Source organism: Prosopis cineraria, unplaced genomic scaffold, assembly GCF_029017545.1.
Source record: "Prosopis cineraria cultivar Desert tree isolate PC_DT_omini unplaced genomic scaffold, ASM2901754v1 PC5, whole genome shotgun sequence".
In the NCBI taxonomy this organism is placed as follows: Eukaryota; Viridiplantae; Streptophyta; class Magnoliopsida; order Fabales; family Fabaceae; genus Prosopis; species Prosopis cineraria.
In genome coordinates this window covers 31178519-31249104 of record NW_026555336.1, presented here as the reverse complement: position 1 = coordinate 31249104, position 70586 = coordinate 31178519, and the positions used below count along the sequence as shown (strand labels likewise).

Below are 70586 nucleotides of genomic sequence, written 5' to 3'. Positions count from 1 at the left end.
TTATGTTATGGATCATATCCTCACTAGTTGGCTCACTTTATTTTGCTAGAGGCTTTTTTTATGTCATTTTGAGCCATTCATATTAAATTTTGTTTATATTAATTTATACTTTTAAAAAAGCTAAAATACATAAAGTCCCTTAAGCTTTAAAACAGTTGCATATAATCATCTTACCTTTAAACATTTAAAATTAACTCTCTAACATTTAATTGTATTAATTATTCTATTATATTATTAACAAAGTTTGTCATGTTAGATTAAGAAAAGTCACATGTAATCCCTCTACTATGTACATAAAAACTTACATGGCATTTTATGTAAATAAATAATAAATGTATAAAAATTATATTATTTTTAATATATTTACTTTTGTATTAATTTTATCCATATTTTTGTTATTAATGGTACATCATTTTATTTTATTAAAGGGATAAATTTTTATTTATATAATTCTTATCAATGACAACTTTTATATATTTTATTTTCATTTGTTTAATATAAAAGGTTATTTTAATTGATAAATAATAATAAAATTATAGTTTTTCTTTTAAATTGTAGTATATATATACATAATAGAAGAATAATAAGCATATGTTTATGGATGACACGTGTCCTATTTTTTCAAATACTGCTATTTCGTGAAGCCACATAGGATCGGTTTAAGAAATTATTTTTTAATTTATATTTCTATTATATTTCTCATTTATTTTTTAATTCTCACTCCCATTTATCTTCACCATTAACTTCCATTATCTTAACTCCCTTATTAATTTCATTATTTATCTCTCAAATATTGCTATTTCGCAAAGCCACGTAAGATTAGCTTAAAAAATTAGTTTTAATTTATATTTCTCATTCATTGTTTAATTCTCACTCCAGTTATCTCCACTATTAACTTTCATTATCTTAACTCCCTTATTAATTTCATCATTTATCTCTCAACTTTTCTCCCTCATTATGTTCCTTATCTTAACTTTCATATCACCTTATCTCATTATAAAATTTTAAATTCCTGATACAAAAATTTGATATCAACTCATCTTTATTCTTATTAAAATATGGAAAAAGAGACTATCTATGGTCTTTTTTTTTTTGAACAGAGAGACTATCTATGATCTGAATATGATTTTAACATATATGATTTTTCAGATCTTTCATCATAATTGTCTTTAGGAATTTCATTTTAAAATGTCTTATAATTTAATTTTATAAATTTTTATTCTTATTAAAATTTGGAGGAAAAAAAAGAAACGACCATGATTTGAATATGATTTTAATATATAAAAATTTAATATGTATGATTTTTTAGAATCATAACTGCCTTTACCAATTTTAAAATGTCTTATAATTTATAATTTAAATTATATTATCTCATTTTTATAAATTTTTTATTCTTATTTTTATAAGGAACAATTTAATATTTTTGTGATGTGAATTTCATCTGTGGGGAAAGAGAACTGTATATAGCACATCCTCCCCATGAACCCATGATTTGCATTTTGAGAATGTGTTCAGCAGTTTTAGGGTGTGTTGTCCTTGGTCTATGGATTCGTCTTTCTCTTTAGCAATTTTATAAATATTTATTTGTTTTGTCCTTCTATCCCAATGGAAAGGGATAAAGAGGAGAAGGAGGAGAAGGCAAAAGTGTGGTTGAAACATAATGATGCTATCACTACTCGAAAACTCCTCATCTATCGCTTATGAGATTCTTCATTCCTAGTATCCATCTCTCTCAATTTTTTTTGGTCTACAGAATTTCAATAATGAATATTGAAATGCTTTTGGGATTTTGAATTATTGCAGGGCCTTTATTTTTTGCATAATTCTTTTGTCAAGCTTTTGATGGATCTTGATGGGATTACATCCTTTAACTTCCTAGTAATAACATGGCATCCGATATTATCATGTATATCTTCTCAATCAACAACTTGTGATGCCCATCATGTAGGTAATTCTTAGATATTTTGAAAATTAAGAGGCTTTTAGCATGGTATAATACATTGCTACTCTCGGTACTTATTGAATTCAAACCTTTATGGTTTGAAAAGTATTTGAGTTTAGAGTTAGCATACTTACTATGTTATTCTCTTCAATGATTCTCTTTTATATAAAAGGATATCTTATAGTTGAAATTTTGAGTAGGCATGTTAATAATTATTAATTATATCCTTGAAGCTAAGTAATATAAAATGATTTTATGTTGTAAATTGGGGGTTGTACACTGAATTTTATGTTCCCATTTACAAGATGATGAAAATATATTTTAATGATTCAGTAGATAGTCATGGCCATTTTTATCAGTATTCATGTAATAATTTCATAACCTAATCTATTGTATGGATGAGATTGACCAATGGTGGCTACAATTATGAGTAGGCAAAACATATTTTTGTAAATGTTATGGTTAGTAAGAATGTATTGCTTCAATTTGCATAAGCGAATGTGGAAGATAGGGAGTATTAATTCTTACCACTTTAAAACATATTGTTAGATTTTAAAAAGATTTCTACTGAATACAATTTATATTTATGATATCTTTCTTAACAATGAGGAATTTCAGGTCTTTTTAACAACAAATTAAGCTAATTTCTACATTTAAGCACACATTATACTTATGATTATCATGAACCAACATTATCCTCTCTTCGCTTCTCTTTTTCGTATCAAGGATTGATTGATTGGAAATGTTGAAAATATTTTAATTCTATATGCTATAGGCATTGTCATGTATAATTACTTGTCCTTAGTATATCCAATTTATTTGCACATTTTTCAATGATAATTGCATAAGTTTGTTCTTTGAATTCTTCCCTGTAAATCACATCACCTTAAAAAAAATAATATTTTAATTTAATTTTTACTTAAAATTTTGTCATAGCATAATGTTTTCCATTTTATTAATGTTTCAAGTTTTGGATGAAATAAATTGATTAACTCTGATAAATTTATAAATACAAAATTAGTATTGAAGGATGTGATTCCTCTCATAAAATTCAATTGCTCAATTAATTATTTTTGTCATTCATATAGTGATAATCAATAATAATAAATTAAATTAATTTATGTTTAATTTAATATTGATATATTAACTAATTAACTAACATTATTTTTTTTATTTTAATCTATATCACCACTAATATTTCACATCTATCACTCCCGTAAATTGCACGAGCTAATTACTAGTTAAAAATGAATAATAAAATAAAGTCCCTCAATTGAAAAAAAGAGTTTTTGCACATATAACTTATATCATAAGATCAAGTAAAAGAAATATTCTATCTTTTTTAAAATTTTAAAAATGGCCTTTTTCATATTTAGTCTATAATTAATTTATAAAATTGCCCTTTTAATATTTGCTTTTTGCAAATGCTAGAAGATTCAACACGTAAGAAATTTTTAGAATTAAACGTAATGAATGCAAGATATATAGTCAAAAATGACCTTTTTTAAAGATGAATGCAACAGAGAAGATGGAACTGGATGCAAGAGAGACGAACGCAAGACAGTAAAACAGTGTGAGCGAGCTACAATCATGATTGCAAGGGACAAATGCAAGGTGAGATACATCGACGGTACTAGACAGAACGAAGCACATTGGTGAGGAATGGACCTACAGATTCATGTTTTTTTATTTTATTAGTCTAGGTATTTGACTTTCTGTGATAAACTAAGGGTCCAAAGTTTTTTGTGGACTGTGTTTGATTCATTTTAGACAAATGATTATGTGTTTTCGGTATTACTGATTCACGATACTACATCTTTGATATATTGTTGTATATTACTGATATACTTTTGCAAATTAACATAATTAAACAAACAGACATAAACTTATTTATGATTGATATACAAACTTATATTAATGATGTAGTATTGTAGATCAGCAATACAAAAAATATATAATCATTTGCTCAAAATGAATCAAACACAATCTGCAAAAAAATTTGATGTTACCAAGAGATGTGAATATGGTGAAAATTTAATAACAGATAATATATTCCAGGCTAGTCTTCTGCTTCCAAAAATGAAGTTTCCTTTTCAATATCTAATGTCATCTTCATAGTGTTCTTAGGAAAAACAGAGAGAGAAAGAGAAAAAAAGCTCTGCGATAAATAAAGGCACCGGCATTTTTATATTAAAAAAAAAGGAATGATTCAGAGAAAAAGAAGAAAAGATTCAGTTAATTAAGAATTAGTTATAATAAATATTTTGTGTTTTAATAATAAATTTAATTTGAGGATAGAAAAGTAAAATACATCTAATTAATTTTATGAATGGGCTATATTTTAAAATATTCAAAAATCTCATTCATAATTTATGAGAGCTATATTTTTTGAGGTCATTGAGCTAATTTCCTCTTAACAAAAAACGAGAATACTGTCATATATGCTGTAAAAGTAAAAATTATAGTTTTGTCTTGTCTTAAATTGGGTTAAAAAATCAATAACAAATTTTTTCCATATCATGTGTCGTGTATATTTCATTCATATGATATTGAAAACTTTATTAATAAATAACAGAGTTAATTAACAGCAGGAGGTTTTGAAAAACAAAATTAAAAGTTAGAGAAATTAATTTTAAATGTTTAAAGGTGAAAAAAAATTATATGGAATTATTTCAAACTTAAAATAATTTTATATGTTTTAGCGAATAGTTAAACGATCCACCACTACAATAAATCTTCCATAAGGATGTAATTAAATAAAATTTACAATAAAATAATAAAAAACAAAATTAATCGTTAAATAAATTTGTAAAATTTTGTTTGTTTGTTTGCCGGCAAAATTTGTAGGATTAATGAAAGGGTGATTTCCGTGGGAGGAAACTGGAGGCGCGGCCTGCGTGAAGGGAGGCAGAAAGCCGAGGATGGAGGGTCCCAGGGAAACCGTTCACGTGAAATGCGCCACGTGCCGTCTGCCACGTGCGTATACCATCCAAAAGTCTTCATGCTCTCACGAATGTCGTTCACGAGCATGTCAGACGTTAATATATAGTGTTTGAAACCAGACGTCCAGACCCTCTTTTAAACAAGGGGAAATTAGAGTGAAGGACCACGTGGGAATAATTATTTTTAGGATTTAAGAAAAAGGAAATAACAAAGACATCCTAAGAGAATTAATTAATTTAAATTAAATTTTAAATATTAAATTTTAAAAATTTTATAAATTCATCTTTCAATTTCACAACTGCATTGTAATGAATTTATATTTTTTTAATTTTAACATAATTAAAAAAGTAAAAAAATTATATCTTATTAAAATTTGAAATATAAATTATAAATTCATCACAAATGAAATTTTAAAATTTAGAGCTTGAATTGTAAATTTTTAAAATTTAACATTTGAAACCTAATTTAATTAATTCTTTTGAGAATTATTTATCATTCTCTCTCAACAAAATTCTAATTATTAAGGAGGATCAGTTACCCAAATATCAATTTAAAAATCTAAATTATCCCAGTCAAATCTTCTGCATTATGCCACTTCATATTTTAGTTTTCTTATATAGTTTACCAATAAATGGGTATTAGTTAAAATTCATGCATCTCATATATTATATTAATCATGTATGTGAATTTATTTTTAACTAACTTGATTTATGGTGTGAAGTGTATTCAGTTCAATAAGAAGCTTTTTTTTTTCCCAGTCAAAAGAAGAAGAAGTCTGTTTTACTGCTTATAAGTATCATTTTATTAAAAACAATCTTATTTGAGGTAAAATTATATATTAAATGTGAAAATCTCTTCCAGTGAGAATTTGAAATTTGATTAATTATGTTGTGAAAAATTAGCTCATTCTATTAAATCTAACCCTCATTAATAATAAGAAGCTTTTAAATTGTTACATATAAGTGTTCATCAAAATTGTTGAATGCCAAACATTGCACCCCCAATATGAAAAGGAAAAGGAGAATAATGAAGAAAACAAAAGGCAGGTGGACGTAATATACTAATTTGGCCAATTTTTGGGGAAGGGCGTAATGGTCTATCAATTATGTTTTGGTCCTCCAACATAATTTGAATTTTTATAGTCCTTTATTAATAAACTATCATTGGCATAAGTTACATTGCACTTCATGACCAAGTACATATTTTAAAATTTTTATCATGTTATAAAATTTATTAATTGTTTATTTCCATCATATTATAATTTTTTATTTGGATAAATGAGCAAATTATTCATGAATTTTAAATTCAATAACATCATAAACCTTAAACTCGTTTATTGTGCAAATTATCCCTACACTTTTGAAAGCGATGCATTTTGGCCTTTGCCATTAGCTAGGAACAAAAATATATTAGGTTGAACTAAACTTTGGTCAAATAGACCTTAGTTTGTATGATAGGTCATAAATATAAACTTAGCCTAAAGCCTGTATAATATTTTTTTCATGACTCAAGCTAGAACTTACTTAAAATTTAATATATTATGAAAATTTATTTAAAAGCTTACTTAAAAGTAAGCTTTTTAAATATACTTACATATTAATTTTAAACGTATTAAATATACTTTAAAACTATTGAAGTCTATATTTATATAACATGAATTATCCACTCTAATATATAATAATTAAGGTAACATACAAACTACAATATGATAATAAAATAATAACATTGAAATTAATATATATGTCCAATATAATTACAAATATAAATAGAAATGAAAAAAGATGGATTGATTAAAAATTAAAAGGCAAAACTAATGTATACATGATATATTACATAATTTTGTGTGTGTGTGTGTGGGGGGGTCATTAGACTTGTAATATGCTTAATCAAAAGCCTTAGGAAGCTTGGGCCTATCTAGTAATAAATTAAGCTAATCTGAAAATAAATTGGACTATAGGCCCCTATCTATTTTTAACTCTATCATTAATAAAAATTAATTTTGATAATTAATTGATTATAAAAAATCTCATAATTCCATAAAATGACTAAATTTTTTTTGATCATTTTATGTAATTTGGTGGATCATTATTTGTAATGTTTGAATGTTTTATTATATTTTTTAAAATTTTTTATCCTTTTATGTAATTTTTAAGAAACATCTATCAATAAAAATTCCAATCTTCATTCACCATATTGTGAGAAATAAAGCCCCTTACTTAAACAACTTCTATCGGTAATCGTAACAAAATTATCATCTGCCAGGACGGTTCAAGAGGCCAATTGGGCCAATCATCTGGACAAGGTCGAAATGATTTTTTAATGGAAAACTAATTGGGCCCATGGGTTATCAAATTCGGCCCAGTCTATATACATCACCGTGATAATTTGAAAGACAGAATCCACAAATTCCCAAGCTCCACGTTATAGATCACACCGACGAGCATTAATCTATTCGGATGAATCAATCTTAAAGGGAATAGGATGTCATCAGACTCATGTGTGATTGTTTGATATTATATTTAGTTGGCTTACACTATAATTTGTATTTTTAGGAAAAATTAGTTGGTACATGAGTTTTCCTTTTCCAAATATAGTTAGGCCAAACGTTAAATTTTAAAACTTTTACAATCGTTGCATTAAAATATAACCGTTAACAACATTTAATGTATTTTAAATTTATTAAATAACCTATTTATCCTTTCACATTTCCTTTTGAAATTTGATATTTTTATGATTTATAAGTTTAACATTTTCATTATTTGTAATTTATATATATATATTCTTTAAATAGATCTAATTAAGTTTTTTAGTATTTAAAAATATTTTCTACATTAATACAATGACTCTTTTTTTTGTATTGTTTTAGTTTTAATTTTAATAATTTTTTCTTAAGTTTATCAAATTGCATACTTTGTACTCCCTCCGTTAAAAAATATAAAATATTTTTAATTGAATCTTACTTTTTAATAAAGTAATTATCTACTTATAAATTAATTCTATCTTTCTATATTTACCCCTATTAAATAATATACAATAAATATAAAGTTATTCATAAATAAGGGCAATTTAAAAAAAAAGATAATTATTATATCTCAAAAGAGTAAAAATGCCTTATATTTTTGAATATTCAACTTTTTAAAAAATATCTTATATTTTTAAACGAAGAGAGTATATGTGTGCATGTGGGAGAGACACATATATAATTCATATCCTTTTTAATTCTTTCTACCAGCCTATATCCTTTTTGGTTATTTAAACTTTCCTTTTCTTTAATGCAAACTTACTTTTTAATTATATCATCTAAATAAATTTTAATTTGTTAAATTAAATTTTTACAAAATAATATTCAAACATAAATTACACTGTGATAATTGACTTTTAACACAATTTTAGTTTGTAAACTGTAATTTATACGAAATATAGTTCTACAGACATTAATCCAAACAAGCCCGTCATCTCATTGCTTAAACAACTAACTAATCACTCAATCAATCAATTTAATTAATCAAGTCTTTATAAGATCCATTGTCTTTAGCCTTTTAACTTCGATTTTCTCTCGCGATTCAACTTTTATTTGTGTTTACTTAAATCTGTTTCCTCTTGCAATAGCCAATTCACCGCTTGGTTACATTCCATTGGATCTAGGTCAAGCACAAGTATTCCTAGTTAATCTCTTTCATTGTTTTTTCTTTTCCATGGTTTTGCATTGTGATTCTTTTAGAGTTTATCAAATCACTTATATAGTTTACATTTGATGGCATTAGCCTTTAGTTATTGTACTCCTATTCTGGAAAAACTGTGATAAAAGATTTCATTACCTTACAATTGTCCAAAAGTATGTTAGGTTATCCCACGCAGAAATTTAAAAGTACATTTACAAAGTCATTTTGATAAAAGCAGCTCAGTTATGTTTTTCTTCCACATTAAGTTTCTTGCTAATTTTTTGTCTTTTAAAATGGACATTTAAAAAATATTTTATGATGTCCAAACAATATTTTGTTAAAAAGACTTTGGAGTTTGGACTCTTGAAAATCATAAATATAAGGACTTCCAATTATCGTAAATAACTAATTAAGACTACGAAATTAAATTTTAAGACCATGATCCTTTTTTATAATTTTAAAAATAATAATTTGATTAAAATGCAGCTATCTAAAATGCCAACTTAAAATTCACTAGCATTAAAATCATTTTAATTAGGTTGTAAATTTAGTTTAAGGAAATTATAAAATTACTTTATTTAAATTGAAAATGTTTTTACTCCCATACTTGATTTTAAGTAGCTTAAAATTTGTTAATGCTGAAATCACTTTAATTAAATTGAAAATTTAGTTGAAAGGGGATATGAAATCACTTTATTTAAATTAGATAATGTTTTATTTCTAGACTTGCAAACATGGTCACCAGGGGTATTTTAGTCAAATTATTATTTTTAAAACTATAAAAAAATTATGATTCTAAATTTCATAATTCCATGGTCCTGATTTGTTATTTATGATAATCAAAAGTCTTTATTTATAATTTTTTTCCCCTAAAAATCATAACCAAGTAGACGTTTTGTCATCTCATATAGTTGGAATAATCCCGTAGCTTTTGACATGCCTAAATCACATGATTTAGTCATGGGCAAAGTAACCAACATTTTTTAAATGTTTCAAACTAAAATTTAAATAAAAAATTATAATTTCTTCCTAACCACTAAACACATTTTTCAATGATATTTTATTTAAATTTGAGTAATATGATTGTAGAATTTGATTATAATGGCCTTATATCCTTTTTTTTAAACTAGAAATAAAACCCTAACATCTTGATAAAGCTATTTAATGAGCCCTCTAGGTGATTCTCTAGAACTCTAAACTCACATTCTTGATTCAGCCTAGATTTTGCAAGCTAATCAAACTTGCAGACCCTTGGTTGCCTCCTACATGCCATTGATATTAGGCATATTTGTATTTTAATTAGATATAATTGATTATGAAAAAATTGATACTAAATGATTTTTATTATAATTAATTATGCTATAACGTGATTATGTTTGGATATTTTTTTTGAAAATTAATTTTATATGTAAAAATTACAATGAAGGAAATTATCTTTTAAGATGTAAATATTAATATAATTATATGTAATATTATTAAATTTGTTAAATTCAATTTGACAAAAAAATTTGCGTAATAGTGATCCAGTTAATATTTATATAATATTTAACATATATATAATTTCAGTAATTAATATTAATATTATATTGTAATATTATGGAGTCTTGTTAATGCAAAAAGAAACTTTAGGTTTGTTTGGGTAGCCCTCAACAGTACATTCAAATCACATCTAGGATATATTTATGTCATATCTAACAAATAGTTAAATTTTTTAAATGTACTTTTGTTAAATGTAAATTCAAATTCAAATGAGCACTCCATTTCATAGTGCTGTGTGATGAGAGGAATAAGAGATAGATACAAATCTATAAGACAAGTACGAATTTTGGCACATAACAAATGAGTCGAGCAGATAGAATTGAAAATCAAAAGTTACCCCAAATTGCGTAGAACATAATGGAGTTTTAGGATGAAAAATTGATTAAAAAAAATATGGGTGTTGGGGTTCTTTTACTAAAACCATGGTTATTGACATATAATTAATTAAGTATCCGTTTGAATTTTAGTTGGGTATAATAAATTATAAAAATAATTAATTAAGTGGTAGATTTTAATTATAATTGATTATGTTCTAACGTAATTTGCTTTGATGCTATTTTTGTAAAATTAATTTTAACAGAATTGAAGATGTTTAGATAATTTTTTAGAATTAATTTTAGTTGTATACATTACTATAAAGGATATTACTTTTTAAAATTAAATTATTGATAAATTTGTATCTAATATTATTAAAGTTGTTCCATTTTATTTAAAAGGTAAAATATATTATTTAAACTACATATATGATTAATTATAAAAATTTAAATTATATTAATATTAACAATTTAATTTACGTAAATTTTGGCAATATAGAAAATGTAACAATATCACAAATGATGCAAAATCTCTCTCTTTAAACTTTTGCAATAATCTTTGTCATGACTCTAAATTTTAACTTAATTTTTCTCTATTAATTAATATTTTATTTGAATTAGTGAAGAGGGATGGTTGATAAAAACTTATGCTAACAATTTTTTTGAGAATATAAAGTTTAAATTTTATTAAGACAAAAAAAGAGAAGAGAACAGAGTTTGATTTTATTTTTATTAAATTATGTGCTTTCTTTGTAATTTTTTCTTGAGTCTTTCTTTATAATTTTTTTCAATATTTTTGGTTAGCTATCATGCAAAAGCTCAGTTTCCCAGCTTCCAAAAGAAAAAAATTGATCTTTAAGCCAAAAATATTTTACTCATAAAATATGTGTTTGGATAATTTTAATTTTTAATTGATTAAAAACGTTATCCAAACACACGCTGAAAATGACTATCCAAACAACCACGTTAAGCATGACCCAAAGCTAATTAGCCTTGTACTTTATTTCAACAACGTGTGTTTGGGAATCCATTTGGAGAGTACCAAACACAAAGTTTCCAAAAATTTGATTATAATCATTTTGGCGAAAATAGAAGAAGATAATAATAAACGTATTGAAGGTTTAAAATGTTTTCCCAAACATGCCCGTTATTCTTCTCGCCAATTTTTTTTTTTTGGAAGAATGATAAAAAAAATCTCAAAAGGATTAATAAATTTAAATTAAATCCCAAGCTTCAAACTTTAGAAATTTACAATTTAATCTCTTAATTTTATAATTGTGTTGGGATGAATTTATAATTTGTAATTGAGAAATTGAGTTGTAAATTCTTAAAATTTAGAGTTTGGGATCTAACTTAAATTAATTAATTCTTTTGAGATCTCTTTATCATTTTTCTTTTTGTTTTTTTTTGGACAGATTCTTGCCAAAATTGAAGAAGTCTTTTGTATGGGAGATGATTCTAGATTTTTTTTTTTTAGTTAGTGGTTTTTCTTTGTATGCTCCTTTTTTTTTAATTTTTGTAAAACTTTAATACCCACTTCATTAAAAAATATAAAGCATATTTTGAGGTATTAGATGTTAGAAAATGTAAAGTATTTTCAATATTTTAAGGTATAATTAATATATTTTTTTCTAAAAATGTCTTTAATAAATAAATCAATTTATATTTATTTTTAAATGAAACATCCCATTCAATAAAAGTAAATATGAAAAGATAATATTAATTTAAAAATGATTAATTAATTTATTGAGATAAAATTTAATTAAAAATGTTTCATATTTTTTCAATAGATATAAGGCCACAGACAAAGACAGGTTAAATATGAATAAAAGCAGCTCTTTTAATTTTTTATATGATTAAATGGATCTAAATTCCAAAAAATGTGCATAAACAAGACCTAACTTTTTTTTTTGGGTGAAAAGCTCATCCGATTAGTACCAATGCTTAATGATTTTTCATAATTTATACATAATTCTGTTTACAATAAATTTATTAATTCTTAATTCTTAATAATTTGATATAAATATATTGATTGATATTTTAGATTGAGATTAGCAAAATAAAAAAAAAAAGATTTGCATCAAAAAGAAAATCTGGCATCGGCAAAGAAGTACAATCCTGTTGGACTGCATTTCCGTGATAAGGATGGCCGAGTCCAAAGATGCTGACGTGGGCCCTTACCATTTGTTTTCATTTTCAGATAAAAATAATAATAAATTTATTTGCCAAAGACCCGAAGATACAGATATTAACCTTCACATCCCATCATTCGCGAGGCGATGAACCGATTGAAGCATAAAGCCTAAAAGGCAACATCCAATCCTTAACCCTAATGCTTGTGTGATAATCATTCCTGGTTTTTGATTTGATTGATTTGTTGGCTTCTTTAATTATGGCATCTGAGAGCGCTTCTCGATCTAGTTCCGCCGCCGATTCTTATGTTGGCAGTTTGATAAGCTTGACCTCCAAGAGTGAGATCAGATATGAAGGCATACTGTACAATATTAACACCGACGAGTCCAGTATTGGGCTCAGAAATGGTATTTCTTTTTAACTCTTGTGTGAATTTGTCGCTGATTTCATCTGGTTCCGATTCATTTTCAACTCAATTTGGGCTTGTCAGTTTGAGATCTTTGAAGTTATGGCTAATGTTTGTTTATCTTGCTCAGAATTATTTATTTCCTTTTCAAACCTGTTTTATGGCTAATGTTTCTGACCCTTGTCTGTGTGTTTTCTTTGGGGAAAAAAATTAGGGGGTCTAATTGTATTTCACTGGCATCACGGTTGCATTTTTTATGATGAGCTGATGGTCCCTGTGCGTGAATTTGAATCGGAATGCTTCTTGTCTACTGCCCTTCAGTCAGTTTTCTTTATTTTATGTTTTCTTTTGTTTGTGACTTAATGTTGGGAAATCTTTTTCCTGACTAATCTAGCTTCGGAGGGTTTTGGCATTGTGTTTCTTTTGGTTTTTGCATACTATTCTCACTGATCAGTGAATGATGAACTTGTGTATTTGTTGTTCACTCTCTTATCATTTTGTTCATCTCTGTTTGGTATTTGCTTATATGACTTGCTATAGTGGTAGGAATATGTTGTTAGTGATGTACATTAGAAAATGAAGGTGATGGCTAACTCCGCCCTTAAGAGTCCTTTCCTTAGCAGCAGCCACGAGGACTTGAATTTGAATCTTAACTTCACCAGAGTTAGGAGTGAAGAGGTTACCTCTAGTTCAGTCACTTTAGTGACCTGCACTAATGACGAAGGAACTGATTTTTATTTTTTTTTTAAGTTTAAATTGACGTTATTGTTTAGAGTTAGACTATTTTAATTATATTGAACTTGTTTTCCTTTCTGTTAGTGTATGAAATTGGAAGTTTATGAATTTCATTTGAAGTTCTTCCGTTCCTTCAGGTTTTTGCTCAGTCTCATAGGCAGCCATTTAAGAGAAATAAAATGCTTTCTTAGGAATAACTAATTCTGTGGGTTTTCTTGCCGTCTTCAATTATAATCAATCAAAACATGGGATATGCGATTTATTCATCACTTTGCTTCCATCATGAGAAGCATGAATAGTCCCACAAACATGTTGACATGACAACAAGCTGTCGGTTGGACTCTGTATTTGAAATGTCTGGATTTATGGGCTATATCTGTGCCAACAAGCTGTCAGTTGATTGACAACTGATGTTGTCATCATGCAGAAGCACCAGATATCTAGCTGCCAGAATTAAATTTGGGAAAAGAAACCTCTATGTATATAAGTTGATGCTTTGATAATGGAAAAAAATGAAAATGTTAATGGCTAATCATGTAGGTTGGCATGTTTTTCTGTTTGATTGTATATTTAGTGAGGCCTTCTGGTTCAGTGGACCACAATTGGTGTGTAACTTATGTGGGGGGATTTCTTTTAACAATTTGGATGATTCCTGCTCCAAACACTGTTGGCTTATTTCAAGACCCTCACGTCACTTGAGGCTTATTCATATGCTTAATGGTGTATACAGTTATTGTTGTCCACTGACTCTTTTGTGTTTGTGTGGCAGTGCGATCATTCGGAACAGAGGGGAGGAAAAAGGATGGTCCACAAATTCCTCCAGGAGACAAGGTGTATGAGTATATACTGTTTCGTGGGAGCGACATTAAGGTATCCCATGAGGAACACAACCAAATAATTTTTTTCTTCAAACTCATTATGCTTTTAGTTTTCTATAGGACATTCTGCTAATGGTGTTTGATGTTTTTATGGTAATTTTCCTTGAGAGGCATGCCATTCATGTCATTTCAATACTAGGTCATTTTAATGCAAATCCAGATGCTCTCTGTCTTTTTATAATCATTTTGTGACACAGGCTTCGTCTAGAAGTTAATTCTGCAGATTCTGAGCCTTTGATTATTTCTTCAGTATATTATCATGAGGCTCATCAGCTGATATATCTGCTATTCTTTTCCCACAGGATTTACAGGTTAAATCTTCTCCACCTGTACATCCTACTCCACCAATCAACAATGACCCAGCTATTATTCAGGTAAATGAGAGGTTTTTGACATACACAAGGCCAAAGTAACAAAGATGCCCCCTAATGTTATGAAATGGCTCTTGCAGTCTCACTATCCTCGCCCAGTCACCACATCTACCAGCTTACCTTCTTCAGGAAGTGGCCCTTTGAATGATCTTAATTCCCATACAAGTCAGCTTGGAATGCCTGGGACAAATTTTCCTGGGCCCTTGCCTTTGTATCAACCTGGAGGGAACCAGGGATCATGGGGAGCTTCACCGGCTGCCCCAAATGCAAATGGTGGTGGTCTTGCTATGCCAATGTATTGGCCAGGATATTATGGTGCCCCAAATGGCCTTCCTCATATACCCCAGCAGTCTTTGCTTCGACCACCTCCTGGCTTATCGATGCCTTCTTCAATGCAGCAGCCAATTCAGTATACCAATTTTAACGCCGCTCTGCCAACTGGATCTTCAACTTTGCCAGAACTCCCACTGTCTTTAGTCTCTGCAAGTTCTAGTTCCCCTATTGTAACATCTGCTTCTTTACCACAACCAAATCTGGCATCAACTTTACCACCAGTACCTTCTACTGCATTAGCTTCTGAAACCTTGCCCATATCAATGCCAAACAAGGCACCTACTATTTCGCTTGTAACAGCCACGCTTGCAGCTAACTTACCATCATTGACTCCTTTGGTCGCTTCCAGTCTAGATGTAAATGCTATAGTGCCACCAATCTCCAACAAACCTAATGCAGCTTCAAGTTCAAGCTTGCCGTATCAAACTGTATCCCAATTGACACCTGCCAATGTTGGGACAAATTCTGTCCGTGCAGAAACAACCACCCCTTCTCTGGTAACACCGGGTCAATTATTGCAGTCTGGACCAAGCATAGTTTCTCCATCTACTTCTGTGCAGACCTCCCATAAGGATGTTGAAGTGGTTGAGGTTTCATCAACGTCATCTCCAGATCTTACTGCGCCAGTTTCTGCTGAAAATCAACCCCCCATACTGCCATTGCCAGTGACCTCACGACCAACTCATAGGGTATTCTTCTTTTGCTCCTTATGACTTGTGCATACACAACTATATGCAGATAGAATTTGGTCTTGCATGTTCTTGTATGTTTGTATGCAATGGTAGACTGGAGAATTGTTACTGAGCTCCATTATCTTCTTGTCATCTTTGGCTACTTGATTAAACTGTCACTTAGAGCTAATATTTGGCAGGGTACTGTGTATTCTGTGAACTAGTGTCTGTTCAAATCGGTAATTTATGTTTTTTTTTCTTTAGTTTGGATAATCTCTCTTTTCTTCACTGTATTTTATCCTTCTGTTCCTTGGTTTGAATTTGAAGTAGGATTTGTCTGGATTGATTTCTTGTTTTTTTGCAAGCATAGTGACTGATATGTGCCACTTTCAATGCATATATTTTTAAACATTCTGACCTGTTTCATTCATATATAGAAATACAATATGACTGGATGAGCACTTTTATCACATCGAATTCTCTTCCCATCTCACCCTGTTTTAATTTCAAGGACTGACATTTTGGTTGCACTTTCTTCAGCCTAGTGGGTGTGCTCAAAGTTATCAGCATCATAGTTATGGTTACAGGGGTCGTGGAAGAGGAAGAGGAACTGGGGTATGCTGCTTGATCTACTTTTTAATTCTTTATAAATTGGGGATAACTGACCATACAAGTATCGAAATTAAAGCTTATTGGAATACTTGAAACTTCTAAGAGTGGGGGTTTCTTATTTTTTTTATTTGAGGTTTGACTCCTTCATCACTGTACCTTTGTCTAAGATGTGACTTTTTCCATTATTAGTGAATCAAAATTATGAACTGATGCTTACAGTATTTCTTGATGTGACTATATGAGATCTTTAATGGTTGAGCTACTTATGTGTTTCTTTCTCTTTAATGCTTGTTGAGCAATCCAGATGACATAAAGAGAGTTTACAAAAAACCTGCACTGGGGTTATTTCACTAATTTGAACTTTATTTGTTGGTTGAAATTGCTGATATTTGTGAGCCTGTACTATGATAGATGAGATTATAGAAGTTGAAACTAATGATATTGCAGGGTCCACGCCCAGTCACAAAATTTACTGAAGACTTTGATTTCACGGCAATGAATGAGAAGTTCAATAAGGATGAAGTATGGGGTCATCTTGGTAAAACCAACAAGTCACATTCAAAAGAAAAGGACGGGGAAGAAAATGTTAGCGATGTGGATGATGGTCAAGATGGTTACAATGGTGAAGAATCAAAAGTTGAGGTTAAGGTAGCATATCGTATTCAATATCTTGCATGCAACTTGAAGTTTGGTGGTTCGGTTTGTGTATTAAATCTTAAATATTAATTAATGGTCAGTGTTTCATTCTGCTTTTCATGATTTACGCAGGCTGTCTACAATAAGGATGATTTCTTCGACACACTCTCTTGCAACTCGCTTGACCATGATCAACATAATGGAAGGACTAGATATTCGGAACAAATTAAGATTGATACTGAGGTAAAAAGTTTATCTTGGTTTGGCATTTTTTTTGGGGAGAGTTTCAATTAAGGACCATGAATGAGACTTAATTACTGGTGGGCTCCAAAAAAATCTGAAATTTTTGTTTAGTCTAGTGAAATTAAAGTGGAAATAATTTCAACGGTGAAAAGATTAAATTACATTTCACTTGTTATGTAGAATCATTAGTTGTTAATTTCTTTACTTAATTTGTTAATTTATCGGTATGAATTGTAAATTACATCCGTTTGTCAAACAAGTCATGACATTAGTTATTAAATTATTAACTTTGCTTGTTATTGTAAATTACAATACAACAACAACAACAACAACAAGCCTTTATCCCACTAGGTGGGGTCGGCTACATGGATTGCAAGACGCCATTGTGCTCTATCATTTATTAAGCTTTTAGAAATATTATTAATTAAGAGATCACGTTCAACAACTTCCAAGAGTGTTCTCTTAGGCCTTCCTCTACCTCTCTTAATCGGACTCAAAGTTATATGTTCTACTCTTCTCACTGGTGCCTCCCTTGGTCTTCTTTGTACATGCCCAAACCATCTCAACCGATTTTCTACCATTTTTTCCTCAATAGGTGCCACCCTCACTTTTTCACGTATGTGCTCATTTCGAATTTTATCTTTACGTGTATGTCCGCACATCCATCGTAACATTCTCATCTCTGCTACTCCAACTTTATGCTCTTGCTGTCCCGTTAGAGCCCAGCATTCACTACTATATAACATTGCCGGTCTGATAGCAGTACGATAAAACTTAATAAATGATATCTATTAGTAAATTACAACTAATTTTAGTAAATTAACAAGTAAACATCAATTGTAAATTACAATATCTATTAGTAATTTACAACTAATTTTAGTAAATTAACAAGTAAAGTTAACAATTTAATAACTAGTATTGTTGATTGTGATTGAACAATTGATGTCAAATTTTGTATAATTATTGACATAAATTCATGTAATTTACAACTTTTATTATTAAATTAATAAGTGAGCCAAGAAAATTAACAACTAAGGATTTTGCATAACAAGTGAAGGGTAGATTGGTCTTTTCACTATTAAAATTATTTTCACTTTATTTCTCCTATGTTGAAGTTTCAAATTTTTTTGAGACCCACTAGTAATTAAGTCCCATCCATGGTCGTTAATTGAAATTTTCCCCATTTGTTTTTTCTTCTGGAGACACTGTTTGATATATTTTTCTCGTACATGTTGCAGACATTTGGTGATTTTATGAGGCATCGAGGTGGTCGAGGAGGCCGTGGTCTCTTACGTGGTGGTCGTTTTCGGGGCGGTTATTATGGGAGAGGATATGGTTATACACCAAGAGGAAGAGGACGTGGCATGTCAGGTCGTCCTTAGGTGTCTGTATGTGTTTGAGACCTCAAGTTTCGCGGGCAAAAGTCACTTGCTAAAGTAGCAAATTATCTCGAGGCTATGCTGCAATATCTGTTATATCTGGTTTCTGTTTTTTCCGCTCAATAAGTAGGACATTGTCTTATCTCTTCATTTGCCCACTTTTGTTAACCATGCCCTGAAGCATCTGGTTCGGTGGAAAGAATTTTACACCATTTTTATTTTAGCGAATCAAGAAGGTAAAAGATTAGACTAGTTTCTTTGGGATATACGTGTTGTTAAGAAATGTAAGCAAATCAGAGCAGACATATTTTGCATTGTAAATGCAAGGTCACCTTTTTTAGGCATGCGATTGACTTGTGACAATTTGGTTTCTTGTGTTATGCCTTGTATTAATGGAAAATTTATGAAGTGGGACATGTACGTGTATGCTTAGGTTTTGCAAATTTGTAACTTCCAATAACGCGTAATTCAATTACCCGAAGTTTGTAAATGACAAATTATGCGAAGTGACAGTTGATGATACTCGCTCAGGTCATATTTCATGTTGGTGCGAGAAAACTCTTTGTTAATGTATATGTATATATTTTCAATAAGCATACATTTAGAAACTTACTAAATTGTTAGAGAGAATTAATGAGTTTTAAATTTTTTTTTTTAATCTCTATAATAGGTAAGTAACTTGTACATTTTTGTTTTGGGTAAAAACCTGTAAAAAGGCTAGGGGAAGTATATGTAAATTTCCGGTCCTCTTTTTTTTTTTTTTTTAAATTTTGACTCTAATTAAATCTTGATCCTGCCATTGTGTCTTTGTAAGACTTTTAATCATTGTAACACATGTATTCCTTAACCTATTGCATTTGCATTCGAAGATATCGTGAGCATCTGAAAGCACTTTGATATCTGGTGTCATCACTATTCAAACTAAGAAATACAACAATTATTTGCCATATATGACTCAGCAATTTGCAGAACTTGTCATCATTATTTTCACCTTTCTGACTAATACATTTTCGAAGATTGGGACTTGAGTTTCTAACCCTTGCAAAATTCATATTTGCAAAAGCCACTGGATATAAGTCTAATAACAAAATCTAGCAAGTACATCTTGAAATTTGTGCAGGTAAATAGATAGATAGACAAATAGAAAGCTAGGTACTTCACTTGGAAATGCCAAGAAGGGGATCAATATATGGTGTGGGGATCAAACACAGATTATTTTTCCTTCTAGCTGTAGTGGCAAAAGTTTCAGTCATGTCTAAATCTTCTGGTTTCATCCCATTTGTGAGTTCCCAGTCAAAGTGGTACAATAAGCTAGCTAGAGGAAGCTCAATGCTTGCTAAACCAAATGAAATTCCTGGACACATTCTTCTTCCCGCTCCAAAAGGGATGTACTCAAAGTTTGTTCCTCTGAAATCAATATCAGAGTTTCCTTGGAACCTCTCTGGTATAAACCTCTCAGCATCATACCAGTAATTTGGATCTCTTCCAAGTGCCCATGCATTTATTATAACTTGAGTTTTGATGGGTATTTCATACCCATTAATCTGACATGTTTCTCTGCATTCTCTTGGGACCAATAAAGGAACTGGCGGGTGCAGCCTCAAAGTTTCTTTGATTACTGATTTTAAGTAACTAAGTTGTATCATGTCACTATCACCAATTACCTTCTTTCCTCTAAAAGCATTTCTAACCTCAGCTTGTGCCTTGTTCATCACTTTTGGATTTCTCATCATTTCTGACATGGCCCATTCTAATACTGTTGCTGAAGTATCAGTTCCACCACTAAACATATCCTGCAATAATTATGCAAGCAAAGATATCATTAGATTATCAAACCACATGCAGATCCAAGAAACTACCTTGTGTACTATGATAGACCAACATATATCGGTAAGTACTAAGTAGTACTAACCGAAATAACAGCTTTAATGTTGTCGGTTGTAATGGGGATGTCAAGACTTTCACTATGCTGAATTCTCAGAAGAACCTGAACAAGATTTTCTTCTCCCAAGGCACTCTGACCTGCTTCTGCTCTCATATACTTCTTTTGATTCTCCTGGAGAATATCCTCTAAAACCTTGTCAAATTTCTTGTGAATCTTCACTAGCTTTGCGTCCATTCCAATCATGAGATGAACAAGTTTCATTGAAGGAAACAAATCAGCAAACTGAAACCTGGCCAATTGTTCTAACGCTGTGTGGAGCAATTGCACAAGCTCTTCTCCATATTCACGCTCGTCTCCAAATGCTACCCTCCTAACTATAGAACTTGTTAAAGAGTAAACCTTGCTTGTAAGATCGAAAGCCGAACCTACTGATGATTGAATTGACTCGATCAGCTTAGATACCTGATAAAGATATATTGAAACTCACAAAATTTATTAAATATAGAAAATATGGATCTAATTATACTAGAATATATATATATATATATATAGATATCAGTACCTCATCTTGTCGTATACATGAGAAGGATTGAACTTTCTTGGCACTTAAGAGCTCAAGAGTACATATTTTTCTCATCTGTCTCCAGTAATCACCGTAAGGGGAAAAAGCAATATCAGTTGCTCCATAAGAAAGAATCTGAGCACTGAAAGTTTGAGGCCTCTGAACAAAGGCAAGATCATGGGTCTTCATGATCTCTTTAGCCAAATCAGGAGATGATATTATCACTGCAGAAATCTCACCAAGTTGAAGATGCATGAAAGGTCCGTGTTTGAGGGAAAGTTCTCGAAGGGCATGATGTGGAAGTGAATGGCTTGCTAGCTGGTGAAGGTTTCCCAGTATAGGAAGCTTCCATGGCCCTGGGATTTGGGTCTTTTTAGCTTTGTCTTTTGGCTTTGCGAGCCGAAGCAACAAGATCAGGAAGAGCAAGAGGAATGGAATAAGAAGTAAGAAAGAAAATTGGAATTCCATAAGGATTAGCTTCTAAAGTGTAAACTTGAAATTGATATATAGTTCAAACTACATTTCTGCGTGTCTAACAGAAATATCCAAACAAGTGAAGACTTTTGTTAAATTGCGGGGCCGCGTGGGGAGACTTTTATTGCGGAGACCAAACAAGCAAACTATTATATACTCCTTCGTTGAGAAATATAGGATATTTTTAATCAAATCTCACCTTCAATAAAGTAATTACTTACTTTTTAACTAACTTTATTTTTTTATATTTACCCCTATTAAACACTCTACAATGAATATAAAATCATTATTAATAGGGACACTTAAAAAAAAAGACAATGATTATACCTCAAAAGATTAAAAATATTTAATATTTTTTAACATTCAATTTTTTAAAAAATACTTTACATTTTTAAATGGAGGCAGTACATGTATTATTCTGATTGCTTTTTAGATGGTTTAAAAGTTGAATTAACTTGTCCTAAAGTTTTAAGTTCTATTTTCGAATATGTAATTTTGTTAAATAAATACATTAAAGGCATCCTGAGATGGTTATAAAACTGCCGTTGATGATAATGATTAATGAGAGCTCGAATTAGGTTGAGTGAAAGGGAAGAAAGAGACTGTTTTAAAGTGACAGGAAAAAAAAAACAGAGAGAGAGAGAGAGAGACAATTTTGAAAGGAAAGAATGCGGCCACTTTTTAGTTGATAGAGTGGTTGATAATAATTAATGACTTTTTAAGATCTATTTAACTGAATTATATTGATTAAGAAATTTGGTTAAAATTATTTGAGTATTTTGATTTTAAAAAAATTTACTGAATATTCCAAAACTACCCATTAATTTCACTATAATCTTATCCGTCTACAATTAGTGAAAGGCATTTTTTAAAATAACATAATAAATCCTACGATACTTATCGAGAAATATCTTATATCATGAAATATGAAAAACTCCTAAAATGCTAGCATATATTTATAAAAAAACAACTAAAGGAGAGTATAGTCTTTTTAGTTTTTTTAAAATATCAATACAAAATAACTTTTAGAAGGAATATAATATTTAATTCAAAATAAGTTATCTTGTAAAGTTAACTATTTTTTTCCAACTTTACTCTGACCTTATTCTAAAATATTTTATATTTATGACACGAGGAAGTACTATATGCGAGAAATGCGTGCATTCAATTATCCAATCACGTGGAAATAAAATATCCAATAATGTGTGGGTGAAACATGATAATATTTTCAAGTTTCTTAGTATATAGAGTGATAAAATTAAAAAAAAAATCCACATATTTTTTATCTCCTTAATATTTTTTATTCCATTTATAAATCATTTTTGACATATTTTATCAAAATCAACAAAGACTTTAAAATTTATTAACTCTAATTAAATGTTTAATAAACTTTAAACTTTATTAATGTTAAACATACATACTTTAAATGTAATGGTGAGAGGGCATGGTTTATGGCTGCAAGTTCTGAGAAGTCACCTTGGCATTTGAAAAAAACTCACATATTTTACGTCGGATTATTTCTTCCAAGCTAAACTCACTGAATCAAAGCCTTTTCTTTAATGGGGATGGCAAGTTATCCTAACGGATCTAAAGTTGAGAGAATAATTTTTATAATAAATGAGTTTAAAATTTATAATATTATTAGACTTTAAGTTTAGAAAATAATTTATTCATTTATCTTACAATTTGAGAAAGAGGTAGTATTTTTTAAGCAAAATAATAATTTTCAAGAGGTATCTATGACATTTTTTCCAAATTATTCTTCATTAAGTAATAGTATTATTAGATAAAAAATTAAAGATTCATCATAAAGGCATTTTAGTCTAAATATTTAATTTCAAATATAATTATTAAGATTCATTAACTTTTCTTAAATTCTGTGAGTAGATTGAAATTTGCTTATATATAATTATATGGTAAAGGTATAAATTTGGCTATCAATTATTTTTTTTAAGAATACTAAATAGCTTATATTATGAGGTGGTGTAAAATAAATTTTTAACTTTAAAAAATAAAGTATCTAGTAGCCTTCATTAATTTCACTCAATGAAAGTTAGGTGGGGCCTATAAAATTTGACTAAAAATGACATATTGCACTTCATCTCAGCATGTGAAAAAATAAAAATTTAGCCACAAATTATTTTTAAAAAAACATTAGATAGGCTCTACTATAAAAAAATGATCCTGTATCTTTCCTTCAATTTTAACCAAACATTGTTTATTTTAAAGCTTATGAGACCCACAATTAATCAATCTCTTCAATCTTCTTATCTTTGCTCTTAGTCTCAAGCTCAGCTTGAGAATAAGATATTCAAAAAGTTCTTACCTAAAGACATTTACAATGATGATACCAACAAAATAAAAGAAGACAAGATTTCATTTAAATCTATGTGGCAATTCAAGCAAAGTAGCAATTCGAATGTGATACTACTACGCATGAGAGAAGTTTGATTCTGGTTTAATTTAGTTGTGGGTTTCATGAGTTTAAAAATAAACAATGTTTGGTCAAACTTGATAAGAAGGTGCTGAATGATTTTTTTTTTTATAGTAGAGTTACTAATTGCTCTTAGAAAAATAATTTATAACTAAATTTGTACTTTTATTTACTGAGGTGAAGTGTCATATGTTATTTCAGTCAAAAATTTATGGGCCTCACATGAAAATTAACGTTTGTTAACCAAAAATTAACAGAGACTACTAGATGCTTTGTTTTTAAAATTGAGAATTTATTTTATATCTCCTTATAATATAAGCTACTCAATACTCTTGAAAAAATAGTTGATGACTAAATTTACACTTTTATTCTATAATTATATAAAGAAAGAGGGAGTAACTTACTAAAGTAAAGTAATAAAGTTTTCAATGTTAGTCCCGAAACAGTTCCACAATTAGAATTGGGAATATTAGCTGGTTTTATGGGGCTACCCATTTAAACTTGTTTTTTTTTTTTACCCCTTAAAAATAAGATATTTTAAATTTTTAAATTACATTTAGATTTTAGAATATGTGTTTGTACTTTAAAATTAAGATTAATATTATTTATTTTAAATTTTTAAAAATTATAATTTATAATTCAGAAAATGAATTTGTAAAATTATAATATAAAATTAAAATTTAAAAAAAATAAAAAAAATTACACGCTGGGCCTTGAATTCGATTAATAAAAGGCTTGTTTTAAAAAATTGATCAATTTTAAAATAATCAAGCTTTTGGGTTTGAATTGATATGGCCCAAGCACACCTGTTTACTGGATCTATCGGCATTGCATTTTTTTGGGGGTGAAATCTACAACGCGGTTTAATCAACACAAAGGTGAAAAATCTGTTTTTTTTTTTTTTTTTTTTTATTTGGCGAGTAACAAGGGTGAAAAATTAAACCCCTACTTTGAACACAAAAACACTGTTGCTTAAATCCAATGCACGTCTAGTGTAGAAGAAAATTCAAACAATGGTAATTATATTAATTTGAAAATGCATCCACACCAATCCAAAACAACAACAACGGAACATGAAAACAAAACCAATTACAAATACAACAATTATAGATACAGATATGCTATTTTATCTTCAAAGAAAAAGAGAGATAGTTAGTCCATTATTTTGGGCAAGACTCATAAAAGCGATCAACCTCGTCTATCTTTTTCTTCAATTATTGTTATTCTTGGAACCTAATAAGAAATTATATATTTTGATTACTAGATGTTTGGATTAATATATAATAATGGTGAAGGATCCAAACCAATTCTGATTACTTGCAAGTAGCAACCAGAACTCTTCTGGGAGGAAGGGAAGGTCTTCTGCCATGAAGCAAAGCCATGTTATCCAAGAACAGAACATCGCCTTTCTCCCACTTGAACTGTATGCTTTCTTCTTCAATGATCTCTCCACACCTCTTCACCACGTGGCTTGCAATCTCACTTCCATCCGCCATTGTCGCCGAGCTCAGTTCCTTCCCATACATTCCCACCACTGTGTTGAACCACATCCTTCTTCCTTTCCTTCCTTCAAACACCCTCGTCAATGGCCTCGGCCCTAGAATCGTCTTCACTCCGCCGTTCGGAAGCCACTCCATGTCCATCCCCAGAGCTTTTGCCCTGCATGCAACAGTTTGATCAAAACATGTGTACTCGTCAATGAGTGATTGCTCCTCATCCCAGCAACAGTTCTTACATGAGAGAATTGAATTTGAAGATAGAAGAGAGTACCTTCTTTCAGCTTCCTCGCGCTCTGAGGTCCCAAAAGCGTCTTCCCATCCTCTGCCTCGCATGGATGAATTGTCGTTCTGAGTACTACGTGCTGTGAATGAGTACTTCAACCCCTTCTCTTCCATTTCCTTCACCTCTTCTGGAAACTCCTCCAGCATCTTCTCCGTCACTTTGAAGCTCGGAACAAATGGAGTCTCTCCTCCTTCTGGCGGCGGTATCTCGCAGAACAGTATCACTTTCTTCGGACTCTCTTTGATCTGCAAAACCATATATACAAGACATGATCACTGTTGTACATAATATGAAGTGCCATATATATGTCATTACTGTGTGATTAATTTGAAGAGTAATATGACGTACCAGCACCATTTCATGGTGATAGTATATGAACTCTGAGAGGGGTCCTTCATTGGCAGTCCAAACTCTCTTGTAAATATGAGTACGAGGTGCTGGTCCCACGTAGCGAATGTCATCCCAGCCGCAGGTTTCGACGATGTCGTTGAAGTCAACGGCATTGTTGACAGTAAAACCTCGAAGAAGAACGGCACTGTTCTTGATGATCATCTGCTCAAACCAGTCCTTGTTGTTTCTGAGAGCTGAGAGTAACGATTCCAAGTCACTCTTGTTTGGCTGTGGAGGTTGAAGCACCAAAGGGATGGTTTCTCCATCTACTATTTTCTCTCCCTCGCATTTTCCAACCTTGAAATCTTTGCACGAGAACTCCATTTCTGCCCCTTGATTCTCTTTTTCTTGTCTCTCTCTGTCTGGTTTCAAATCTTGGTTTTGCTTGTGAGGATTTATTGAGCTTCATGAAGGCTATATATATAGTGGTTTTGGAATTGGCAATTCCTAGACTTGAATGCTACGTGTTTGTCTCTTTCCTTGCCGTCGGCCGTTATGAATGAATATTCTTGATTTCTTGTCATCTTTTTTATAGTTATTTGTTTTTTCGCATCTATATATTAAAATATTTCTTATCACTAATTTTTTTCTCTCTCTCGTAACAAACCAAATTTCTAGTATTTTAGAGTACTTCCAGTCTAAGGCTGCCTGCTTTTATAGATTCAATCAATTTACAAATAAATAAATAAGAATGACAGAAAGGTAGTTTAATTTTAACTAGTTATTAAATGTTAGTCATTTCCTCAATGTTATGGTTGAACGCATGTGAATTTGAATTTGAACTAAATTTATTAGAGTAACTAAAAATGTGTGGATTTAAATTTGACCAAATCTCAACCCTTTTGTAATTTCAAATCCTCATTAAACTTTTATTATTTTAAATTTTAATGAAAGCTTCTCTCTTCCTTTATGTTTGTTCGTTGAATTCGCTACCTCTCAAGATCGAATTCAGAAATATGAGAAGTTATTGTTTCCTATTTTTAAGTAATCACTGTTCTTCATATGTTGTATTTTGCTGATAAAAAAATGGTAGAAAATTACTTGTAATTTATTGTTAGGTTTTAATCATTTGTCTAAAAGAAGCCTTCGTTTTCTATTTTTAATAACATAGAGCAATACTAGATTTTTAATTATATATATTATTTTATATAATTTTAGTTAGAGTAGTTATAACTATTTTATTTTCTGTTATTATTTTATTCTTTGATAGATCTTTATTTTATTATCTGATAGATTTATCGAGATCTTTTTCCTTTATATAAATATATCTCATATTGAAATTAATAAGATAAGCCATTATTTTTACAAATTGTATTATGGTATTAGAACCAGTGAAATTTCTTTTTCATTATTTTTCCTCTCTGCTTTATTTGGTGCTTTTGGAACCTCATGGCACTCCAATACATCATACTACCTTCCACCATTACGACTACTGTGGATGCTTTTATACCTACTAATAGAAATGCTTATTCTTCATCTTCTTTTGCTTTTCTGCTGTTCACTTAGGATTAATACAATAAGCTTCTTGCTCTTATGCAAAATCCTTCACCTACTACTTCATTAACTCCTTCAGCAGAAGTTAATCTTGTGATCGCCTCTTCTTCTACTCCTTTTCTCAATACATCTTTAACACGAGGTATATCTTACATACTTTTCTCTAAATGCCTTTCATCTGCCTGGATCATTGCACAATTGATTATATATGTTCTTGTATTGATCGTTTTTCCAAGTTAGTTTCTATTTCTATTATTTCTATTTAGTTACCTAATGATTTGTTGTTCAAACTCATCATTCTGAAACCATTTATTTTTCCTTTGATTTTTATCTTACTAATGTTTTATTTATTCTTCATATTAACTATTATTTGATTTATGTTTCTAAACTTAGTTTTTACCTTTACTATTTCTTAATCCTTAATACCACTCATTGTTTCATTCAGGCCCTAGACTTTTGGAAGACGATTGATATAGATGAGGTTCAGAATGGTCTCTGTGTTCTTCAAGATTATGCAAGTAGGTTCTCCCCTTCCTCAATTTCTCTTGTTACTTTACATTCTAAATTTGTAATTGCTTTTAATTTGTGTCATCTTATAGGTTAGGACATGCCTCCTCTATTGCTATTAGTATTCTAGGTCAAAAATCATCTTCAATTACTTGTAAACCTACTTTAAATAAAAGTTGTGATGTTTGTCATTTTGCCAAACAAAAAAAAAAATTATCATTTTCCATTAATGTTTCTCACCTTACTTGTCCTCTTAAACTTTTATATGTTGATATTTAGGGTCCATTTAATACCTCTTCTATTCATGGCCATCATTATTTTTTAATTGTTGTCTATGATTACTCTCACTTTACTTGAGTCATTTTGATGAAATTAAAATCTCAAACTAAAAATCATTTAACAGATACTTGAACTAAAGGAAGAAGATGATGCTGAGGCAAGGAGTAAACAATGATAATCATGCAAGTAGCAAAGAGGATTATGGGATTGAGAATAGCGATGTAAAAGCAATGAAGAAGGGACATAAGCAAAAGAATGATTTGAAATAGGTAGGAGAAATGGGAGCTGAATAATTTGGAGTAATAGAAATAGTAAAGGTGGAGGAAGATTGAATGATAAAAAGATTAAAATAATCAAGGGAAGGTGTAGATTGTGGCAAAGGAAAGTAAGTAAAAGAAGACGAAGTAGAAGATAGAGAAAAAAAAAATTTAGCTTCATAGAAATGACATGTCGACTAATAAAAATATTGTGAGAATGAAATCAAGATATGCAAAATCTTTGGTGCCAAAGTGAAAACCAAGAAAAATACATTTCCTAGCTTGATGATCAAATTTGTGCGATATTTGCACCAAGTCACTTAACATTGGTTCCTTCAATGATCTCCTATCCAAGCTAGGCATGTGTGATACATAAATTCTTCAACTTGTGGGGGGTAACATTAGGCAATATTAGATTTTTTATATATATATATATATATATATTATTTTATATAATTTTAGTTAAAATGGTTATAACTATTTTATTTTTTTAATAGATCTTTATTTTATTCTTTGATAGGTCTTGATAGATCTTTTTCCTTCATATAAATATATCTCATATTGAAATTAATAAGATATATCATTATTTTTACAAATTGTATTATTTAAGTAGTCATTATTCTTCATATGTTACATTTTATTTATGAAAAAATAACAAAAAATACTTGAAAATTATAATTTTCTATTAATTTTTAATCATTTGTCCAATAAAAGTTGTCATTCTTTTCAAAATTTAAATTAGAGGCAAATTTGTTATTTTGCCAAAAATTAATATGCAAGTTAGATTTATTAGAACTGCACAGTAATTATCACATTTTGAGGTATCTTTTATTATTAGCATATGTCAGGTTTTTTTTAATCATTCTCTTAAATTTATAATAATATATGATTTGTTCGAATTACTCTTTCTTTGAGTCATAAAGTGGAATGTGCCTAAAAGTTTAGTAAAATGATAGTTAGATCCTTTAGTCTTAAGTTAATGGCAGTTAAATTCTCAACAAGTTTTTTTAAAAAATAAGTTAAAAATATTGATTAAGATAATTGTAGATTCAAGAGTTTCAATGACAAGTATTTAAGTATCAAGTATAATTCTTAAATTATAATAGGAATTTATGTTTATAACAATTTCAATTAATATTTACAATTTATTTTTTTAGAAAATTTTGTTAGGGACCTAATTATTATTAATTCAATATTTTGGAACCAAACTATCATTTTTTAATGGTGTGTTTGGATTAGTAAGAAATTAGATTTGAACCAAATCCTTTATTTAGATATACAAAAATTTATAAATTTTATTTTAAATTATAATTTATTTGTAATTTCAAATTCTTTGTATACCCTAATCATTTGATATTTTAATTACTTCAAACATCTTTTCTTCAAATTTTTATTATTAATACCTCTATAATTTTTGTATCTTTTCTCATATCTTGTTGATTTAAAAATAAAAATGTACTCATTATTTTCAATTTGAATCTCAATTTATTTTTCTTCTTTATTTAAATTTTTTAAACTACCTCAATAAAAAATTTTAAATATATAAATTTCAATTGCAAGATTTAAAACGTAAAATTTTAAATTTTGAAGTTGAAATTTATCAATTCAAATCCTACCCACAAGTTTTTGAAACTAAAACCATCATCTTTGCATTTGACAAGCCAATTGTTTTGTTCAGAGGCAAAAACCAGCCTAAAGGATATCGCATGGAGTCATAATTCCTAACAGTCAAAAAAGAATCTAGGAAGAGACAAATGCAATGTAAGGTAACGAAGGACAAGATTTGGGGTATCCAATCAATAGAGTTAATTTCCTAAGTTTCTAGTAAGCCCCATGAACCTAAACAAGAAACCGTCGAGATTACAAGGAAGCTGAGACAAAATGGATTCTATAAATTGCTCTTTAAGTTTATATTTGTCGTCATATATAGCAGGCTGGCTCTTTGTTGGAACATCTTTTCCAATGATAATTACTGCAATAAACTTTGAAGAAGTACAAACATCTTTGGAATCAGGGTAATCTGAAACCAAAATTTGTCCAGTGAAAGAAAAAGTATTGTTAGTTCATGGAAATGGATACTCTAAAGTTATTAATTTGTGAATTTCATGAATTTTTTTAACGAAAGGAGAGAATATTTTATGTTTTATAAAAAAATAAAAAATATCAAGAAAAAAAAGAAAAAACTTTATGAAAATTCATATTGGACCTTAATTTCGGAGGATTTAATCTTAGTTCATAAAAGCCCTACATGTTTAAATATGTTTTACTCTGCACAAAAAAGTTATAGTTTTAATAATCATTGATTAATTAAAAATTAAAGTAATGTTGGTTTGTAAAAGATGTTCCTTTATTGAAGTTTTTTTATTAGTTCAAAAGATATCACATTTTAGTTCTAATAACACTAGATTTAATCCCGCCTAATGCATGGAAATGTTTTAGTATAGAGTAAAAGATAAAAATAAAAATCATTTTAGTCTGCTTATAATTTAAAGTGAAGTATGTTGCCCTTTTCTCTATTTTATCTTAATTAGTATACTTTTCTTTTCTAATTTTAACATATGAACCTCTCTTAAAATTAATAGATAAAAAATACAGATATTTATTCTACTTTTAAGTTTTTATTTTCATCCACCCAATTATTAATTGATAGTTAAATTACATATGTTGAAATAAAATAATTTTCTTTAATGTTATCTAAAAATTATTCAAGTTGCTCCCAAAATGTTTAAATGATATATTCTTTTAAATTTTTATTCATATTTTAAATTTAATAGTTATACAACATTATTTATTTATTAATTTGAAATTTTAAATATGTAATTTTTTAAAATAATATTTCAAACACCATGTAAAACAAAATTAATCGAATAGGAATTTAATATAATAAGAGAAAGATTACTCAAGACAATTTATGTTTATTTTTATTTAAATTCTTTTTAAAACACTCATCTCTATATTTTATTCTAAAATTTATTATCTTATAACATATAAAATCTAGAAGTAACCAATTATTTTATTTATAATTTTTTGAGTGAATTAAATTTCAAAATAAAATTCATCAAACCTCCAAACTTTTTATGTTTTGTCTAAATAATTTTTTTTTAATTTTATTGCATATCTAACATTTATATATTATTTTTACTAAGAATCTTATATACACCACTAATTTTTACTATTGATCCTACATGTACTTTCAAAATATAAAAATTTTATTATTTTTTTACACATTGTCTAAATTTTTAACATTTACAAATGAAAATTTATGTAGAAAATTTTTTCTCCTTATATAAATAAATTTTATTAATTAAAGTACAAGTATCACATTCACTTCACAGTAATTAAAAGGTAGGTTTCTCACCCACTTTTCATTAAAAATTTAAGAAAAATTTTTTATTTTTGCATTATGCTACCCTTATATACTAGAGTATGCACTTGTGCGATGCACAAGGACATGCTAGTGTTATTGATTTTTTTTGTTTTTCCAAAAAAAAAAATTATTGTTGTTTTCACTATAGAACAGACAGTAATAAAGCATTATATTTTACAAAAGAAAAGGTTTTAACAAATATTAATATTTTTTTTTAAAATTCCTCACCTCTTGCAACTTGAATACAATCTAGCTTATTCTTAAAAAAAAAAGAAGAAGAAGAAGAAGATTCATTACCCTATGAATTTACATAGGTTGAATAATATCTTATTCTTAAAATGCTAATGACAAATGTATAACAAAATTTGTTATCCCAGACAATGCTATCCCCATATAAATCTGAATTTAAACATGCTTTATTTTATATTTTTATTTCAAAATAAATTTAATTTTATAAATAACTGTTTGCTTTATTTTATAATTTTTTAATTCTCGTGCATAGTAAAAACACAAATACCGTGCTGATTTATACTAAGAATATATACAACAAAATTGTTTTAATTTTAAACAAATAACTTAGGAATTTGTTACTCTATACATTGCATTTTAAACTATAAAGAATAATTTATTATTTCATGACGTGTTATCCCAAATATATTTAAATTTAAACAATAAAATACTTTATTTTATTTCTTGTCACTTAGCTTGACATTTTATTCTACAATTTATTATTTTTTTACGTATAGAATTAAAAATGAACAAATTATTTTATTCAAGGTTTGTTATTTGGAGTAATTTAAATTTTAAAATAAAACTCATTAGGTTATCTCTATACTTTTTACACTTTATTTAAATGTTCTCCTTCAATGATTAAAAACAGTATAATGTTGCTCCTATTGTTAACAAAAAATTAATTTTGATAATTAATTGATCAAAAAATGATAGAAAATAATCTAAAAAAAATTATAGAAAAAGACAATACAGTATACCTATTAAAAAATTAATATTGATTAATTTATCTAAATTACAAAATAAATAGTAAGAGACACCGATAAGTAATTAAAATATTAAATTAAAAGTCAAAAACATCATTTTAATAAGTCACTTTGACCAAATACAAGGTGATTGTTGGACTATTATATCGCTACAACAACACCAATAAGTAATTAAAAATATTTTATTTGTGTTAATAATATCATATTAGAACATTAATATTTTAAATTTGTTATGAAAATAGAGATTGAGAGGAGATCAGAAGAGAGAAACGTAGAAGAAGAGCTTTCTTTGTCATAGAGCTTTCTAATTATTTTGGTGTATGGAATGCAATTGATATGCACTCCATTTATAGGTACATGTATAACAATTAAATCAAATAAATATACAAAACAATACTAATTGAAAGATATTAGAAAAACTAAAAGATATGGATATCTACATAATTATCTTAATATTCATAATACTCCCTTTTGGATGTTTATAAATCGATATTATGTCTCATTAAAATCTTATTAAAAAAACTTAATTGGACAAAAACTTAGTGAGGGAAAATGAGTTTACAATAAGGTTATATTCATTGAAGCTACCTTATTAAAACCTTACCAAGAAAATCTAGTAAGACAATATTTTAGTTAAGAAAAAAAAAAGTAGTACACCATAACTTTTACTTCTCCTAATGACAATATGACTCTTTAATCCTTACTCTCTTGAATTGTCTTAAGTCATTGTATTTTAAATTTGTGCATCAATTTCTTAAATATTATTGTTGACAGTGCCTTTGCGAGTTGTTATTTTCTTATAACTTGACTATATATGAATCATTGCTTTCATATAATTAATATTTTAAAGCATTTCTTTATATATAATATATATATATATATATATCTTCTAAATGTGAACACATCTTCCATTTGTCATATCTTTTATGGGAATAACAATAAAAATTACTAATAAATCATTATAATATACATGTATTTTCATAAATAAATAATCTCTTAGAGGTCACCTTGTGTGAATCAAAATAGACATGTATAACACATATGCAAAATCAATTAATTTTCATATCAATACAAAACTTTATGATAAATCAATGCAATATTATAAATTATGATATAAAAGCATTTATATATATATATATATATATATGGTGCTTCAGGATTATATTTTAAATGATCTATTGATTTTAATTATCCAACATCTTAAGATCTTTCTATAACAATCAAGTAATATATAAACTTTTTAGAATATTGAATAATGTTAATTTCAAATGATCTTGATTCTAATTATTCAGCATCCTAACATCTTTTTATAATAATCAAGTACTTCATATAAACTTTTCAGAATATTAAATAATGTTAATTAAATCAATCAATTTGGATGCAAACTAACATGTATATAATCATATGAACTAACATAATGACATTTTTTTTTTTGGAAAATCTTTACAAGCTTTTGTCATATTGACAAAGAAAATTGGGAGATTGATAATAAGGTCCCAAAATAATGAATTAATATCATTTAAGTTCCTAATAAATTTTTTTACAAAATAAATTATAAATATCAATTCAAACAATTACAAACAAAAATTTCTATTATAATTTTAAAATTATATTTAATATTTAAATATTTATCTATAATTTAAACTTCTGAATTTGTAATAATTTGCATTGATAGTTTTAACTTACTTTTTTAAAAAAAATTATTAAGGACTTAATGATATTAATTCTAAGACTTCAGTGTCATTTCTCTAAAAAAAAAAAAATTCACAGTGGAGCTTCCGTCCGAAAAGAATCTGACCGGCACCGGACTCAATCCAGCTGGCTTCGGGAGAACGGATGATTTACTTCCAAAAAGAGAAAAGGAAGTATCATATTATTATAGCCACAGCGAGTCCTCTGCAGTCGAGGGACCATGACTCCATGAGGGCAATTTGACAAAGAACTCAACTTTTTTTCCATTTTAGTGTAATGCACTGACTAGACGTGGGCCGCATCGCTATCATCAATGGATATGCTAATGCTCACACTCACTTGTCGGCGATATTTTAACATAGCACTCACAACATACATTACACGCTCTCTGGATGGGGCCACACTCACAGTCTCACTTCTCATGGCTGCTTCTGCCTTTCCCTCTCTTCTCTTCACTCGAATTCTAGGGTTTGCAGTCGCACTTCTTGTTCTCTTCTGGGCCTCTGCCTTCACCTCCAGCTTCTCTCACCACAACCTTCTTCTCTGCTCAGTACGTACTCACCCCCCCTCTCTTCTCGCTCCAAAAAAGTCTGCTACTTTGCTTCTTTCTGGGAAAAGCAAAAGCTAAACCTGCTCTGCTTTCTCTGCCTGCAGGTTCTTCATCCTCTTCTCATGGTAATCGGCTTCATTCTCATCAGCGGAGAAGGTAGCTCCTAATAACTAATAACTAATAACCCAGCCTCTGACATCTAACAATGTAGCATTGATTGAAAGGGTGACTCCATCTTTATGCAGCAATCTTGGTTCACAGATGGTTTCCTGGGTCCAGAGGGTTCAAGAAATGTCTGCATCTGTGGCTTCAAGGGGTGGCTTTGACTTGTGGCTTCTTTGGAATCTGGACTAAATTTCATGCCAAGGATGGCATTGTGGCTAATTTCTATAGCCTGCATTCTTGGATGGGTTTGCTTTGCATCTCCCTTTTTGGAGCTCAGGTATCTTCTTCTTTCTTTACTAACATCTTCAGATTTCAGAGCACACAGCTTTTCTTTCATTCTTTCTTGGGCTGTGAGCTTTTTGGTTTGGTTTTTGGGAGTTCATGAATTTTTGGCTGTTTGTTTCCCGAGAACTAATAATCTCTCCCATTAATAATTCATTGGAATACCAAGCAGAGGGTTGATATTTTAAGTTAAGTTGGCAGTAGTATAGTGTAGCGTGCAAGAAATAGCTATCCATGGTGCCCCTTAAATTATTTGTTATTTAATTTAATGGTTTAACTTTTAGGAAAAATAACATCTACGAATCACTGTATAATATTTATATTTTACAAGGATCAAATAATTTCATAATATCATTATAGCCCTTTGGTCCTTCTGATATATAAATTTCACATGTAAAAAAATCAAAATATCCCTTAGTTAAAAAACCAAAAAAAAAAAAGATAGCCCTACCGTTGTTGGTGTTGACCGTTGGACCACCATCGGCCGTTGAACCTCCGCTGATGGCGAGGTTGCCGGAGCCCTGCTGTCGGTAGGGTCGCAGGTAGCCGATTGCCGGAGCTTTGATGTCAGCAATATTTTATTTCAGAACTGAAGTTTTTAGGTGGCCTAAAAAGCTTGGTAGCCTTCAATATATATGTGGCAAAAAAATTATAAGTAATAAACCAAGCAAAAAATCACTTTCATGTAATAACCTAATATATATTGTTAATTTGTGAATGAAACTTGTTATTTTATAAATGTTACTTGTTAATCAGATATGGACAATTATAAATTAAGGATTTCAAAACTTCACTCATTTTACTTGTTAAATGTCCTAATGTCTTATTGTCAATTACAAATAGATTGTTGTCAAAACCAAACGGATACTTGTTAATGAATGACTAATACATATTGACCCTTCCTATCAATTTTTCTAACAAGTATTTGTTTGGTTTTGACAACAACCTATTTTTGATTGACAAAACAATATTGGGACATTTTAACAAGTAAAATGAGTGAAGTTTTAAAACCTTCAATTTGTAATTGTCTATGTCAGATTAACAAGTGACATTCATAAAATAACAACAATTCATTTAAAATTAACAAGAATCTATTATGGTTTTTAACAAGTTAAAAAAAATGATAGGAAGGGTTTAGTCATTTGCTGACAAGTATCAATTTGAGTTTGACAACATCCTGTTCATGATTGACAACGATACATTAGGATGTTTCATAAGTAAAATGAGTGAAGTTTTGAAGCCTTCAATTTGTAATTGTTAATGTTAGATTAACAAGAGACATTGTAAAATAACAACAATTCATTTGAAATTAACAAGAATCTATTATGGTTTTTAACAAGTTAGAAAAAAATAATAGGAAGAGTTTAGTCATTCACTAAGAAATATCCGTTTGAGTTTGACAATAGCTTATTCATGATTGATAACAAGACATTAGAATATTTTACGAGTAAAATGAGTGAAGTTTTGAAACTTTCAATTTGTAATTGTCCATGTCAAATTACAAGAAACATTCGTAAAATAACAACAATTTATTTGAAATTAACAAGAATATTATGGTTTTAATAAGTGAGAAAAAATAATAGGAAGGGTTTAGTCATTCGTTGACAAGTATCCATTTGAGTTTGACAACAACCTATTTGTGATTGATAACAAGACATTGAAACGTTTAACAAGTAAAATGAGTAAAGTTTTGAAGCCTCTAATTTGTAATTGTCTATGTCAAATTAACAAGTGACATTCGTAAAATAACAACAATTCACTTGAAATTAACAAGAATCTATTATGATTTTAACAATGTAGAAAAAATGATAGGAAGGGTTTAGTCATTCGTTGACAAGTATCCGTTTTATTTTAACAATAATTTATTCGTGATTGACAATAAGACATTGTGACGTTTAATAAATAAAATGAGTAAAGTTTTAAACCCTTAATTTGTAATTGTCAATGTTAAATTAACAAGTGACATTTGTAAAATAATAAGTTCTATTCAGAAATTAACAACACACATTAGATTATTACACAAAAGTGGTTTTATACTTGATTTACTACTTATAATTTTTTTTGCCATATATATATATATATATTGAAGGGCTTGGTGATCTAGTGGCCACCAAACTTTTTAGGTAGCCAAGGGTCATGGGATCAAACCCACCCTTGACCACCTAAAAACCTCAATTCTAAAATAAAATGCTATCGATGCTAGAGCTCCAGCAACCGGCCCCCAGCAGCAGGGGCTCTAGCAATGTCACTGTCGGTAAAGATCTGATGGCCGGTGGTGGTCCGACAGTCGGCGTCGGCAACGGTGGAGGTTTCTTTATTTTTTTAATTGAGTGGCATTTTGGTCCTTTCATATGTGAAATTCATATGTTAGAAGGACTAGAGGGTTGGGTGATATTATAAAATCATTTGATCCTTGTGGGATATAAATATTATACAATGGTCCTTGAATGTTATTTTCCCTAACTTTTAATTATAAGAAACAACATTTTTATTAGAGTATTAATATGAATTAAAAATTTTCTTTTATATCTTCATTAAAAATGATTATTTTATTTACTAGATCAACCACCTACCAATTATTAAATGGGGGTATATTGGAATATTTGTAACATATTTATTAATTCAATTAATAACTTTAACTACATTTCTTAATCTTTGAAAATTAGTCATTCCTTTCTTATAAAAAAAGGAGATGGAGTATCATATAATCCTCCTCCTTTTTTATTTATTGCATATAAGGCTATTTTTATTATAAGCAATAGGATTGTGTACTAAATTAGGGCATATTTTTCGGTGAAATTTTTCTTCCTATATTCGTAATGCATATTGTCCATTTTATGATGTCCAAGCAAAGAGTATCTTAAAATATTAAAAGAAAATAGGGAATTGTTTTTTTACCAACAAAATAGGGAATCTTTTGGAAACATTAAAAGACTGTCAAGAAATTAAAGCGCGGATATAGTGTAAATTATAAAAAAAATGAAAAATAAATTACTAGAAAAAGGTTAATAACTTAAGTTGAAATAAATATATTAAATTAAAAATGAAAGTAAAAATTATATATATATATATATATATATATATATATTATGGAAGACTCCAGCCCTTAAAGTGTAAATGCGTCAAAGGTTTGACTACTTTGATGCTTACACTTCGTGGAAATGTTTACTATCAACTGCATCACCACTTCACATTTTCTTTTAAATGTTTATCACCATATTCTTTAGTAAAAGTATGATATATACTCTCTTGATTAAAAAATATAAAATTTTTTAATCAAATCTCACTCTCCAATAAAATAATTATTTATATTTAAACTAATCATATCTTTTTATATTTATCACTATTTAATAGGGTATTTCACCCTAAAATTAAATATAAAGTGATTCATTTAATAAAAATATTAAAAAAAAAGAATAATTACACTTTGAAAGATTAAAATATTTTATATTTTTTAACATTTAACTTCTCAAAAAATATCTTACATTTTTTAATGAAGAGAGTATCTATATATATATATAATAAATTTTGAGAGACTCAATCTTGTGGTCCGATTCAGGGATAAAAAGGTATTTATGTATTATAAAAATGTGAGTGCATTGATATTCATGTAACTTTCCCTTCAAGGGAAAAGAACGATTTATCTCTTCTATTTGAATAAGTTATTCATGATCTGTATAAATATTTTTCAAACTAAGAGGACTAACATTATAAACAGAACAAATAGAAGGAATGAAGAATAACAAAAATAGATTAAAAAAACTACAAACAAAATACGATTAAGTATAGGGCCTAGCTAGAGTGTTACTTTCCCAATATAAGTATATATGCATACTAATGATGCTGATTGAAAAGAGGAAAAGCATAGAGAGACAACACAACAAGCAAAAGATGATGAGAATGTATTCATTATACATGAAGAGCCACCATGCTCATGCAGCAAATGACAATAAACCCTATTCTAAGCATGATTAACAAATTAAAGAAACATTCATCTAGCGAAGGGTTACAACAAAACAAACCCATGAGTCAACTAATAATTAAAACTCTCCACATATTTAATTTACTAGCTAGGATCTTTATATGTAGTATAGGGTCACAACCAACTAACTAAATGATTAACACAACTAATGGCTTGAAAATCACTTTTGACTAATTCAACCTAATTACAATTACATGAATTTTGTGTAAAATTGCAGTGGTTGATAGGGTTTTGGAACTTGTGGCATAGAGGAGAGGTGAGGAAGGTGAGGAAAAGAATACTACCTTGGCATGTCTTCCTCGGACTCTACACATATGGTCTGGCTGTAGCAACAGCAGAAACAGGACTTGCAGAGAAGCTCATATTCTTGCAAACCAGAGCCAACTTGTCCAAACACAGTGCAGAATCTGTGGTGATCAATAGCTTAGGTCTAGGTCTTGCCCTCTTGAGTGTCTCTGTTGTTTTTGCAGCTCTTTCTCCCAAGAACCAACGCCAACAACCTCCTCTCCAAACCAACACCAAGGGATTGCTTTTGCTTGTCTTTGTGTAGCTCCCATGTATGTACAGTTTGCATTTTTGTCACTTGAGTTTGGTTTTGGGGGAGATGAGTCTATCTATCTAAGAATATCATTAACTACCCCTAATTATATTTACAATATTCTAGCTTTTGCATGCGGGGTTTTCTACTTTATGTGCTTGAGAAATTTGTGGATGGACTTTGAAGCTATGATACACACATATATGTATCCCATTTGTAAATACTTTTATTTTTTAAAAAATATAGGATATAATATGTTTAGGACATGTGCGCGCGCGCGCACATATATATTCATAAAAAATGTATAAACATACAATATAATTTCAATTCAAGAAATATCCAAACTGGCACAATAATTTTATAGTCCTTTAATAACATTACCAAATAAAACACAATTACTAATTATAGTTTTACCCTATCTGCATTATAGTTTTATCCTATCTGCATCTAATTGCTTACTGCCTCATCATCATTTGATAAGTTCATCACTTCCAAAATTTTGGTATCATTAAAGTTTTCCAATTTGTCAAATCTAATATTTTATTTTAAAAGAAAATTATAAAAAGATATTAAGAATGAAGATTAATATTGCAAGCATTAATAAAACTTAATTTCTTAATAAAATGCTTTGAAATATTGCTGTTGAAGTATTAACTCATAATCTAGAAGTATCGAATATGTATTAAATTTTTAAAAAAATAATTAAAAAATAATATTTTGATATTTTATAAAAACGCATTGAAAAAATATCGATATATAGATATGAAGATATTAAGAAATTTGAAGTATAGTTACTTTGTAACTTTTGCAAGTCATATAAAATATAGTGGAGGGTTTTTTTTTTTTGGGTTATTAGTTCAGTTCACACATATGCAAATGCATCATGTGTTTCCAAAAACTTTTGTTACTTGGATGATAGGAGACTTTCTATAATCAGAGAGAATGAGACGTTGGTGGGAGATTTTCTCATTCAAGTGTATCTGTCATACTAGTTTGTAAAGGTATAAAGTTAAATGATATTTTTATTTTTCAACTACTCTCTCCCAAACGCATAATATTTTAAACTTTTATATTATACAATTTTTTTTTTAACTTTTGAATTAAGAGTTAAATGGTACATCAAATATTTTGTTATTAAAAAAATTAACTTTAACCATTAATTAACTTTAAAATTGTAAGAAATGACTTCAAAAATTATAAAAAATGACTTAAAAAATTACATTAGGACTTTACTAGAAATTTATTATCAATTAAATCTCCTAAATTACGTATAAATAACAAGATATAAACATTACTTTTTACCTACCTAAAAAGTTAAAATACCATGTTGAGGAAAATTGCATCGGATATTAGTGTTTTTGAGTGAATAGTCAAAGGATAAAACCTTGAATAATTCTGCACATTCTATTTCCATCGTCATACTGTTGGAATTAAAACCAATCAGGCGGTTAGCAGCGGATCTATGAATTGTTTACGTGGGGAAGGCCAAAGTTTTCCTTCAATTAACTGTATATGCCTATGGAGCAAAACTCATTGGATTTTATTTAAGAATCACTTTCAAGTTACACACAGACAATTTAAATACGAAAAAATCATGAAATCACAAAATTATTTTAAAGTCTTACATCTTAAATAGTTATTAATTATTGTCATTTAGTTGTTAACTTTACAACTTTATTAATAATTATTTAGCAGTAATTGACAATTTTAATAAAAAGGATAAAAGACTTTAGAGTAATTTTATAATTTTATGATATTGTTTCAATATTTGGGGTGGAATTTCAAATTGATTTTCTCTTTTTTAACTTAAATTTAAAGATCACAAATAAGTTTAAAAAGATCGGAGAAAATGTGTTGGGCAAATGTACCATCATGCTAAAAAAATATTTATTAAAATACTACACTTTTTCTAATTTTTCTTTTCTGTCGGCCATGCAAAAGAACTCAGTTTCTATCCAACGGAGTTGTATACAATTAATAAAAAATATGTCAGAGTTATGCCTGCTAGTATGCAGTGACCCAATTTTTTTTACAAAAATATAAATTATAGAAAATAATAATAATAATTTGAATATTCAGACTAAGACTTTTTATATTTGAACTTGGTTCATGTTTCTTTGAATTTATAAGATACCAAATTTTTTTCACTAAAAAGTGTCCTATATAACAGGGATCAGATAGAGTATATAATTAAGATTTTGTAAAAGAAAGATCAATATATTTCACTCTAATTTAGGTGAGTAGGGCTTTAGAAACTCACTAGAGCTTGAGTATTTTTTGTTTAAATTCAAATAGTTCTATAAAGATGCTTATAAATTTATTCATCAATAAAGACAATAAAATTTGGCATCACCCAAATTTATATTACATTTGAACTGTACAAATTAGAAGAGGGAGAATTATTTATAAATTTTGTAGGTGTGGGGGAGTCATTACATTAATTGAGGACAGAAGGTTTGGAGGTATGAGTTTGTGATGGAGAAAAGTTTCTTTACTTTTTTCTCTCTCCATTTTATGAATGGTAGGGATTAAAAAAATGGAGAAAAAAAAGTAAAAAAACTCTTCTCCCTCATTTGTGTGAGAGAAGAAAGTGAGAGGGTGACAGTTTGTGGTGGCATAACTATGACATGCATATTATTAATTGTATAATTTGGTTTGATATAATTTTTTGACATAGAAGAAAAATTAGCACTTATCAAAAGTTAATGTGAATGGTAAATACTATCGTCATTTAAATAAATAATTAAAAATTTAATTTTAATTTTTTATATATGTAACAATTTAATTGAGTGAGATCTATCATTTGTCTTTTGTATCTTGAATGAAATAATTTCTATTGTCAGAGGAATCCATGTCTTACGCTACCAAAAAAAAAAAAAAACTAGAACTTGGTGACTCAGACTGAATTTTGATTTATAGTATCTTGATAAATATTTTTTAAAGTATAACATTTTGGTACATATTTTTTTTTATAGCATGACGGTAAATTTTCCAAAATGTCCTAAAATATTGGGTCAAGTTTGATATAATGACTGTTTAAACTTGTTTTTATAAAAGTTTAAGAATGAAAAATTAAAATATTTTATACTCATTCTATTTAGACTGTCAATCTAACCTTTTTAACAACTTAATCATTAGTTGAAAATACCTAATAAATTTATCTATCTAGTTTTAAATTTTTAATCATATTAGGCTTAAAATCACTTACCAAATTTTTTAAAGCCTCATGATAGATGAATTAAATTTTTGAAATTCAACAATACCCACATAAAACTTCTGTACTATCAGTGCGGCTCACAGTGTGATCTTTCTCTTCCTCAATTTCCAGGAATGCGAACACAAGTAAAGGACGCGCACATGCGAGCAGACCACTGCCAATAGTATTTTAATACCATCGCTAATGTCAAATCAAAGTGGGCTTGATCCCCCACTTTGATTATATATTATATAATAATCAATAATTTGTTTATATATACACACACATATTTTATAAAACATTTCTGCATATGCATATCAATTTTTTCTATTTTTTGCATTTCGTTTAAATTTTTTTATAATTAACTAATTATAATAAATTGAATTACTTAATTTAATTATTTTTCTTTAATATCACCTAATCATATACTGATTTTTTTCTAAAAAATATATTTTTAATTCTTTTTGAGTAAAATAACATTACTCAATTAATTACATGGTAAATTTCAATTGCCATGCAATTATGTTCCAGTTAATAAAAATTTTAGATGTTGCAGCATTTATTAGAATCTTAGAACCTGGATCAAATCGAAATATGGTCTCCTCAAGTGTCCCTGACGAGATGTGGCAAGCTCAGCCTTGAGTTCCTTGCTTTCATAGAGGCCAGACATCCCTCACTCAGTCCCCCTATCTACTTTTGATTCAAGGGGAGAAAAGGGAATGGAGGATAGTATATTAAAATTTAATATTAATAGTTTAAATTTAATATTAAAATGTACTATTCAAAGTATATTTTAATAATTAAGTTATAAAAAATTTTTAATATTAAATTTAGATAATTCATATTAACCTTTAACTACCCAAATTAATAATAAAACATGTTATCAATATTTTTTTAATTTTTTAATAAACATAAAAAAATGTTTTAAACCACGTGCAGGATGGTGGTGCTTTATATTTATATATATATATATATATATATATTATTTTTTATATTTTTTAATAATTTAAATTGTATTATTTTAAAAAAATAAAGGGAAAATGGAGAGGGGGGAAGTGGGAAGCCATCGACTTTTTTAATCTGTGAGTGATTGTGGCTGTGGAATGTGGCAAAATTAATAAGAGCCAATTAATTATAAATTTTGATTCCCTTCCGAAAAAAATTTAATTTGGAGAAAGTTAAAATAAAGGGGGGCCTCCACTCCTCCTCCAAAGTCACTTGCCCAAGCCTCTCTCTTCTAAAGCCCTCAACCAAACACACGCTCTGTCAAGATTCGCAGTCTCGCTCGACTCCCTCCGTTCCTCGACTCAGTCAGCCCAAGTCTGGAAATCGGGGACGCAAAGCAGAATCGATTCCAAAAATTACCGCCATGGCTTCGAAGCTGCTTTTGTTGGGTAGGCTCTTGAGGTCTGCGAAGCCGTCGCTAGCATTCCCTTCCTTAAATTCTTGCTCTTTGGTTTATGGGTCCCGCCTTCTTCCTTTAAAGGCGTCCCAAATTCTGGGTTTCTTGGAGAATATACACCTGCCTCCTCCTCCTTCGTCCTCCTCTTCTAGAAGCTTTTGCTCTCGCAGTTTGAACGTTGAAGGGCCCGCTGCTATTGATTACCGGTATGAAGTCTCCGTTTTTAACTTAGTTCATACTTTCCTAAGGAACGCTTCCCTCCCAAGAGTTAATAGCCAAAACCGAAGAAAGGAAGGGGAAGAAGTACTTTGTTAAAAATTTTAAGTTTGGTTCATTTGTAACTGCATCGAGCATCATGGTTAAGTTGCTTGGTTAAATTTCAGTATTGAATATTGCCCATGTTGCCACAGTTGCTATTGAATTGTTTTATCTTTCTTATTTTACGCAAGAAGTTGTATAATTTACTAACATTATCACAGTGGTGGCATATGTTTATTATAAAAGGGAATAATTTTTGGTAATGATTGATGTGAATACAGTTCTATACTGCAGGAGGATGAATTCCACAGACTGGCAGATAACGCAATACATGACCTGCAAGAGAAACTCGAGGTACCTCTAGCTTTTGTTTAATCAGAATTGTCATCCACTACAAAGTTTTGAGTATATTTATCCTAGCATCTTGTCTTATACTTATTTCTTTGGAAAATAAGCTATAGCTGTAACGGAACGTGATATTTAAACTTAGGCACTTATCATCTAATTTTGCCTTGTTCATTGTCAGGGCTATGGAGATTCTGTTGAAGTTGATGGGTTTGATATAGACTATGGGGTAAGGACAATTTTCTGGGATTCTTAGTGACAGAAAAATGGATCATCTATTAGTTATTGAAAAAGGCAACAAAATTTTATAGATTTTTGAACTACGAATTGATGATGTTTTATAGCATTTGTAACTAATCATATTGTCAAATTTACAATTTGATAACCGAAACTAAATTTTGTTATTTGGTTTTCTAAAATTATATTTCTTAAATCCTTTTTTATTAGCAATTTTCTTGAGCCAATTTTTATGAATAATTTTTGCCATTTGTCTTTTTGACAAAATTTCTAGTTTCAAGAAGTGAATTCTTGTTTGGAGCGTGCACCATTTTTTTTTTTTAATAAGTCATAGCATTTGGCAGAATGATGTGTTGACTGTAAAATTGGGGGATCTTGGCACCTATGTGGTAAACAAACAAACACCAAATAGACAAATATGGCTGTCTTCTCCTGTCAGGTATTTATTCGTTCCTATTGGTTGTCTTCTGTTCAGAATGTTGTATGCAGTGTTGTTCATTTTCTCTTGTAAAAACCATGCTAGCTGTGCGTGATTTGCAAGCTGAGTTGTTCTATTATGGCTGAATATCAACATTTGTGGGATAAATGCTAGATTTTGTTGGAAGATGGTCTTAGAAGGTTTGCATAAGTTATAATGTGCAGGCTATAGCACTCTGGAACCTGGATATCTGTTAACTTTGAAATTGATGCCCTTTGACTAATCAATTTGAATTACTTTATCAGTGTAGAAGAGCAAGAAGTTGGGTTCTAATTGATTTAAAATCTCCTCTCCACTATTTTGGAAATTTCTGGCATATATGATTTGAAATAAGTAAACAAGGTGCGGCTATTATGGAAGAACCCATTTACTCAATTTTTCCCCCTTAAGGAGAGATTTTTAACATCTTCATATGCAAACTGAGGGCAGGAGATTTGATGTTTATGGTATGTAGTATGTCTTATAGTTTTGATGAGACAGCTGTAGTTGTAGGCCCCTGTATGTGGAGATTTTAATACTTCATCCTCCCTAGAACATGCACAGACAAACATGTTTGTGCACTTTTGAAACAGATGGTATCTTATGATCATCACGTGCCCTTTTCTTTTCTGGAGATTACTCCAGTATAGCACTAAGTTAGCTCTCAGTGATGTGGTGATTGATATTTTGATTTAAATTATTTAGTTATCTTGAAGGCCTTTGTTATTCTCAAGTCTTTGGTTTTATTTCTATCTGTTGAAATCCAAATTTAACTAGTAGACTGAGAATCTTGAGAAAGTATTTAATAGTGAGAAAACTTAACCTATGGCTCCTTCTTGAATTACCCTTTACTAAAGTGAAGGCATTTTGATCCTCTACACGATTATCAGATTTCAGATGCTAGAAAGTTGTATTCTTATCATGGGCATATTATCCCTCTAATAGAAGCTAGTTTGGACTGGTGTGGGTTCTCACTGAAAAAAATGTGTTTTCTTATCCGCATCAAATATATTTTGATCGTTTTAGCTTTTTCCATAAATGTTTCGTTATCTCTTGGACGCCTGTCCAATGGATTTTATCTCTGTTTGCAGTGGTCCATCTAGGTTTGACTGGGATCAGGAAGCTAAAGCTTGGATTTATAGGCGGAACAAAGCAAACTTGTACAAAGTCTTAGAAGATGAATTGGAGCAATTGTGCGGCAAGCCCTTAGTTCTTTCCTAAGCTGTTGGGAAAGTTTACCTACAATCTGAGTTTCTTTTTTAAACAAAGAAATAATTGATGATGAATTTTGGTGTTTATTTGTACTTTTAGGCTCTCTTCTCGCCTTTAGCTCTATTTGATTGTATCAATTACACTGATTTATAGTTGATTGTGCCATCTAAATAATAATCTCTATAAGAAATCCACGTTTACGATTGCGGTCATTCTGATTTATGGAATGCTTGTATAATTGTTGTGAACATACCAATGCATAAAGTTTAGATATTCAGCTAGCATTTTGGCATGCACTTGGAGGTTTAGGCGAGTTGCTACTGTAAAGTGAAAATTAGTTGGTTTGCATGAGTGAGGAAATTCTATCCTTTGATTAATCAAATTAACACAATCACATGCCTTTCTTTTTTCTTTTTCCTTTTTCGATAGAGAGGCGAGCAGAAGCCCAAAAGAAAAATAAGAGTACAGAAACAATGAGGCCCCATTGGCCATATTTGACATAAGAGATGCCAGTCTTCCTTAACTAAAGCTAAGAAGCTATTAGGTGCTGATGGTAGTAGAAAGGTTTCAAACAAAATCCATGAGCTTCATTAGCAAGTAGGTCAGCACATTAAAATGCTTCTCTGTTGTTATGATGGAGTTTAATATCCCATTCATCATAAAGCAACGTTCTAGTGTCTTCAATTTTAAATCAAAGAAGATGATCAAGACTACTATCCTCTGATAGGATATTTATTGCTTCTAGAGAATTTGAGAATAATTGGATCTTAGTGAGCTTGACTATTTTACATACTTTCAATCTAGTCTTGATAGCAAGGACTTCAGCAGCAATATTTTACATGCTCTTTTGGTAAACTACACCATAACTGTTATCCTCTAACAAGAGGATAACAATTATTGATGGAAGGTACAAAACCCAAGAGATAACCTAGCTGAGATTTAGGACATTTATTCGCTTCCCATTGTACAAAATCAAGCTAAAGTTGGCAATCAATCAAGAGTAGTTGTTTTTCTTCATCAATCAGACCAAAAAAGGTGTTGGGTGAAATAATCTCTCTCTACAATAGTAAAAGCAGCAACTTTGCGCCTTTCCTGTCTGTCTGCAAACATTCAACCCTGTAATATTCGCCTTTGTGTCTGCAATGGCAGGTGGCAACTCCATTTTGCAGCAGAGTCCTGATACCTATGACCTGTCTTCAAGAAGCAGATGAAGCATCCACGTCCAAGCTGGTTCATGCGAAGATTTCCCTAAGATTTACTGTGTTAGATGTATAAAATATGAGGTTTAAATCATGCTTCAGCTTTATATGTCAATGAATATTGTTGATTCATTCTCTTTCATAGGCAGGTAAAATAGGACTTGTTCGACAACCTATTTTGATAACAGTTCTTTATTCTTAAAAAAAAAATAAAAAAATTTGTTTAATAATGTATTTTAAAAAGTGTTTTTGAAAAAAAATAAAATATTATTTAGAAGAATTAAAAAAAATATTTTTTAGGTGGTTTATAATTATTGTTCTGAAAAAATACTTATTTTTATTATTTTTTATTCTCAAAATATATTTTACAAAATATTAATTTTTAAAATAATAAAATAAAAATAATTTCAAACAGACTTATAGTTTTTTTTTTTTTTTTTCGTTTTAGTTTGGCCGTAAGGTTTTCTTTCAAACTTTAACTCACAATCCTAGATATAATATAATAATGGTCTAATTACCAATGTATTTAGTTATAAATATATAGCATACCTCTAATTACCAACAAAAATTTATTTAGATGATGAGGATTTAACTCATAATTTATAAAATTATAGGTTCAAATTTTGTTAATATGAGGATTTCGTTGATGAAAAATTTATAAGTAATTCTATAAAATATTTTTTAAATTTAAAAGCATGTCTTAATTTTAGTGAGTTTTTAAGATTCAACTCACCTTAATTTTTTTAATAAAAAAATAGAGACCAAAAAAAAAAAAACCAAGAAGAACGAGGGTGCGATAAGATAAATTTTATACACAAATGTTGGTGGACTTGCCAATGAATTCTGTTTCGTTTTCACTTCCCCTTTTGTTTTGATCTTGATTTTGCTCACGTGCGCGTATGAAAGCTACCCATTTTAAAATGTGTTCAATAACTCAGCATACAAGTTTTGTCATTGTCCAGATTTAAAATCATTGACAGTTGATAATATTGGAATCTTACCATATAACTTACCTCGTGATCAATTTTATTCCTTTAAAATGTTTGCTCAATATTTTCTATGAGAACTCAAGATGCAAAAAGAATTCAAAATTTTCTGCAGAAAAAAACTGCGAAAATGTAAAGATTTGAGCTTCTTCATGAAGCCTTTGAATGCAAGCGTACGGTACTGAATGGTAGTAAAAGGGGGAAAAAAATGAAGTTCATCACAAAATTACGAAAATCTGGTAATTGTAGTCCCAAAAAATAACTGGCAATTGTCACAGTCAACGTCGTAACGACAAATTTTATTTTCAAAAGCATGAAAACGATCAATACTAGGACAATTAATTAGTTAATCAGGGATCAATAATCAATAAATCATAAAATAATCGAGTAAAATACAGTAGTCCCCTTTCTGTTTTGTTAAAATTGCAAAACCTATACTTTAGTATAATATTTAACATTGTTGGGAATATTCGGTTAAAAATTATAAAACGCTTAATTTTTTATTTGCAATAATGTTGAAAATTTTAAAATTACTAGTTTTTCCTTATAATCTAATTATGTACTCTCTCCCAATTTAAAATTTTTTAAATCATTAAATACGTCAATATTTAAATAAATAATTTCAAAATTTTGTGTTAAAATTAATGAAATTTAAAGAAAAATAAAGATAAATTATATTGAGTAATTTATTATATTAAATTCTTATTTCATAAATATTTTTAACTACATGTTTGAATATTATTTTAGCCAATTTATGTATTTAATTTTTGAAAAAAAATTAAATAAATACATTTACATAATTAAAAAATTTAAAATTTAAATACAAATGTAAAAAATATATATTTATTAATTTTTTGGGTAATTTGAATAATTTTTAGATAATATTTATATTTAAAAAGGAGTATTTTGAACTAATATACTCTCTCTATTAAAAATATAATGTATTTTTTGAGGAGTTAGATATTAAAAAATGTAAGATATTTTTAATATTTTGAGGTGTAATCATTGCCTTTTTTTTATAAAAATATCACTATTGATAATTGATTTTGTATTTATTGTATGATGTTAAATATGAATAAATAAAAAGATAGAATTAGTTTAAAAGTAGGCAACTATTTTATTAGAGTGTAAGATTTAGTTAAAAATACTTTATATTTTTAATGGAGGAAATGTGTAATTCAATGATCAACTGGTGGTTGAGTTGATGAGAATAAAATATTAAAAGTTTAAAACTAGAAGGAATGTTTGCGTTTTGAAACTGTTTATATTAAAAGAAGTTTATATAAATTTCAAAAAGAAAAAGGAGATATCTGTGATTAATATAAAACAGAAGGATGGTCAGAGTATTTTATTCAAAATAATAGAGTAATACCTAATAGTTCGAATTTCATTATGCTCGCGACCTAGCATCTCCAAAACAAACGCCTTGACCTTCATGCATCGACCTTAAATTGTTTGGGCCATTAAACTCTACAGCTCTGTACGTAGATGCCGAACGCGATGCTGACCCACTTTCTCGTGCGCCATGACGGCCAACACCAACCTTCTCTCCTTCTTCGTTAACACTGCTGTCTAAACTGAAGTCATCGTTTCCAGAAGCCATAACAATCAATTTCAAAACTCAAAATGGAGGAGAAATCTAGAAATACAATGGAGACAAGAAGATTACAAAAGGTCTTACAGTTCTTCATCTTCTAATCGTGTCAAAATTGAGTTGGTCTTCTGTTATTCTATTTCTACGTGATTTCTTGATCTCATTTTTTTTTTAATACAAATATTATCCATTCCGCTAATAGATCATCGCCGGAAAGAAGAATAAAGGAGGCGTTTTTGGGTGGAATCCCAAAACTTACCAAAACTTTATAGCAGACTTTGCTGCAATATTTGCAGCAATTGTTAAGATTATGTGTCATTTAAAATTTTTTAAGTATAATAGTGAACTACAGTGGATCTGTGCATTTGTTCCAAACATAGTCAACTTATATATACATATATACCCCTCCAATTTTTAAGCATTAGACTGAGAATCTTGAGAAAGCATCTAATGGTGAGAAAAATTAACCTATGACTCTATGTTGAATTACTTTTTACTGAAGTGGAGGCATTTTGGCCCTTTACACGATTGTCAAATACAAGAAAGGTTTATTCTTCTCATGAGCATATTATCCCTCTACTATAACCAGTTTAAGCTGGTGTAGGTTCTCACTGAAAAAAATGTGGTCTCTTGTTTGCATCAAGTATATTTTAATTGACATCCAACAATCAAGCTTTGATTTTAATTGATGGTACCTAAGTAGGATGAACAATTTTACCTCAAAAGCTAATTATTGAGGTGGGATACTAATCCACTTACATGCTACGTTAAGCATTTATATTGGTTTCCCACATTATACTAAATCTCTATCAATTGGCTTCCATAAAAAAAGTTGATTGAAAACTATATTTCATGTGTCAATTATAATCTTTTATAGGTAACCCTTTCCAAACAATTGACAACCAAGCTTTGACACTTCTAATTACACAATATTTTCTCAACATACACTCTAAAAAACCAGGCATGTGCGATAAGAGAAGAGGAAGAGATGATTTTGACGACAATATACATTGCTTTAGTACAAAGCTTGTCATGGCATCAGGATCTTAAGGTGGTAGGAGATGCACTGACCCTTGAATATATTTTTTAAATCAATCCATCAAAACATGACTACATTTTACTTAATCTCCATAATGGAGCAATGATGTGAAAATTTTTGAGTCTTAATATGCTTGGATATTTATTAAGCTATTGGGGTTTAACTCACGTTAATTTTTTTAAAAAAATTTTGTACATGTATTTCGTTTAATAAAGCGATCTTGTTTGAGGTATTTTTATTTACTTCTTTCAATCTTTTTACAAGGCAGTTTACAAAACAAAAGTAATCTTAATTATGAGGTTTTTTTTTTGTAAAATTATTTCTATATCTATACTTTAGTTTCAAAGGTATTTTTGAAACTTGAAATTATATGATGACCTTGCATAAATATCAAAGTGCCTGTATGATGTTTTAATTAATTATATTTTTCATAATAATATTTATATCCATTTAATTAATAAGATTATAATTAAAAAATTAAGACGTTTTCAACAAATATAACAATATAATAATTTTTTATTTAATTTGCATATTTAAGTTGATTTTATGCCTGTTAATATGGATGAACACTTATCTTAATTTGCAAAATAATACTTTCATTAAATGTTTGCCTGTCTCTTTTCCCCCATGGAAATGGATCTTGTGCTTTCCCCCCTTCTTTGGTCTCTTTCTTTTGCATGTCTTTTTTTATTAATAAAAAAGTGTGAAAAAGAAAAAGAAGAAGAAGAAGAAGTGGTTAATGTGTTATATTAAAAGAAATATAAAAAGTGAGAAAAGATAGCAGTAGTAATAATAATAATAAAAAAGATACACAAAAAATGTGGTGCTAAATAATTGTAAAAAATCCATTCCTTTTTATTTATCGGGAGCCTGGGTTTATTGGCTTTTGTTGGTAACAATCTTAAACTTTCTTTTCTCTCTAAATTTCATGATTTTTATAAGATTTTCGAGACATTTCTTTTATGTAGATTAAATATTTATCCATATTATTATTATTATTATTATTTTTCAAATTACACATATATTTCTTTTCTCATTTTTTTATACTTCCTTTAACACATTATACAGTATACACATCTTTTCTGGTCTTTTACACCTTGGGTAGAAACACCCTTTTTTTTATTAATGGAAAAGAAATCTATCATATCAAAGGCAAACATTTGATCAAAATATTATTTTTGCTATTTATTCCAATTAAAGATAAGGCTCATCCATATTTTTATAATAAGAAAATGTGAGTCAACTTGTTTGATTGAATTAATTAAATGTTAAATTAGTATTTTAATTAATTTAATAAAATATTTTATTTATAATCAATTTAATTACAATTCAACTATAATTTTAATAATTGATCTTAAATCAGTGACTCAATCAATCGATCCACTTTTTAGTAATTTATATACTCTTAAGTAGTTTGTGTATTATTAATAGGCATGAAATGAAATTAACATAATCTACATATCAATTAATTTCTTTTTTTTTTAAATATCATGACCCATTTTGAATTTTGCGTCAATACAAGACAACTGTCCTAGTTGAAGGATTTTGTAAAGTTATAAAATTTATACATGAATTTTTATACTATAAAAAATATTAAAATTTAAACAATAAAAATTATACATTAATTTTTATAAAATTATAAAATTAATTTAATTATTATAAAAAAAGATAATACATAATTTTTAATCTAAGGGAATGGGGAATCCTAACCCTCCAAAAACCTTCCATCAAACACATCCTAACCTTGTAAGCCTCAATCTAATTTAATCACCACATGAATTACTATATTAACAGTAAAAATTAGAGCAGAATTACTTTGATCAAGCCGAATTTGGGAAGGAAGCCAAAGAAATCACAAGAAAATGTCAGAAAGAGCATTACATCGGACATGCTCATAGTGGATACTACAGGCTACTGAGTTTGATTCTCCCACTTTTGATTCTCGTATTTCGTCCAACAGTTATTCCAAAGTTACTCAGCAGCATATAGCCCGAGAATCGTCCATGTCTTCGCTTTGATCGCACCACCCTCCTTCCGCCACAACCCTAACCCTAATTCTTGTTTTTTTGTTTCATATCCTAAGGAAATGTGCTCTGCTGCTTCATCTCTTTCCTTCCTCTTCCTTTCCACCAAGGCACGCTCACCTCTACAGCGAAATAACAGCCCCATTTTCAACCCTCCTAGACCATTCCTCTGCTTCCTCCGACCCTCAATTTCCAGACGCCAAATCTCCGCTGCAATCGCTCAGAATAATCTTGGGCTTTCGTGGGTTTCTCCAAATGAGAATCCTTCCGACAATTTTGGTGGTTGGGCGTTTGTCGAGTGTCCGGTCCCCCAGAGAAGGAAGAGAGGTAATTTGCAAATTTTGCTTCGTGAACGCAATTTTGATGACAAGGTTGAACTAAAACATCTTTGCAGCATTTCCTTCGTATGTGGTAGTTGGCATTGGTACTTCACTGGTTGTTCTGGCTGCCGTCATCGCTAGCTTTTCATTATCGAGGAAAGGTCAGCTATGAGATTATTTTAGGCTTTAAGCCTTAAGGTGTTTTTCAGGTTGGTTAATATCTCACAAAATTGTGGTTGCAGGTTTTAAGATTCAATTTGGAGGCCCATTGCAAGTTTTGCATGGAATTTTGAGCCCTTTGAAAGTTCGGGGGGATCAAATCAAAACTGCAGAGTCTGACACATCTAATGAGAAGGATTTGATGTCGGAGGTGACCGAAGAAACCGTCCCTATTTCTATTACAGAAACCGCTACATCTGGTATGTGGGGAGTGCCTCTTCCATTTTTCATGTGACACAGTTAATTTGTCTTGCATGTATTACAGCATAGGTCTTGATTGTAATTCCATTACCCTTATTTTTTCGTCATCCAGTTCTGATTGGTCTGTAATGTCATTTTCTTCTGAATTCTCTGGTGTTTTGCTGTCTTTGTTGTTTTAATATATCATCCATCTAATTTCCTCCCCTCACACCCAAAAAAAAAAAAAAATCTGCAGCTGTAGACAAGCCAGAGCGTGTTATAATTCCTCTGTCTGTCGATTCTACACAAGAAGAAGCCCTGTCACTCTTGAAGCTGCTGAAGGTTTGTTTCCAAAAGTACTATCTTTAATAAATGCAGGAGACAATAGTGTCCCCCCAAATTGAGTTGACAGTACATACAATTACGGGATCATTTTGTAGTGTTTATCTAGACTAATAGAATGTGATGCATTTGACCGCCTGGTTCTTTTGTCCTGAGTCTTGAACTAATATTTAGCTTACACACACAAATCCCATGAATATTTTAGGTTCCAAATTGCTTTACCACTTTTGATTTATCATAAAGATACAACTTACATGAATTTCTGCTTCCTACCTGGAATATCAACTTGTAGTTTTTGTCTACTTGCTTTTTTAATTTTTATGTTCCAAATTCCAGTAATTAGCTATGAAACTACATGACATTGTGATATTTATTGGACCTTGGGCTCGACTTCTTAGCAAGAGTATTCTGATTTTTATGTATTTGTATAGATAATTGAAGATGACGTGGAGGCTCATGAATTGTGCACAAGAAGGGAATTTGCAAGATGGCTGGTTAAATTAAATTCTTTTCTGGAACGGTTAGTGTCTGACCTAATGCATGAACACAACTTTCTAGTTGGGAATGTTTTGGAGATGAAACTTTTCTTTTTCTGTGATTTTTTAGTAAATGGATTCCTTTGTCTTTCAGAAATTTAAAACGCAGAATTGCGCCAGTAGTTACAATCTCTGGGTCATTGGTTACTGCTTTTGATGATATCAGGGTTGAAGACCCAGATTTTGCGGCCATTCAAGGTAAAAGATGATTGATCTATACAGACTATACTCCTAGAAGAAAATCTGTTTTCTGTGGGCAGAAGTTTAATTTTTTCCCTCAATTTACAATTAAAGCCTTAGCAGAAGCTGGTGTTATCCCTAGCAAATTATCTTCAAACAGTTGGTTCAATGCTGGTGGATTTGAAGGTCAAGAGAACATGAAATTCTTTCCTGATAGGTAAATTTATACTTACCCTTTTCCTCTTCAATGAATTTCTGTTTTGCTTTACTAATTATATGTGCAGATTCATTTCACGACAAGATTTAGTGGACTGGAGAGCGCAATTTGAGTATGAATTTTCCCCTGAAGTACTTGATCAGGTAAGATGTATTTGGAAGATGTGTTTGTAAAGTTGTCTCAAATGTACAAAATATGAAACTCAATGTGCCTATCAGCTCTTAAAACCTGACTTGTCTACAGTCCAGATATCAACTAAAAAAGTGAGCTTTATGGATGTGAAGGAGATCGGTTCTCATGTGTCCCCAGCACTTTATGTGGACATGTTGGCAGGGGATAGGAGCTTGCTCAGAAAAGTTTTTGGTATCATATCGCAGTCTTCTTCTCTGTTTAAAAATGTGCAATATTTTCCTTCTCACTTCCAGGCATCCTTTTATCATATGCTCGCAAAATGTTGTGTGTCCTCTATATCTCATATATAAGGGATTTTGATAATTGAGAGCTGTCTTACACTCGCAGAAATTTGTAATTTTTTCCAAAGATAATAGTAAACAGCAGCAGTCAGGTTTTGGTAATCAATGTTTTCTCCTAATGATAGGAACAACGAATGACGAAGTTCAAGTTACTGTGGAATCACTCAAACGAAGTAGTTGAACCAAATGTGATTAGCAGAAATTGAACTCACAATGATTTTGCAGGATATTTTTTTATGCATATTCCATTACAATTCACCCGTAGACAAAAGTGAATGTATGGAAAATCAGGCTTCTTAAATTTTCTTTAAGATGTGGATTATTGTTATGAATCTAAGGCTAGGAATGTCACAATGAAGAGCAACATCTGTAAACTTACTGTTATAGGACAGAGCAAGCGATTTCAGCCAAACAAGCCTTCAACAAAAGCACAGGCAGCTGTGGCTTTGACAAGTGGCAGTGTGAAGGAAGCAATTTTTTCTGAATTGTCAAGAATAGAATCTGAGAATTCTGCTAGACAAGCTGAGGCAGAAGAGATAAGGTCTGAGTTGCTTGGAAGAGGAGACATACAGAAGTTTTGGGATGAGAAGTTTAATGAAGAAAAATTCCGTGGTTCTGAAGTAGAGAAGCATTATCATGCTGCATTAAAGAATTTGGAAGAAGAGAAAGTTAATTTAGATAGGACATATGCTGATTATTTAAAAGAGAAGGCAGCAATGGATTGTCAGAGGCAGCTGCTACTTAGTGTAAAGGAAGAGGTTGATGAAATATCGGAAACACTTTCATCAGAGAGGGTTACCTATCTAGATGAAAAGCATGTTGTACAGCAGTCGCTCAAAGATCTGGAGTCCAAGCATGAAGAAATGCTTGATAAAAAATCTACACTGGAAGCTGAGAAAGAAGCTCTTCAGATTATGCGGTGATATATATTCTTTCCGCCCCTCTTTAATGGTTTTAGTATTTAACTTTTGTTATTTGTTTGATCATACTTGATTTTAGTGTCCGATCAAGCACCTATGTTGTTTGTTATTTGATGGTTAGTTATACTGGTACCATCAATTCCATTGGCATTGTCATTTGATAATTTTCTTGGATTTTTTACAAACAGAAATGAAAGCCTTTTTTCTAGCACTCTGTTTGTACTTATATTACAGAATGCAGCAAGGCTGCAGTTGTGGAAACAGTTTTTGATATGTCACATTGAATGGTTTGTGCTTCAGAGTATGTTTGCTAATTTTCAGATAGCATCATGATGCCAGATCTCTATCTAAACTGTCTTAGCGGGGGCCAGCTAATGCCTAGCCATCGAATGTTTCATTTCTTTACACCCTGTACTATAACCCCTGAACAAGTCTAGTTGTTTATGATGCTCAGATGCTTTGTTTATAGGTGGCAAGATGATGTTTGAAATGTGCGAAATTGCATGGGCAACTGCATCCACTTTTAACATAATCAAGTAAATAATTTAGATATTTGTGGCTGTGAAGTTGAGCATTATTTGACCACTAGGTTGTTGCCTTCTAAAGTTTGCAACGATGCCTTTTATATATTGGTATAGATGAGATGTGCAGTGTGCTGGCAGAAGAGCTAATCAACCTTGTTAAGTGTAACAAGATTTATATTTTTTATTATATTCGGAGGTGAATGTGAATCTCATTGGAGCAATTATTGCAGATCTTGGGTGGAGGACGAGGCAAGAAGAAGCCAAGCTCGAGCAGCGGTTCTAGAGGAGGTAGGGCGAAGATGGAGAGGGACAACGAAGCTTGAATAGGCAAGTTCTATGGGTGTAAATTTATCCTGTTCTGGTTGATTTAGAAAAATTCCTTAGCTCCAGTCTTGATGCGGATTCTCTGAACATTTATTGTACACTGGTGTTAATTGTAAACGATAATAATGTACAATTGTTTGGGAGGGTTTTGGCTTTGGCTATGGCCATGATTCAGGTTCCGATCGGGAAGTCATCTTAAAGCTTTTTTCTCAAGTCTTGACTAAACTATTTCATAATCTAGCAATATTCAATATTTTCTTCCTTGTAATATATCGGAGGTATTTTGTGGGTGAAATTATCGTCTTTATCTCTTGGAATTTCTAAAATTTTATTCCAAAAATATTACGTTCTTGAAAGCCTTGCAAATCTTGGATATCATGTTTAGGAAAATATTAAGACAAGATGTCGTCTCTTGAAGCCTAGCATGTTCATGTTTATATATATTTGGTATTTTGATCTTAGTTATTGTTAAGATAATATTTGGTCTAGGTTCTCAAGGCTTAGGGTTTCGATTTCAAATTTTTTATAATAATTAAATGCTATGAGGAGAGAATTCCTTTTTTTTTTTTTAATCAATTTAGTTAACCCCTTGGGAGAGGCCTTGTATGTTTGAGTGTTGCTGCAATTAAGGCAACTCTGATTGAAATTTAAACTGTTCTCTAATTTTCTCTAATGTACCCGGGGAGCTCTGTTTCTGACGTATTAATTTTGTTTTCTGTTTTTTATTAACTCCGGTAATTTTCCTGATGACCTTATCAGTTGTATCAATTTTATGCCATTTTTCATATACAGATGAAGATCGTCAACAGGTAGTCATGTTTTGCATGTCTAGAGAATCTGGTAGTCTTGCGAATAGTTGAGTAGACCAGGAGGTTGCCTTGTATTGTTTAGTATCATATCAAAATATCAAAAAATATAATATAATTAAATCTCCCAGACTGTTCGTTAATTATAAACTTGGACTTTTATGTATACATTTAAAAGAAAGAAAAGTAAACAAGTAAAATCATATGAACTTTTATTCATTTCATGCAATTCTATCTCTTGAAAATATGAGAGTAAAATCGACTCATTGTCCACAAGCATTACTGGATAGGATGGCGTGGTACTTCCAGAAACCACTGGGTTTTGGATTAGATGATATTTTTGGCCACTCCTGGTTCGGTGGAGCCCATTACATTAATATCCACAATTTGACATTTTTGTTTTACATATAATGTGCCATTTCATTTGCACGGTTTTTCTTTTCTTTTCTTTTTTTTTTTTGGGGGCAGACTTGTTATTCCTATTGATTTCTAGAGATTTGGTTGTTAGGACAATGATATGGGGTAATTTATGTAGCTAATCTCATAGTAAAATAAGACTTATTGTGATTGTTGTTGTTGGTCTTGTTGATCCTAATCATAATGTTGGGATGTTCTCTTTTCATTTTTTTTAACAAGTCACTTTTAACTAATTTATCAAAATCAATGTGAAATAGTTAAAATGATAAAATTCTCTTATAAATAAATTACTTTTCAATTTTGTCCCTATTAGAACATAAAAGAAGTTTCACATATGAAAATTAAAAGATGGATCATAACTATATATATAAGCTAAAAAAGTATATAACCAAATGATTTAAGCTATTATTTTTAAACATATTTAATATAAAAAATCTTATTATGGTGTTAAGAGCCATTCTATGAGGGGACAAAAAAATTTTTTAAAAAAAGAAGAATGAAAAATGAAAAATGAAAAAAAAAACAAGAGATTAAAAAAACAAGAGGAAGAAAAAAATTAAATAAATATGAGGTATTTGAGATTTTTTTTAAAAGTACAAGCCCAGGCATAAAGAAAAAGAAGAATAAAAAAATAAAAAAAATAGTAAAGAAAATATTAGAATATGAAAGAAATTTCACATCTAAAAATTACAAGATAGATCATACCTATATAAGCTTAAAAAATATCTAAGCCTACTTAAGCATCTTTAAGCATACTTAATATAAGAGATCTTAATAATCCTTATATTTTAAAAAAAGAGTGATTTGATGTCTATGAACAACTTTTTTTTAAATTAAAATATTACATTTTCTCTTAAAATTTGCCATACGATACTTTTGAATTTATATATTAATAGTTATAAAAATTTAAAAAAAATAATTTATATAAAGAACCGATAAAATATCGTAGAATATGACTTTCGAGGGCACGAGGGAGTGTATAAGTGTTCAACTTAATGTCCCTGCTATGGCAATTGGAGCAGTTATTTTCAAAACAGAGCGAAAACAGAGTATTTGATGGTACTGACAATCTCCCTCTCCTATTCTAGGCTGTTAATATGTCGTTTCAATGTTACATTTTTATAAATAAATTGTAAATTAGATTATTTTTATATTTTAAAGTGTATCTTTAATTTTTTTTTAACTTTATATATTGATTAATACTAATCCATTAATTTTATAAAATATTTTTTATCTTTTAATTATAATATTTTACTTTTATTAATGAAAAAAATTTTACATTGAGCTTTCAAATATTGATAAAATATTTATAAATGTTGATATATTAAATTTAATTTTTTTAAATCATAATGTTTGGTATAAAATAATTATTTGAAACTAATTATATTATGGTTAGATAACTAAAAAGATAACTTATAAAATTAAAAGCCATATAAAAATCATATATAAATTAGAAAATTAAGGGTAGATTTTAGCCTTTTTTTTGTTATTATTGCACGCAATTTAACCAATTGAATCACTATTTTCTGGCCAACCAAAATAAAACAAACGTATTATTTCTCATTCATGAATAATACAATTTATTATAATCCTCTGGTCTTTTTTTTAAACATATTTTACTAAAATTAAGAAAAACTTTAAAACTTATTAACTCTATTTAAAAATTTAATAATTTTTCAACTTTAACAAAAAAAATTTCCAACATTCAATGAAGATTAAATAGAAAAATTTGTAATAAAATTTAATAAGATAATTTATAAATAGAATCAAAAAAATTCTTTCTCCATCCTATAGACATGACCAAAGGGAGTAAACTTTATATTTTTGTATTAATCATTTTAAAATTGAAATTAATGAAGATTATGTTATAAAAAAGTATTTATAAAATTTTAATTGCATATATTCAAATCAACTCAAATATTGTTATTTGAATTTAAATATATTTATTAAAATTTATATTGTAAAATAATTTAAAAAACAAAAAGTGAAAAGAAAAACGATGAAAATGCAATTTAGAATATGTATATTGTGTGTGTGCAACAAAATTAAGGCGTTGACAGGTACCTACTAGACACCAACAAATACCATCTATTGATACTTGATGGAATGGACTTCATTAGCTTATGGTCCTGCTTGCTTCTTTCCCATGTTTCCCTCTCTAATCTCATGCCATGTGTTGTTCTGAAAGCTTGGAATTATTGAAAAGTTCTTTTCATTTTAATTTTTAGTCCATTTTTATATTTAAAATTATAAAATATTATAGTTTTTAGAGAAAATTGAAATCCCAATGGCCCCAAACTGCGCTCATCATTTAACAGAAATATTCTTCTATTTTTTCACCACACAATGACTTCATGTCATATTTGAGGTTTTAAAAAAGATACTCCCTCCACTTAAAAGTGTAAGACATTTTTTGAGGAGTTAGATATTAAAAAATATAAAATATTTTTATTCTTTTGAAGTATAATCATTGCCTTTTTTAAAAAATATCCGTATTGATAATGACTTTATATATATTGTAGGGTATTTAATAGGGATAAATATGAAAAGATAATATTAATTGAAAAGTAGATAACTAATTTATTAAGAGATGAAATTTAATTAAAAATATTTTATATTTTTAAATGGAGGAAATATTTAAGTAGAAAATTTTTCAAATGACTCATGACGTTGGGTTTGAAACAAGCTTTTAAAGGAATCACAGTTAAGTTCAGAGGAGAAAAGTAATACAATTTTTTTAAATTAGTTATAATTCAAACGGTTGTGAATTTAAAAATTTAATTATAAATATAATATTTAAATTCTAAATATAATAATTAATTTATAATTTAAATTCTTATTTATAATTTTTTGAATTAATATTTATAATTTATTTCATTGAATTTTTTTTTGAGAATTTAACTATAGTTAATTCATTCTTTTAAGATATTATTATCATTCTCCCTAAGTTTTTTTTGGCTCATCACAGTTGGGCAGGTGCCGTCGGTTGAGAAATTCAATGACTTTTAAATATTTGTTACCCTTAACTAATGAGATTAAGTCTAACTGAATGGGCTAATCCTTTATAATATAATAATTTAAAATTTAAATTTTTATTAAAAGAACTGTCTCTAATAAAAAAAAAATACTTGTGACTAATAAAAAAAGTGAAATAATAATTTTTTTTTGTCTATGACCTAAGACACTTCTAACTCTTCTACTAAAAAGGGGGTAGTTATATTATATTATTAAAACGACTTTTCAAGCTTGCCCTTATTTGAAAACATGAATTTTAAAACGAAAAATATCAGGAAGGTGTAACAAAAATGGTTTTGGACAAAAAAAAACTAATTAATATTTCACATTTTTCATGTTCAAAGTGACTAAGATACAAGACAAGATGTAGCACAAGTTTTCAACCAAAACAAAGATGATATTAAAATTTCACTGGCCAACCAAATCAATACAATTTTATTAAAGAGTCCCTTGACAATGAATGGTTAGTTTAAGGGATAATAAATTTTTTTAATTCTTCAAATTTGTCCTACCTATCCATTTGATCCTTTAAATTTGCCTCAATTATTAATTTAATCTTTATTATTTAAAGAATAGGTAATGCATTAAAATTTATTAACATAAATAATGAAATATTGAATTGACAGTGATATTGACTAATAAAAAGAAGTTTTTAATGACTTAGGCAAGAAAAAAAAACGCAAAAGTTCTAAAAAAACAAAAGAATAGAACCAAGGTATAAGAAATAAAAGAAAATGAGGGGCATAAGAAAAATGAGAAAATAAAGGAAAAAGAAGCATATAAAAAACAAAACTGATTTGTTCTATTCCAGTCATATAGACATGTAAAGTTATTAACATATTTTATATAAAAACTCAATTTATATTTTAAAATATAAAGAATTAATATAATAACTTAAGAAAATGTAAATAATTGAATTTGAAGAATCAAATTAATGGCCGAGTGGAATTTCGCGAACTAAAATTTTAATTATCCTTTAATTTAATCATGTGTTAAGTGGCCCATTTAATTAAACACCAAAAAGAGCTGGAGACAAAAGACCCTAGTTGGGATAGAAATGCCAAAAAGAGTAACATGCTATGAAGTGGGTCAGGACTTAAGAGTCATTCACCAAAAAGGCTTTGCCATTCATTCAGTCACTTTTCGGCTGCTTGCTTCTTCCCAAATGCTTCAGTCCATCAAACGTACATCTTCCCCATTAAAACTGCCCCCTCAACTTTACTCAATCATCACTTAATTAAATCAATTCACTTTGATATCTCCCTCTCTTTGTTCTTTTTTTTTTAGCAACACAAAATAAAAAAAAAAGTTTCATTTTGAGAGGGACCCACTTCTTCACTCTTTAATCAGACAAATTTCAACCCTTCATTACTGTGATCTTTCTGTAGGTCCATAATTTAACATTATTTCTTTAATACTAAGAGTGCAAGCTCAACTAATTGGTGTCTATAGTTACATATCCTATCCTATAACTAGTGAAATGTTATAATGAAGATCTCAGTTACATATTGGAAAATAGTTTTTATTATTATTAGGTATTAGTTTTTGAAAAAATTGTGAACTTTATTTGACAAATAACAAATTTTTGAACGCCTTAATCTATAAAAATTTGTCAAAATATTTAAAGATGATAAGTGTCATCTTTCCTAAATTGGATTTTTCTCTAACAAATTTGTATCATATCAAGATTCAAGATCAACTTTTCTGAATCATAGATGGATTATATACAATATTAATTTGAAGAGAGAAAAAAATATTTTCTATAATTGTTCGTAAAAATATTAATTTCGTCTTTGTGTATGGTTAATGATGTTACTTTTTACATCAAACAAAATTAAAATGTGTGGGTGTACACATCTTTTACCTCTGACTTTAAGATTCTCCAAAAGATTGGTTCAATTTTGCGAGACGCTAATGTTAAAATAAGTTTATTGCTTGTCTGCAAAAATACATGCTTGACGTTAAGATTGAGAATTACATCCCAAGAAGGACAACGGCTACATTAAATGAAGGATTGAGAAGAAAAAATGAAAACCCATTTCTTCTCATCCTCACATTTTTCATCTCTCAAATGTTGAACCTAGCAGTTGGATAGATTAGCCATAAATAAGGAATTTGCAAGAAAGAGACACAGCTGCTTGATGGACATGCCTCTGTTTTCGTTCCAACTTGTAAATAATCCTACGAGCAAATCGTGAGGGTAATATATCTCATGCCCCATATCCCAAAACTGTATTTTTGTCAATCTCTTTGGACCAAGATTGGCCACTTGTTATTTGGTGGCTGCTGTACCTCTTCTTAGCATCAGACTTGTGCTTGAAATTCAGCTTATTATCTGCACTTTTCTTGTCTTCAGGCTACCCAGGCATCTTCTCTCTTGAAAGGTTTCACAAACTGTACGAAGATAGAAACCGAATGTCTGAACATTCCATGGGATTTACGGTTAATCGAAAGTCTCCTGCACTGGGTTTTGTTTAAACATTTCGTATTTGCTATCTTCTCCACCTATTTCAAATTCTGGGGCGTGTCCAGAAGCTTCTAATGGTTTGAACTTTCAATTATGGAGGTTGGAGGAAATGGGGAAATGCAAAGTTAGGGCTCTGCTATTAATAATACCTTTTCCTTCATGATAGTCAGATTAGGACTCTTAGTTGCTGCTTCTATCGCAGCTTATTCTGTTAAGCAGCTAAACGTTAGAAGCACAAAATCATCAGCTTCTCAATCAGGTACTTTTTGCTACTTTTGATTCATTTCGCTTCTTGATTAACTAAAGAGAATTTCACTTGCTTTATTGAGTATAACAATTGTCCTAGATTTTCATTCTATTCATGCTTCAGAACATGGCAGAAGAAGGTCCAAAAAGCATCAAGAAAAGGGAACAGAAGAAGAGCAGGCCGCGTGTTCTACTAAAGGTCTCAACGAGAAGGAAGTGAGTATATTAAGCTGAATATATGTTAACATCTATTTCTTCCGTAGCTTTAAGGATTTTATTCAGGAAATTGTATGCTGTTAATGTTGCAGTGGGAGGAGGAAGAGGAAGAAGAGGAGGTTAAGTTAATTAGCAGCATAATTAATCGTGCTCATGATTTTGAAGACGAAATTCTACCTGAATTTGAGAGTCTTCTATCTGGGGAGATTGAGTTTCCTCTATCCAGGAGCGGGTCTGAGAAGGCTGAGAAAGACAAAGTTTATGAAACTGAGATGGCAAACAATGCAACTGAACTAGAACGATTGAAGAACCTGGTAAAGGAATTGGAGGAGAGGGAAGTGAAACTCGAAGGCGAATTGCTTGAGTACTATGGGTTGAAAGAGCAGGAATCAGACATTGTGGAACTGCAGAGGCAGTTAAAAATTAAGACAGTTGAAATAGGTATGCTTAATATTAAAATCAATTCCTTGCAGGCAGAGAGAAAGAAGCTTCAAGAAGAGCTAGAACAGGTAGGCTCAGCCAAGAGGGAACTTGAGGCGGCCAGGAGCAAGATAAAGGAGCTGCAAAGGCAAATACAGCTTGAGGCTAACCAGACAAAAGGCCAGTTGTTGTTGCTTAAACAACAAGTTTCTGGTCTCCAGGCAAAAGAAGTAGAAGCTGTCAGGAAAGATGCTGAAATTGATAAGAAGCTGAAAGCTCTGAACGAGTTAGAGGTAGAGGCTGTTGAGCTTAAGAGGAAGAACAAAGAACTTCAACACGAGAAGAGAGAGTTAATTGTAAAGCTCAATGCTGCTGAATCTAACATGACGGAGGTCAGTGTTCCATATTTCTTCCTTCAAGAATAATTTGAATGGATGCATTCTGACAAATGTATATAATTGCACATAAATGAAGTAGCCTATGATTCTGTCCTTGTTGGATTGAACCATATTATTTCTCCCTTTCATGCAACAATTGTTCAAGATTACTTGGACCTCTTTATCTCGTCGGCTGAATAATTAGAAGGCACAGCACTGAAGAAATGATTGAAACTACTGCAAAAATTCAGTGAATACTAGAAAGGACTAAAGAACTAAACACTAGACCTATATAATATTCATCTAATTTGAAGTTCTCTTGGTTTTTAAGTTAGCGCCCATCTCTTTTTCCTTTCTGTAATACTTGTATTAGAGTGATTTAAAATTAAATACTTTGTTTCAAACTGCAGAATGAAATGGTTGCCAAGGCCAGAGAGGAAGTCACCAATCTAAGGCATGCCAATGAAGACCTCTTAAAGCAAGTTGAGGGACTTCAAATGAATAGGTTTAATGAAGTTGAAGAGCTTGTATACCTTCGATGGGTCAATGCATGTTTGAGATATGAGCTCAGGAATTACCGGGCCCCTCCAGGAAAAATATCAGCACGTGATCTCAACAAGAGTCTTAGCCCAAAATCTCAGGAGAAGGCTAAGCAGTTGATGTTAGAATATGCTGGATCAGAACGTGGGCAAGGAGACACAGATCTTGATAGCAACTTCTCCCACCCCTCATCGCCTGGCAGTGAAGATTTTGACAATACTTCTGTTGATAGCTCTACTAGCAAATATAGTAATCTTAGCAAGAAAACTAGCTTAATCCAAAAGTTGAAGAAATGGGGTAAAGTCAAAGACGATTCTAGTGTTCTTTCATCATCGCCCAGATCTCTTTCAGGAAGCTCTCCAAGAAGGATGAGTATGATGACCCAGAGACCTAAGGGTCCACTGGAAACTTTGATGCTGAGGAATGCTGGTGATAGCGTGGCCATTACTAGTTTTGGGCTGAGGGATCAGGAAACCGATTCTCCTGACAAAGTTCCATCTACTGACTCCCTGCATTCAGTTGCAGCTTCATTCCAATTGATGTCCAAATCAATTGATGGGTCTCTAGATGAAAAATATCCTGCATATAAAGACCGCCATAAATTGGCCTTAGAAAGGGAGAGACATATCAAAGAAAAGGCTGAGCAAGCAAGAGTGCAGAAGTTTGGTGACAATTTGAACTTGGCCAAGGCTGAAAGAGACAAGTCTGTGTCTTTGCCGGCAAGACTTTCTCTAATAAAGGAGAAGACATTTGTTTCTGGCAGTCCCAACGATCAATCTGAGAATGCTAATGATGTTGATAATAAAACCATTAGCAAGATGACACTGGCTCACATTGAAAAAAGGCCTCCAAGGGTGCCTCGGCCACCTCCTAAGCCATCTGATGGTGCTACTGTCAGTACAAATTCAAATCTTTCCAAGGAAGTACCACCTGCTCCACCTATTCCTCCTCCACCTCCTCCTCCTCCACCAGGAAGCCTTAGAGGGGCAATGGGTAATGATAAAGTTCACAGGGCCCCTGAGCTTGTTGAGTTTTACCAAACATTGATGAAGCGGGAGGCTAAGAAGGATACTTCATCATTAATTTCCTCAACAACTAATGCATCTGATGCCAGGAGCAATATGATTGGGGAAATTGAGAATAGATCGTCATTCCTCTTAGCTGTAAATAAACGTTTCACTCTATTTTCTCTATTCTCATGTTGCCATGGAGTCTGATTCATTACATAAGATTATATTTATATATATATATATTTTGATGAATGTAGGTGAAAGCTGATGTAGAAACACAAGGTGATTTTGTCATGTCCCTGGCAAATGAAGTTCGAGCATCCTCCTTCTCAAACATTGGTGATTTAGTGGCCTTTGTTAACTGGCTAGATGAGGAACTCTCTTTCCTGGTATGCCTAAGTGTTATTCTTGAATACACCCATCCATCAGAGAAAAGCATTTCAGGTGTAATTTTTATGGGGAATCATGGATGTTACTACCTGCACTCTCTATTTTGCACGTTCATTTCTAGGGAAAGCCTCTAAATTTTTCCCTAGGAAATGCAATCCAATTTATTAATTACCGAGTCATTTGCCTTTCAAGTTTTTTCCCAATTCACAATTCTATAGCATGTGATCACGGCATACTTACTCATCTGATTGCATTCCCTATGTTAGGTTGATGAACGAGCTGTCCTCAAGCACTTTGATTGGCCTGAAGGGAAAGCAGATGCTCTGAGGGAAGCAGCGTTTGAATATCAGGATCTGATAAAATTGGAGAAACAAGTTTCCTCCTTCCATGATGATCCCAATCTTCCATGCGAAGCTGCTTTGAAGAAAATGTACTCATTGCTTGAAAAGTATGTATCTTTATTTCTGCAGTAGATTTACTTTCTTGAAGTCTTAAATGCTTAGCTTAAGAAGTCAATGTTTGGTGGATAGTTTCTTGAGAGTTCAAAGCTATAATGATTTCTCTTTCAAGGCTGTGGCCGGGAGATTGTTTGGACTTTAACAAGTCATAAAATATTTTAGTGTGGTCTTTGCTCATTTTGTTGACAGTTTGTGCATGTTGGTTAACAGTTTTCTATAGTTGCTTCAATTTGATCTAACAACCGTAGTTTCTTTTTTGATTTGATCATTTCCAGAGTGGAGCAAAGCGTATATGCACTCTTACGTACGAGAGATATGGCTATTTCACGGTACAGGGAATTTGGAATCCCAGTAAATTGGTTGTTAGACTCCGGAGTTGTTGGCAAGGTATGCTAATCACTAACAGTTTCTGTTGTAGCAGCTAGAAAGGCCATTATTTTATATTATTATAAATAATATCTATTTCACCTTTAAACTAGTTATAGTTTTTAATGATTCTGTGTAAGAGATATAAAATTCATTCATCTGCAACTTTTTTCCTCTAGTTCAAGAATTCTGAACCAAATCATTCAACTGTTTAAAAAGTTAAAGTGATTAGCTCAAACATATTGCTCCCCTTATATTAAGTCTGCTTACAATTTCAAATAGAGTTGTGAAATTATGGATGATCGTATAATAATGGTTGAGCATAGAGTTAATATTTTGCTTGTGCATACCGTGGTTCAGTTGATAATATGACAGAAATACATGTACAGGAATTTCTAGAAGGAGAAAATCACACACACTCACATACGTATGTTGTAATTGACAGTGTCGAAGTGGGTGTTTAAGGTGATGTGGTTCTTTATTGACTCTTTGCACCAAGTGACTGTGAGGGCTTTTCTTTCAAGGGATGAATTGGATAAAGATGTACTTTCATGGGATGTTGAATCTAAAATACGAGAATAGTTTATCGGAGTGCATACACACGCACACACATGTACACACTATGACTCAAGAATGAATAAGAAGTCTCTTCTGTAACAAGAAGTCTATGCAACGGTATCAAATGTTGATGTCCTGTAAACTTCCCATTGCAGATCAAGCTTTCTTCTGTGCAACTGGCGAAGAAGTATATGAAACGTGTTGCATCTGAACTCGATACATTATCTGGACCAGAGAAAGAACCAATGAGAGAATTCCTGATTTTGCAAGGTGTCCGCTTTGCTTTCCGTGTTCATCAGGTACTTCTCCTTTAGGCTCTTGATACTATTTAAACAAATATGGTTTGCTGTCAAGCTAATAGCTCATGCATCACCAATCTTAGTGTTTAAGATTGGCATGTCCCTTTGGGCGTGTCACACCTGGAAACTTTACAAGTAAAGTGGAATTTATAAGTGTAAGAAGCTCTCCCATCTAATAAGTTGGTTTTTTAGAATGGGCTTTCTTTTTAAACTTGTACTTGTAATATTAGTACTCTCGTTGAGAGATTGATGTCATGAAGAGGGCTATCTAGAATGGTTTCGACCAGCAAAAAGCTAATTAAAGTATTGTGGAGTGAAACTGCCAAGGATGTTGGATCTTGAATGGGTTGCATTGTTATAAATAACTCATTGGAAACCCTCACAA

At 30.0% G+C, this 70586-nt stretch overlaps 7 protein-coding genes across 11 annotated transcripts in view; 5 read left to right on the top strand and 2 right to left on the bottom strand.

The window, feature by feature from the left end:
• Positions 1–12638: 12638 nt before the first annotated feature.
• LOC129311627 (protein decapping 5-like) lies at positions 12639–19141 on the top strand. Its single transcript, XM_054954006.1, has 8 exons — positions 12639–12940; positions 14444–14544; positions 14855–14926; positions 15004–15945; positions 16468–16542; positions 16987–17187; positions 17308–17418; positions 18657–19141. Exons 1-8 carry the CDS (start codon positions 12793–12795, stop codon positions 18798–18800), a joined length of 1794 nt encoding a protein of 597 aa, XP_054809981.1. The 5' UTR covers positions 12639–12792; the 3' UTR covers positions 18801–19141.
• Positions 19142–19713: 572 nt separating this feature from the next.
• Positions 19714–21712, bottom strand: LOC129311937 (cytochrome P450 71D8-like). The gene is made up of 3 exons (XM_054954446.1): positions 21245–21712; positions 20710–21144; positions 19714–20590 (listed from the first exon to the last, which is right to left on the bottom strand). The coding sequence occupies exons 1-3, from the start codon at positions 21710–21712 to the stop codon at positions 19955–19957; spliced, it is 1539 nt and encodes a 512-aa protein (XP_054810421.1). The 3' UTR covers positions 19714–19954.
• A 3753-nt stretch (positions 21713–25465) lies between these two features.
• LOC129310972 (clavaminate synthase-like protein At3g21360) lies at positions 25466–26648 on the bottom strand. Its single transcript, XM_054952878.1, has 3 exons — positions 26283–26648; positions 25923–26179; positions 25466–25811 (listed from the first exon to the last, which is right to left on the bottom strand). The coding sequence occupies exons 1-3, from the start codon at positions 26646–26648 to the stop codon at positions 25466–25468; spliced, it is 969 nt and encodes a 322-aa protein (XP_054808853.1).
• Positions 26649–35292: 8644 nt separating this feature from the next.
• LOC129310321 (probable transmembrane ascorbate ferrireductase 4) lies at positions 35293–40566 on the top strand. The gene is made up of 4 exons (XM_054952142.1): positions 35293–35465; positions 35570–35621; positions 35711–35907; positions 40112–40566. The coding sequence occupies exons 1-4, from the start codon at positions 35337–35339 to the stop codon at positions 40442–40444; spliced, it is 711 nt and encodes a 236-aa protein (XP_054808117.1). The 5' UTR covers positions 35293–35336; the 3' UTR covers positions 40445–40566.
• A 4267-nt stretch (positions 40567–44833) lies between these two features.
• LOC129311560 (frataxin, mitochondrial) lies at positions 44834–47751 on the top strand. Of its 2 annotated transcripts, XM_054953900.1 has the most exons (5): positions 44835–45236; positions 45570–45642; positions 45815–45862; positions 46215–46309; positions 47419–47751. In XM_054953900.1, the coding sequence occupies exons 1-5, from the start codon at positions 44998–45000 to the stop codon at positions 47546–47548; spliced, it is 585 nt and encodes a 194-aa protein (XP_054809875.1). In that variant the 5' UTR covers positions 44835–44997; the 3' UTR covers positions 47549–47751. The 2 variants fall into 2 exon arrangements, with proteins under 2 accessions (XP_054809876.1, XP_054809875.1); XM_054953901.1 differs by lacking the exon at positions 46215–46309 and having other exon boundaries at positions 44834–45236; positions 47419–47631.
• A 6454-nt stretch (positions 47752–54205) lies between these two features.
• On the top strand, positions 54206–58869 carry LOC129311306 (uncharacterized). Of its 3 annotated transcripts, XM_054953528.1 has the most exons (12): positions 54206–54708; positions 54776–54862; positions 54944–55120; positions 55357–55442; positions 55874–55962; positions 56073–56176; positions 56273–56375; positions 56443–56518; positions 56624–56738; positions 57236–57767; positions 58238–58304; positions 58523–58869. In XM_054953528.1, the coding sequence occupies exons 1-11, from the start codon at positions 54444–54446 to the stop codon at positions 58254–58256; spliced, it is 1653 nt and encodes a 550-aa protein (XP_054809503.1). In that variant the 5' UTR covers positions 54206–54443; the 3' UTR covers positions 58257–58304; positions 58523–58869. The 3 variants fall into 3 exon arrangements, with proteins under 3 accessions (XP_054809503.1, XP_054809502.1, XP_054809501.1); XM_054953527.1 differs by having other exon boundaries at positions 58238–58869; XM_054953526.1 differs by lacking the exon at positions 58238–58304 and having other exon boundaries at positions 54211–54708.
• A 6039-nt stretch (positions 58870–64908) lies between these two features.
• LOC129311150 (protein CHUP1, chloroplastic-like) overlaps positions 64909–70586 on the top strand; it is a 6145-nt gene continuing 467 nt past the window's right edge. The window contains exons 1-9 of one of the 2 annotated variants that reach the window (XM_054953194.1): positions 64909–65054; positions 65211–65580; positions 65668–65783; positions 65876–66595; positions 66991–68283; positions 68388–68519; positions 68787–68968; positions 69254–69365; positions 70058–70201. In XM_054953194.1, coding sequence (XP_054809169.1) covers positions 65481–65580; positions 65668–65783; positions 65876–66595; positions 66991–68283; positions 68388–68519; positions 68787–68968; positions 69254–69365; positions 70058–70201 — 2799 coding nt within the window. In that variant the 5' untranslated portion in view covers positions 64909–65054; positions 65211–65480. Of the gene's footprint in view, positions 65055–65104; positions 65581–65667; positions 65784–65875; positions 66596–66990; positions 68284–68387; positions 68520–68786; positions 68969–69253; positions 69366–70057; positions 70202–70586 lie in introns of those variants that run through there. The other variant, XM_054953195.1, reaches the window with a different exon arrangement.

What these genes read in the sequence shown, in the direction of transcription:
- LOC129311627 (XM_054954006.1), top strand. Translation starts at nt 12,793, where the DNA reads ATGGCATCTGAGAGCGCTTCTCGATCTAGTTCCGCCGCCGATTCTTAT. An exon ending in CAGTATTGGGCTCAGAAATG is followed by an intron (nt 12,941 to 14,443) that starts GTATTTCTTTTT and finishes TTTGTGTGGCAG; the next exon opens with TGCGATCATTCGGAACAGAG. An exon ending in ATGACCCAGCTATTATTCAG is followed by an intron (nt 14,927 to 15,003) that starts GTAAATGAGAGG and finishes TGGCTCTTGCAG; the next exon opens with TCTCACTATCCTCGCCCAGT.
- LOC129311937 (XM_054954446.1), bottom strand. Translation starts at nt 21,712, where the DNA reads ATGGAATTCCAATTTTCTTTCTTACTTCTTATTCCATTCCTCTTGCTC. An exon ending in CATGTATACGACAAGATGAG is followed by an intron (nt 21,145 to 21,244) that starts GTACTGATATCT and finishes TATCTTTATCAG; the next exon opens with GTATCTAAGCTGATCGAGTC. An exon ending in ACATTAAAGCTGTTATTTCG is followed by an intron (nt 20,591 to 20,709) that starts GTTAGTACTACT and finishes TAATTATTGCAG; the next exon opens with GATATGTTTAGTGGTGGAAC.
- LOC129310972 (XM_054952878.1), bottom strand. Translation starts at nt 26,648, where the DNA reads ATGGAGTTCTCGTGCAAAGATTTCAAGGTTGGAAAATGCGAGGGAGAG. An exon ending in ATCACCATGAAATGGTGCTG is followed by an intron (nt 26,180 to 26,282) that starts GTACGTCATATT and finishes ATGGTTTTGCAG; the next exon opens with ATCAAAGAGAGTCCGAAGAA. An exon ending in CGCGAGGAAGCTGAAAGAAG is followed by an intron (nt 25,812 to 25,922) that starts GTACTCTCTTCT and finishes TGTTGCATGCAG; the next exon opens with GGCAAAAGCTCTGGGGATGG.
- LOC129310321 (XM_054952142.1), top strand. Translation starts at nt 35,337, where the DNA reads ATGGCTGCTTCTGCCTTTCCCTCTCTTCTCTTCACTCGAATTCTAGGG. An exon ending in CATTCTCATCAGCGGAGAAG is followed by an intron (nt 35,622 to 35,710) that starts GTAGCTCCTAAT and finishes ATCTTTATGCAG; the next exon opens with CAATCTTGGTTCACAGATGG. An exon ending in TCTCCCTTTTTGGAGCTCAG is followed by an intron (nt 35,908 to 40,111) that starts GTATCTTCTTCT and finishes GTAAAATTGCAG; the next exon opens with TGGTTGATAGGGTTTTGGAA.
- LOC129311560 (XM_054953900.1), top strand. Translation starts at nt 44,998, where the DNA reads ATGGCTTCGAAGCTGCTTTTGTTGGGTAGGCTCTTGAGGTCTGCGAAG. An exon ending in CCCGCTGCTATTGATTACCG is followed by an intron (nt 45,237 to 45,569) that starts GTATGAAGTCTC and finishes ATGTGAATACAG; the next exon opens with TTCTATACTGCAGGAGGATG. An exon ending in GGTTTGATATAGACTATGGG is followed by an intron (nt 45,863 to 46,214) that starts GTAAGGACAATT and finishes AGCATTTGGCAG; the next exon opens with AATGATGTGTTGACTGTAAA.
- LOC129311306 (XM_054953526.1), top strand. Translation starts at nt 54,444, where the DNA reads ATGTGCTCTGCTGCTTCATCTCTTTCCTTCCTCTTCCTTTCCACCAAG. An exon ending in AGATTTTGCGGCCATTCAAG is followed by an intron (nt 56,177 to 56,272) that starts GTAAAAGATGAT and finishes TTACAATTAAAG; the next exon opens with CCTTAGCAGAAGCTGGTGTT. An exon ending in GAAGCTCTTCAGATTATGCG is followed by an intron (nt 57,768 to 58,522) that starts GTGATATATATT and finishes CAATTATTGCAG; the next exon opens with ATCTTGGGTGGAGGACGAGG.